The sequence below is a fragment of the Xenopus tropicalis genome, chromosome 9, assembly GCF_000004195.4.
Source record: "Xenopus tropicalis strain Nigerian chromosome 9, UCB_Xtro_10.0, whole genome shotgun sequence".
Lineage (NCBI taxonomy): Eukaryota > Metazoa > Chordata > Amphibia > Anura > Pipidae > Xenopus > Xenopus tropicalis.
Window position 1 is genome coordinate 87,957,134 of NC_030685.2, and position 67,685 is coordinate 88,024,818.

A 67,685-nucleotide genomic window follows, 5' to 3' on the forward strand; every position below is an offset into this window, starting at 1 on the left:
TCTCTGTACCAGCAGCCGCCCATAAAGATACTGGTTTGTGGTACATGGAAAGAATTGAGCCTATCCAATCAAACTGCTTTCCTACAGCCAATAGAGAGTAATGATGTCTCAGTAACACATAGTGATTGGCTAGCTGGAGTCAAGCCCATGTGCTCAGGGATTACAGACAATTAGACGATCATTAAAGGGGTGGTTTCACCTTTAAGTCAACTTTTAGTATGTTACAGAAACAAAATATCCACTCATTCCTCATTCTCACTGGGTTTATAGTTATGTGTAACTGTCACTGTGTCTGTCCCTTTCCCTTCCCTGCACTGCTGGTTCTGACTCCTGATACAACTCCCCAATATCCATTCATCCCTCATTCTCACTGGGTTTATAGTTATGTGTAACTGTCACTGTGTCTGTCCCTTTCCCTTCCCTGCACTGCTGGTTCTGACTCCTGATACAACTCCCCAATATCCATTCATCCCTCATTCTCACTGGGTTTATAGTTATGTGTAACTGACACTGTGTCTGTCCCTTTCCCTTCCCTGCACTGCTGGTTCTGACTCCTGATACAACTCCCCAATATCCATTCATCCCTCATTCTCACTGGGTTTATAGTTATGTGTAACTGTCACTGTCCCTTTCCCTTCCCTGCACTGCTGGTTCTGACTCCTGATACAACTCCCCAATATCCATTCATCCCTCATTCTCACTGGGTTTATAGTTATGTGTAACTGTCACTGTGTCTGTCCCTTTTCCTTCTCTGCACTGCTGGTTCTGACTCCTGATACAACTCCCCAATATCCATTCATTCCTCATTCTCACTGGGTTTATAGTTATGTGTAACTGTCACTGTGTCTGTCCCTTTCCCTTCCCTGCACTGCTGGTTCTGACTCCTGATACAACTCCCCAATATCCATTCATTCCTCATTCTCACTGGGTTTATAGTTATGTGTAACTGTCACTGTGTCTGTCCCTTTCCCTTCCCTGCACTGCTGGTTCTGACTCCTGATACAACTACCCAATATCCATTCATCCCTCATTCTCACTGGGTTTATAGTTATGTGTAACTGTCACTGTGTCTGTCCCTTTCCCTTCTCTGCACTGCTGGTTCTGACTCCTGATACAACTCCCCAATATCCATTCATCCCTCATTCTCACTGGGTTTATAGTTATGTGTAACTGTCACTGTGTCTGTCCCTTTCCCTTCCCTGCACTGCTGGTTCTGACTCCTGATACAACTCCCCAATATCCATTCATTCCTCATTCTCACTGGGTTTATAGTTATGTGTAACTGTCACTGTGTCTGTCCCTTTCCCTTCCCTGCACTGCTGGTTCTGACTCCTGATACAACTCCCCAATATCCATTCATCCCTCATTCTCACTGGGTTTATAGTTATGTGTAACTGACACTGTGTCTGTCCCTTTCCCTTCCCTGCACTGCTGGTTCTGACTCCTGATACAACTCCCCAATACCCATTCATCCCTCATTCTCACTGGGTTTATAGTTATGTGTAACTGTCACTGTCCCTTTCCCTTCCCTGCACTGCTGGTTCTGACTCCTGATACAACTCCCCAATATCCATTCATCCCTCATTCTCACTGGGTTTATAGTTATGTGTAACTGTCACTGTCCCTTTCCCTTCCCTGCACTGCTGGTTCTGACTCCTGATACAACTCCCCAATATCCATTCATCCCTCATTCTCACTGGGTTTATAGTTATGTGTAACTGTCACTGTGTCTGTCCCTTTTCCTTCTCTGCACTGCTGGTTCTGACTCCTGATACAACTCCCCAATATCCATTCATTCCTCATTCTCACTGGGTTTATAGTTATGTGTAACTGTCACTGTGTCTGTCCCTTTCCCTTCCCTGCACTGCTGGTTCTGACTCCTGATACAACTCCCCAATATCCATTCATTCCTCATTCTCACTGGGTTTATAGTTATGTGTAACTGTCACTGTGTCTGTCCCTTTCCCTTCCCTGCACTGCTGGTTCTGACTCCTGATACAACTACCCAATATCCATTCATCCCTCATTCTCACTGGGTTTATAGTTATGTGTAACTGTCACTGTGTCTGTCCCTTTCCCTTCTCTGCACTGCTGGTTCTGACTCCTGATACAACTCCCCAATATCCATTCATCCCTCATTCTCACTGGGTTTATAGTTATGTGTAACTGTCACTGTGTCTGTCCCTTTCCCTTCCCTGCACTGCTGGTTCTGACTCCTGATACAACTCCCCAATATCCATTCATTCCTCATTCTCACTGGGTTTATAGTTATGTGTAACTGTCACTGTGTCTGTCCCTTTCCCTTCCCTGCACTGCTGGTTCTGACTCCTGATACAACTCCCCAATATCCACTCATTCCTCATTCTCACTGGGTTTATAGTTATGTGTAACTGTCACTGTGTCTGTCCCTTTCCCTTCCCTGCACTGCTGGTTCTGACTCCTGATACAACTCCCCAATATCCATTCATTCCTCATTCTCACTGGATTTATAGTTATGTGTAACTGTCACTGTGTCTGTCCCTTTCCCTTCCCTGCACTGCTGGTTCTGACTCCTGATACAACTCCCCAATATCCACTCATTCCTCATTCTCACTGGGTTTATAGTTATGTGTAACTGTCACTGTGTCTGTCCCTTTCCCTTCCCTGCACTGCTGGTTCTGACTCCTGATACAACTCCCCAATATCCATTCATTCCTCATTCTCACTGGGTTTATAGTTATGTGTAACTGTCACTGTGTCTGTCCCTTTCCCTTCCCTGCACTGCTGGTTCTGACTCCTGATACAACTCCCCAATATCCATTCATTCCTCATTCTCACTGAGTTATACAGGGAACTCTGAGTATCACTCATGTATTATAAGGGATAATGTACCCCCTACTGTAAATGATAAGGATATTAGCAGTCACTGAGGGGTTCTGTGCCCCCCATATAAAGGCACAAGGCTGCAGGCTGAGTTATACAGGGAACTCTGAGTATCACTCATGTATTATAAGGGATAATGTACCCCCTACTGTAAATGATAAGGATATTAGCAGTCACTGAGGGGTTCTGTGCCCATATAAAGGCACAAGGCTGCAGGCTGAGTTATACAGGGAACTCTGAGTATCACTCATGTATTATAAGGGATAATGTACCCCCTACTGTAATTATATCATTAGCATCTATATAATAACAGTGCTACAGGTTCTAAGTGATGAGTTCTAGGTAATACAATTAATTATCTCAGGCCACCATATCTCCCTATATAAAAGTGTCACTGTTCTAGATACCCCACCGTGCTCTAGGTAATGCCAATAAATCAGCCCTAACCTACAATGCCTCCCTTTACAAACACAGTCGCTGTTCTAGATAGCCTTCTATGTTCTTGGTAATGCAAAAAAAAACCCCAATACACCCCTTTACCCTCCTTTATCAATGGTGGCCCAGTACCCAGGCTGCTGCGTTGCCCATAATGATCCCAGTAAATGTGGCAGATTTCACGGCAGCCGGCAGAACCATCCCTTGTACTTTAATTGACCTGGAATGAGACTTCCTACGAGCGGCCATGATGGAAACACAAATAATTTATAGCACTTAATTACTTTTATTAATGAGACATCCAGGATTTAATGACCTGCTAAAATATATCATTAGCACTTTCATTCCTTACAATCTCTCGTTTTATTCATTGCAATAGCGTTTAATACCCCCGGATGGCACTTTAGCACTGCAGGAACATGGCCTTATAAAACTGCGGCAGGACAGAATGGCAGTGGGAGGGGTTTAATGCGGGCAAGAGAGGGGGCACAGAGACACCCTAGCATATTCTCTAGGTGATATAGGAAGGAACTGGTGCAAACAGAAGCCACCCCATGTTTACTACAGTACAGCTTGGCTTTACAGTATTTCTTGCTCCGGGGCTGCTCTCTTCCCCATGGCCAGAAGGCAGGGGCGGGGCTTGCTCTTGATGTTTGGACAAAGGGAGTTCCCTTACAGAATTGACAGGAAGTCACACCCCCTGATTGTGCTTCCTGCTCTGGCTGATTCTGGGGGTGAACCATGTGAGAGGGGGGCCCCAGACTTAAGCCCCTGCCCTTGGTGATGTCACAGCAGGGTTGCCCAGTTTTCGGTAGGGCTGTCTGGATCAATACTGCCTGGTTTTCCCAATTTGGAAAACCGGGCAGGATTCTCCGAGACTGACGTGGTGATTGGCCAATCGCAGATTGCTGTGTCATAGCCCCACCCCTGTGATGTCAGTGGTTTGCCCCTGTGATGTCACTGCCCCACCCAGTGCAACCCTATGCCACAGACAGAGAGAAAGGGCTCTGGCTATGTGAAGGGGGGGGATATATAACATGTAGGGCACCCCCGCACATACTTGGTACAGTCGCTGCTCATTTCCCACTTACAGGGGGCAATTTGTTTGTCCCCCGTTAGAGGGGAACCCCCTCCTTGTTCCTCAGATCTAACCCCCCCCCGGCCCGTCCGTTCCCTTCCCGGCCCAATTGGCTGTTCTGTTTCACTATATGAAGAGCTGGGATAGGGAGTCCGGCTTATCCCCCCCCCTGCCCCCACGCCAGGTCTTCCTTCTGACCGTCCCTTAATGATCATTTATTCTATATCTCCCTTCTCTCCTGTTTCCCAAACTCCTTACGTTCCTTTATTCTGGACTTCTGTGCCGAGTACAAAGTAAACTCCTTATTCATGAGATTGGGGGCTCTGGGTATTTCTACATTAACAGCCCCACAAGTCTGTGCAATATCAATGGGAGAGATTATGAAAATATATAAATAACATCAAGGCACAAAGTAAAGGCAAAGTGAGTGTTTTATTCATGGATCCGACACTCTGCCGCCGCCATATAAATGGGCACAGCCTCCTGTATCTGCTGCCAACTGGGAGGGACAGTTACCTGCTGTGTATCCTTTGCTCATAAAGGGTTAAACACTAATAATCTTAGAGCCCTAAACAACTAAATCATCAGGGACCTCAGATTGTAAGCTCACTGGGGCAGGGGGCTGATGGGAATGGGATAGGGACCTTAGATTGTAAGCTCACTGGGGCAGGGACTGATGGGAATGGGATAGGGACCTTAGATTGTAAGCTCACTGGGGCAGGGACTGATGGGAATGGGATAGGGACCTTAGATTGTAAGCTCACTGGGGCAGGGGCTGATGGGAATGGGATAGGGACCTTAGATTGTAAGCTCACTGGGGCAGGGACTGATGGGAATGGGATAGGGCCCTTAGATTGTAAGCTCACTGGGGCAGGGACTGATGGGAATGGGATAGGGACCTTAGATTGTAAGCTCACCGGGGCAGGGACTGATGGGAATGTGATAGGGACCTTAGACTGTAAGCTCACCGGGGCAGGGACTGATGGGAATGGGATAGGGACCTTAGATTGTAAGCTCACCGGGGCAGGGGCTGATGGGAATGGGATAGGGGCCTTAGATTGTAAGCTCACTGGGGCAGGGACTGATGGGAATGGGATAGGGACCTTAGATTGTAAGCTCACTGGGGCAGGGGCTGATGGGAATGGGATAGGGACCTTAGATTGTAAGCTCACTGGGGCAGGGGCTGATGGGAATGTGATAGGGGCCTTAGATTGTAAGCTCACTGGGGCAGGGACTGATGGGAATGGGATAGGGACCTTAGATTGTAAGCTCACTGGGGCAGGGACTGATGGGAATGGGATAGGGACCTTAGATTGTAAGCTCACTGGGGCAGGGACTGATGGGAATGGGATAGGGACCTTAGATTGTAAGCTCACTGGGGCAGGGGCTGATGGGAATGTGATAGGGGCCTTAGATTGTAAGCTCACTGGGGCAGGGGCTGATGGGAATGGGATAGGGACCTTAGAGTGTAAGCTCACTGGGGCAGGGGCTGATGGTAATGGGATAGGGACCTTAGATTGTAAGCTCACTGGGGCAGGGGCTGATGGGAATGGGATAGGGACCTTAGATTGTAAGCTCACTGGGGCAGGGGCTGATGGGAATGGGATAGGGACCTTAGATTGTAAGCTCACTGGGGCAGGGGCTGATGGGAATGATGTCTAATCCCTGTGAGGTGAGTAACACCTTACCTGAGGTTACGTAATTCACAAAAAAGACCAACTGCAACAGTGTAAGAAACCAATATCTATAACACACAAAGAGTTCCTCTGTGCGGGGTTGCGCAGGGAGTCGGGGGGGTTACGCAGGGAGTGGGGGGGTTACGCAGGAGTGGGGGGGGTTACGCAGGGAGTGGGGGGGGTTACGCAGGGAGTCGGGGGGGGGGTTACGCAGTGGGCGGGTTACTGATTGGGTTGGTACCTGTTCGGTTTTGACCCAGACAACCCAGTTTTTGGTAGGGCTGCCCGGGTCAAAACTGCCTGCCCCAGGCCAGATTCTCAGGGATATGACTCAGCAATCGTTGATTGGCCAATTGGCACATCATATCCCCGCCCAGTGATGTCACTGCCCCGCCTCCCTGTCCTGAGTTCCCGGGCAAGGAGAGGTGGCAACCCTAGTTATGCACAAAGTGATATTATGGGCAAGAATAGTAAGTGCTTGGACACTATTAACAAAGGGCTTTCCTTCCCCTTTAACCCACAGCCCGGCTGCTTCCTTGGAGCTGCATTAGTGCATCAAAGACATCACTGTAAATGCCCGGGGGTTTAGTCCCCAGAACCCAGTGCCATGATGGGGCACAAACATATTGGCACCTTGGACTTAAAGGAAAAATGAATTTGCCAAAAAATACTGAACTTACTATAGAGGTTCATGCCCCGCCCCTTACCTGAACATGGGGAGGAGAGCAGCGCAGAATCAGAACTCTGATTGTGGATCAGGTAAACATTTAGTCAGTTATAAAATGACCCATCATTAGCAACTTTTCAATTGGTCTCCGTTTTTTATTTGCTATCGTTTTTTAATTATCTGACTATTTGCAGTTTCCAAATGGGGGTCACTGACCCCGGCAGCCAAACCCTATTGCTCTGTGAGGCTCCAGTTTTATTGTTATTGTTACTTTTTAGTACTTATCTTTCTATTCAGCCCCTCCCCTATTCATATATCATCCTCTCTTTCAAACCACTGGCTGGTTGCTAGCTTAAACTGGACCCTAGCAACCAGAAAGCTGCTAAAATTCCAAACTAGAGAGCTGCTGAACAAAAAGCTAAATAATTCAAAAACTGCAAATAACAATCAGTCTTACAGTTACATCCTTGCCTACTGAGCTTACAGTCTAAAACCCATCCCCTCTTCCAGGTGATCCAATCAATGATGGGCAGCTCATGAATAAGCCTCCCCATTTCAGGGGGGGGGGTGAGTACCGTCTGGCAGAATATTCATTGCTAGAAAAAAAAAGTCCAAATCCGACGGCACCAAATCAAGATCCAATTTTACAAAGTCTGTGACAGGTTTTCATGCAATGATAATCTCTGGGAACTCACAGAGCAGAATAAAATCTACTTATTTCCAGCATTTTATGTCTGGAACAGACTTACCGACCCGCTGCCTGCGGTGCTGCTGGGTGGGTCGCTACTGCCATCTGCTGGGAGGTGCACAGTATGGCAGCACCAACGCAGCTCAGACTGAACTGAGCAAAATATTCCCCGTTTTATCAACAGGCAGCTATGAATGCTGGGAATTGTAGTTCAGTACACAGGCCAGTGGTATGACTGTAGGTAAGGGGCCCTACTTGGGGGGCCACATTGGGAAGCTAAGGGTGACCCAGATATATATGGGTTTGTTCTTTGCATACAGTGATCTAGTACATTCATTCCAGAACTCTGACAGCTCCAGTCTGAAATGGGGGGGGGGGCTCCATTGCCGGCCCATTGGCCTGAGTCCAATACTATCCCCGGGGGGTTTTGACCAACCCAGAATACCTGAAGAGAATGTCAGCTTTGTAGGAAAATGTGTTTATTGGCAAAGCCTGAAAGTCACTCACAGCTTCCACCATTGTGTCACCAGGGGGCGCTGTATTAGCCGTTACTCACGGGGGCCCAGGTGCAATACCTGTATCAGGCACATGGGGGTCCCCTGCTTATATATATTTGATATAAATATTGTATATTTCCATTGGGGAAGTTTAGGGGCAGAACTGGGGAACAGAAACAGAGAAATGGGGGGGACTGAGCCCAAACATATCAGGCTTTATGGGGAGCGATTTACACACAATAACCGTTATATTCTACCAATAGTATAAATATAGAAGAGGATTTGGGGGGTTCCCTTTTGGTGCTATAGTCACAGGTACCAATGCCCCCCCACCTACAAACACATGTAAGGGCCCCAGCTTGTATGGTGCAGGTACAGTGGGACTGAGGTATTTGGACCCCAAGAGAGAACCTCACCCCAGGGGCCTACCTATTAGCCGCTGACCCCCATCGTGCTATGTACATGGACAAGGAGGGGGTGAAAGTGAAGCTTGGGGCCCCATTTTATGCCCTTTGCCACATCCTTTAGCCACAGTTTCCCTGACATGCAAGTAAGATTACTGCAGAATATGATTTAGGAGCACATTAATCCTAGACATGCTACGAAGATCACTGCAGAAATGGACCATTAACGTATTAACCCGAGACATGCCAGTGAAAACACTGCAGTTAAAAGATATGAGCACCTTAACCCCAAGCATGCCAGTAAGTGCTGCAAAAATAAATAAGCATATTAACCACAGGTATACCAGTGAACAGATAAATCACTGCAGCAGATAGATATGAGAACATAAACCCTGGGCAAAAATGGATAATGAGCATATTCACCCCAGGTGTTCCAGTAAGAGCACTGCAGATTATAGATTATAAAACATTAACCCCAGACATGCCAATAAGATCCCTGCAGATAATAGATTATAACACATTAACCCCAGACATGCCAATAAGATCACTGCAGATAATAGGTTATAACACATTAACCCCAGACATGCCAATAAGATCACTGCAGATAATAGATTATAACACATTAACCCCAGACATGCCAATAAGATCACTGCAGATAATAGGTTATAACACATTAACCCCAGACATGCCAATAAGATCACTGCAGATAATAGATTATAACACATTAACCCCAGACATGCCAATAAGATCACTGCAGATAATAGGTTATAACACATTAACCCCAGACATGCCAATAAGATCACTACAGATAATAACACATTAACCCCAGACATGCCAATAAGATCACTACAGATAATAGATTATAACACATTAACCCCAGACATGCCAATAAGATCACTGCAGATAATAGATTATAACACATTAACCCCAGACATGCCAATAAGATCACTGCAGATAATAGATTATAACACATTAACCCCAGACATGCTAGTGCAGATCGGAAGCTATACATTACCCACAATGCACAAGTAGAATGCCACAAAGCTTTCCTCTTCCCGCTCCATGCTGCTTGCCCTGTTCTGCCTTCTCCAAAGGTGAAAGTGTTGCCTGAACACAAATTAAAGATAAAAAATGGGCATAAAAACGGGGGCTAAAACAGGAGGGGATGAAAGGAAACATGGGGTGCAGCCCCCCAGTCACTGTCCCCGTGGGTCAGTCTAACCCTGGGCAGCTGGATACCCCCAAGGTGAACATGTTTGGGTGATTTTAAAAAAAATTGATAAAACGGGTTCAATTTAGGAAAAGCTTTTATTAACCATTTTGGGTTTGTCAGAATTTGGATTTTCCAAATATATATGGGTTCTGGGACCAGCTTAATAGAGCGGCACTACGGCTGGCACGCTCACTGGCAGGGGTAAAGCTACAGGGGCAGGACTAACTCTAGATTGTTAGCTCATCAGCAGGACTATGTCTTGAATAATGGGATAATTATAGGGTGGCAACATCAACTATGAGCAAACTTAGGGGGCTGTTCCTGCTGAATTGTGCTTAGTACAGGGGAATCCCTATGTGCCATAGTTTTATGGTATCTCTCTGTACAGGCTATGAGCAAACACAGGGGGCTGTTCCTGCTGAATTGTGCTTAGTACAGGGAATCCCTATTCTGCCATAGTTTTATGGTATCTCTCTGTACAGGCTATGAGCAAACTTAGGGGGCTGTTCCTGCTGAATTGTGCTTAGTACAGGGGAATCCCTATGTGCCATAGTTTTATGGTATCTCTCTGTACAGGCTATGGGCAAACTTAGGGGGCTGTTCCTGCTGAATTGTGCTTAGTACAGAGGAATCCCTTTGTGCCATAGTTTTATGGTATCTCTCTGTACAGGCTATGAGCAAACTTAGGGGGCTGTTCCTGCTGAATTGTGCTTAGTACAGGGGAATCCCTATGCTGCCATAGTTTTATGGTATCTCTCTGTACAGGCTATGAGCAAACTTAGGGGGCTGTTCCTGCTGAATTGTGCTTAGTACAGGGGAATCCCTATGTGCCATAGTTTTATGGTATCTCTCTGTACAGGCTATGGGCAAACTTAGGGGGCTGTTCCTGCTGAATTGTGCTTAGTACAGAGGAATCCCTATGTGCCATAGTTTTATGGTATCTCTCTGTACAGGCTATGGGCAAACTTAGGGGGCTGTTCCTGCTGAATTGTGCTTAGTACAGGGGAATCCCTATGTGCCATAGTTTTATTGTATCTAGGGACCCAAACCAGAGAAGCCTAGAGACCCAACACTGGGAAAGTCTAGCAACCCAATCCTTTGCCACTATCTAGTCAATTGAAAACTCCCCCAATCTTCACTAAACCCACCCTCACTGCCCATATAGGTTCCATTACCCCCGCTCACTAGGGGCAGTAACTGTGGGACCTGACACTGGGACCCAAGGCTAAAATGGGGGCCAATCCTGGCAAAGCTGAGACTTACGGGGGCTCCACACATTATAAATAGATCTGTTTGCCCCATGTATAGTGTATGTGGCTGCTGCGCTTCAGTTCCATGGTCACTAGGTGGCAGTGCCAGACAAGATTTGGAGATTCACAGATGAAGTAAGAGTGGGAAATATATCTGTGACTTAGCCTGGCAGTTTGGCATTACAGTGTATGGCAGTTGTAGTCAAACAGCAGCAGGTCGGCCACAAGTTGGCCATACATGGTTTATGTCATCTGCGCCCCAAACAAAGAAGCTGGGATTTTGGGGTGAAAAACAAAGGATTGAGTCCTAAAGAACCTTGCGAGCTAGGGCTATTTCTGTACCTAAATTACACCCCCCCTGTAGTTTGTACTTGGATGGCCAAATGAGGCCAATTTCAAGAATCCCAGTTGGACCATCGGGGCATTTATAGCCAACTGGTTCCGGCAGAAAATCCTGGGGTTCGGCTAGACTGGGGGCTGTCTGTCCTGACAAAAAATTCCTGCAGCCCCCCTTCATTTCCAGACCCCTGCCCCAAACTAGTTGAACAATACCAAGTTGACCCCTTAGTAGGGTATGTGGGCACATTGGTCCCAGTACCATATGAATTAGCCAATGAGTAGCCCCCCCCCCTTACTGAGTACCTTACTCCCTGAGGAACCTCCCACAACCGCCCTGAGATCAGAGCAACTTGCTGACTTCACCATGGGGACAGCGGACACCAGAGCAGGCTTTTTTGGAGACTTATTTACTTCAAGCCCCCTCTCTTTAGGCCAATATTCCTCAAGCCCCTCCCCTTTTAGGCCCACTATTCCTCAAGCCCCTCCCTTCTAAGCCCAATATTCCTCAAACCCCTCCTCTTTTAAGACCATTATTCTTCTAGCCCCTCCCCTTTTAGGGCCACTATTCCGTAAGACCCTCCCCTTTAGGGACACTATTCATCAAGCCCCTCCCCTTTTAGGGCCAATATTCCTCAAGCCCCTCCCCTTTTAGGGCCACTATTCCTTAATCTCCCCTGTCGGTTCAGCAATACTGCACCCATGCAAATGTGCCCTGTCTCTCCAGAGATGCACCAAGCATATACATGGGGGGGGTAAATAACAGGGTAGTGATGGACGACACATCAGGGCGAGGGGGCCCGGTACGTTTGCTAATCTGCACTGGGCCCCTCTAAAGATATTTTTGCAGGGGGGCCCAGCGCAGAGTAGTTACGCCACTGAAATCCATTAGAGCCACTTGGGATCATGAGCTTCACTAGGGGGCGCCACCTGTATTATAAATGCTTGGTGCCAATGTTACTTATGGGGCAGAATACAGAAGGGTCATTTTTTCCAGAAAAGGTTTTGTGGGAGATATTCTGCCTGGGAATCAGGAATTGTCCCTTTGTATCTGTTTCTATCCACACAAACAATGGGAATAAATAACTTACCCTTAATATAATATTCCCTTCCCTGCTTTCTGACTACATCTGTGATTAAAGGCAAACTAAACCCCCACCTTGGTTTTTAATCAATAGCACCCTGCCAAGCCAAGCAGCATGCACACTGGCAGCCAATGTGGCCCTAGGTTCCATTATACCTGCTCTTGATTGGTCCAGAGAATCCAACACCAGATGTGACCGAGCCCCGCACCGACACTGCTCAGCAACTCTGCAATTAGTCTTGGCACAAGGGAAGCACTCTACCACTAAAAATGGAGGGTGGAGTGGTATATTTATCCTGTAACGATATAACCTTTACCATGTTATAGAACTACCTATTCTAAGCAACTTTTCAATTGGTCTTCATTATTTATTTGTTGTAGCTTTTAAATTATTTGCCTTTTTCTTCCTTTGGGGGTCACTGACCCCGGCAGCCAAACCCTATTGCTCTGTGAGGCTCCAGTTTTATTGTTATTGTTACTTTTTATTCCTTCTCTTTCTATTCAGCCCCTCCCCTATTCATATACCTACCTCTTATTCAAACCATTCCCTGGTTGCTAAGGTAATTTCAGCCCTAGCAACAGGAAAACTGACCCGGCAAGCCAAACCCTACTGCTCTGTGAGGCTCCAGTTTTATTGTTATTGTTACTTTTTATTCCTTATCTTTCTATTCAGCCCCTCCCCTATTCATATACCTGTCTCTCATTCAAACTGCTCCCTGGTAACTAAGGTAACTTGGACCCTAGCAACCAGATAGCTGCTAAAAATTCCAAACTGCAGAGCTGCTGAACAAAAAGTGAAATAACTAAAAAAACTACAAATAATAAAAAAAATGAAGACCAATTGCAAATTATCTCAGAATATTGCATTCACCCCACAGTCTCCCCTGCTCAGTCCGATTTGTTACGGATTCGAGGGGAGTATTATTTTTAGGGGTACACTATACCTGCCATATGTGACTTCCTAATGGAGGCGATGGGTCTCCAAGTTGAACTGTAACTCTCACACGCTGTTTCAGATAGACTTTTGGGCTTCAGTGGTTCCTATAGAGGAAATATGCTGAGAAGAAAAAGGAAGAGAAGTTTCAGTATTTAGTATGCTGGCAGCACCATCAAGCTCCTCATCCCCTGTCCTAAACTTCCACTAAGGCCTCAGGCCTAGCCTTGGCTCCTCCTCCTGCCTCAGTCTCAGTACAACCCCAGCCAAAGAGGAAGAACTATGGGATCCCGCCCCTTCCCTAGACTGGGGGTTTCCCATAACACCCCTGGGCCAACTGAAACACATAATTCCTCACAGAATGCATAACTCACACTACAGGGGACTCCCAACTCTTTATATCTCTCACCACAAAGATTACCTGACAGAAACTGGGAATGCTGGGAATGAAGGGAGCTGCACCAATGAGCCAACCCATTACTCATTGTGATTGGTTCCAAAGGGATCACCTGACAGAAGCTGGGAATGATGGGAGGTACAACAAGGAGCTCCCTTCTGCACAGTATAAACAGTGATTGGCTCCACTGGGATCACCTGACAGAAGCTGGGAATGATGGGAGCAGGGTTGCCAGGTTGGGCTACTAATTTAAATCCCAGGTGGGTTTGCAAAGTACAAACCCCCCAAGGTACAGTTTTGGGCTATTGTTTGGAGCCATGGCAGGTTTGTAGTTTGGAAACTAGCCAAAGTTTTTTCCCCCCTAGTGTGCCTGTCCCACTGCATGCTGGGTAATGTAGTTTGTATCTAACAATTAGCCTACAGCTAGGATTAATATAAAACTACAATACCCAGCATGCAATTGGACAGTATAGACAGAGGCTCCATTTTGTATTCCCTTTTGCTCTTTCAGGCTCAGCCTGTCTCTTTTGCAACCAGCTCCCTGCTCTATAGGGTATGTGATTGTACCGTTACTTTCTACTGGGATGTGGGGCAGTTCTACCCCCTGCTCCCTGCTCTATAGGGAATGTGATTGTACCGTTACTTTCTACTGGGATGTGGGGCAGTTCTACCCCCTGCTCTATAGGGTATGTGATTGTACTGTTACTTTCTACTGGGATGTGGGGGCAGTTCTACCCCCTGCTCTATAGGGTATGTGATTGTACTGTTACTTTCTACTGGGATGTGGGGCAGTTCTACCCCCTGCTCTATAGGGTATGTGATTGTACCGTTACTTTCTACTGGGATGTGGGGCAGTTCTACCCCCTGCTCTATAGGGTATGTGATTGTACTGTTACTTTCTACTGGGATGTGGGGCAGTTCTAACCCCTGCTCTATAGGGTATGTGATTGTACTGTTACTTTCTACTGGGATGTGGGGCAGTTCTACCCCTGCTCTATAGGGTATGTGATTGTACTGTTACTTTCTACTGGGATGTGGGGCAGTTCTACCCCCTGCTCTATAGGGTATGTGACTGTACTGTTACTTTCTACTGGGATGTGGGGCAGTTCTACCCCCTGCTCCCTGCTCTATAGGGTATGTGATTGTACTGTTACTTTCTACTGGGATGTGGGGCAGTTCTACCCCCTGCTCCCTGCTCTATAGGGTATGTGATTGCATACCTCCCAACATTTGAAAAATGAAGAGAGGAACAAAAAGATTTGGCACGCGCCAAAAAAAATTTTTTTTTGACAATGCCCACTTTTGTGGCCACGCCCCAATTACCACCTCAAAAAATACTCCTTTTATATAGATCAAATGGCGGGAGCAGACAAAAATGTGCTATACCCTCATACTGTACTACCTAAGGAAAACAATATAGCAACTCCTACATTAAAATACAAATATAGAGAGAAGTCAGTTATAAGTGAGTGATAACAATGTACCAATTTTGCCCCCCATACACAGTGCCCCCAATGGCCCAATAGACAGTACCCCCCATACACAGTGCCCCCATAGACAGCACCCCCATACACAGTGCCCCCATAGACAGTACCCCCCATAGACAGTAACCCCATACACAGTGCCCCGAATTGCCCCATAGACAGTAGCCCCCATACACAATGCCCCCATAGAAAGTGCCCCCATAGACAGTACCCCCCATACAAAGTGCCCCCATACACAGTGCCCCCAATTGCCCCATACACATTGCCCCCAATTACCCCATACACAGTACCCCCCATACAAAGTGCCCCCATAGACAGTACCCCCATACACAGTGCCCCCATAGACAGTACCCCCCATACACAGTGCCCGCATAGACAGTACCCCCCATACACAGTTCCCCCAATTGCCCCCATAGACGCTCCTTATGCGGCTCCTTGTGCAGCAGCGACAGGCCCTTTATACGGTTGCACCCTGTGTGTACGTGTGACATCAATACCCACCCCTTTAGCAGAATAAAGCCCTGCAAGACCTGCCAGTAAGAACCCTGCACCAAATGCACAAAGACCAGACACCAAACTAGAGCTGCTGAATTGTGTTGGCCATGCATGCTCCGCCCTACGGCACGCCCTGTTCCACCCACACCACACCCCCTTGGTCAGTTTGGATGGTTTTGCTGATGCCTTTCAATGGTCAGTGAAATTCAGGTACAAGTTACTGACAAGGGGTGAGAAAGGGGCAAACTGGGGAGACTCCATGTCAGTTGACGTACGCAAGTCTCACCTTTGCATTAACCCCAGAAATGCCAGTAAGACGGCTGCACAGAATGGCTAATCACCTGTAACCCTATTTTGGCTAAAGTAGGCCTGGTCTAGGTAGCTTGAGATAGATCATCAGTTACACTGAACTCTAACACCCAGCATGGGCTTTCACTATGTGGAAGGAATGAATGAATCCCATACAGCAGAAATGGATCAGCCTGAATCCGTCTTCATGACTGTGGTCCCTTCACTTAGGCAAGCAGAGCCGAGGGGAGAACTACTCCCTCCTAACCCTCCTAGTGGGAGCACAGGCTGCTCCTGCTAGCTAATTCTATCTGTCTCGCTTCCCTAGAAAGTTCTATTCCAATTAACATTAATTTCATGGGTCCCGACACACACTAACCGACCCACTTGAGGTCTGATCATGATGTGGGACTGAAGCGCAACTTCAGGAGCGAGTCCCTGACTGACCAACAGTCTCAGTAATTGAATCTCTATCTTCTATGTTAAAGGAGAAGGAAAGGTAAAAACTCAGTAAGTTTTATTAGAGAGGTCTGTGTAAATACAGCCATAAGCACTCACAGAAACGCTGCACTGAGTCCTCTATCAAAAGAAACACATGATTTCTTGTCTCCTTTATTGTAAATATGTTCTTGTGTATCTGACTTGCTCTCTCAGAAAAATCCTTCGTTCCCGGGCTGGAGTCAGCTCAGTTCTCTCCTCTCTCCCCTCTCCTGCTCCCCCCTACCATAAGAAATCATAAAGCTCCCCTCCCCCTCCACCCTTAGGAATGTGTGATCTGAGCTATAACGGCTAGAGCTGCAGCAGAAAGCTACTTAAAATGGCAGCTGCAATCTTAAAGAAACAGGGTAAGCTTCTAGGGCTGTTACTCAGGCAGGTAAAGCTTTCTGCAGAATAAATATAGGGTTCTAGGTGGCACTAATGTGGCTAATCTATTGGCAGTAAAATGCCACAATGCCTTTCCTTTTTCTTTTAAAGAGACACCTGTGAATGTCCTGCTACTAATGTGACTGCCTCTACTTCTTCTACTAACAAACTAGATGGCTGCCCAGGGGCCGCTACAAGGGGCCCCCCACAAGCGTAAGGGCCCAATTCTATTATGCAGCATCTTGTTTCCAATCTGATCTTCACTGGAAAGGACCACGTCCATTTTATGCTTCAGTGACCCCGCTGGCATGTCTTGGCTGGGGGGGGGTAAATAGAGCTACCACCTGGCCAGTATTTGCCCAGCCCATCTGGTAAATCACGACCTACGGCTGGGGCCGGAATTACAAATTTAATAGCAATGTAATACCCTACAAATCCCTCCCCTCCCTGACACTCTCTACTGACTGATTACCCCTTAGAAGGGCAGACCCACCCATATTCTGCCCCTTTCTTCACTCACTCCGCCTATTTCTCCACCCACTACACCCAGGGTCAGACTGGGTGGGCCCGCAGCTCTAGTGGGCCCCGGCGGCCCAAACCCGACCATTGCCAGTGCTGCCCCTGCCCACTGTTCCTCCCCTGACGTGTTAAACTTGCGCACTCAGGGTAGAACGTCGGGCGGGGGTTAGGGGGTGTGGGACGCGCCCGGTGTGGGCCCTGCACCCCCCAGTCCAAACCTGACTCCACCCATTTCTCCTCCCCATGTGATGCCCCCACCTCCACACCAACCCAAAGGCTGGTAGAATAGTAAAAAAAAAAAAGGTGGCAACCCTAGGGGTAACGCAAAGGTGATTATCCATTTTGTACAGCCATCTTACTGGCACTCAGGCCCTGCCCCATTACATTTGCGATTCTCCTATTGGTGCTCCCAGAGTGCTCTCTGTGTTGCTCTCTGTGTTGCATTTAACCCCTTCAGTCCCAGGGAGACACACCCGGGGGCAGTTCTAGGGGTCACATGATTAAAGCCAATGGCTGGTCAGTGACTCTTGCCATCTCTATATTATATTACATATAGTCTATATTCAATCTAAGGCCTTAAACGAGGATCAAACCATTTTATTTGGGGGGTGGGAGAGGTGAAATGATGGTTTCTCCCGCAGTCGTCTGGTTTGCATTTGTGGTTGTGGCGCTGGCAGCACATCGGGTTATATAACGAGAGACAGTCCTGGCACTCAGCGCTCTCCGACCCAACAGACTGCTCTGCCCACAAAGTGTGTGATCTAATGCCCCCCCATAATGCCCCCACATCTCCACATCTGCAGATGAAAGGGGAAATTGTCCCTACATGTAAAGCGATATAATGATATTCTATGGCAGTTTCCATTCACAAGATAAGTATTTCAAATATTCAATAAAATGTACGTTGAATTCCGGTTACTGGGCATCAACAGCCAAAAGCATAACTTCCCCTTTAATTTGTATCTTTGCTCCATATTGTACCAAGGAGCTTTAGAAATAGATATTATATTTATCATTGTCATCTGCCTATAGGGGTACAGGGTAAATACCTACACACAGAGGTCTCAAACTCATACACACCATGCAGAAGAGCTTGCAATCTAATGCCTTACTGAAATGCATGACACTGAGGGCTGATATTCAAACAAAGGGGATTATATAAGCCCCAAATCTCACATCCTTTAATCTGCTTTATATAAAGTCCGGAGCTCAGCCCACCCTGCACAAATACATTAACCCTTCATTTGCCACGGCAATTTGCTCGTCATGATTGGTTGCAGCACCGGCTCTCACCAGTTTCAGCCACTTCTGATTGGTAATAAGCAGCTTTATGTTACTGTTTGTGCGCAGAATAATTGCAGATTTAGATATTGTGTAACTGCTGGGATGTCTTCATATTTATGTCTAAAAACAAGGATTAATGTTTATTACTGTAGATTTGAGGAACCATGTTATTGCCATTTTGTGCATAGAAAAGCATAATAGCATAGTTAGATCTTCATTCTCTATCTCACAAAGCAGCAGTCCTTCCCTGCTTTATGGCTGAGATTCTAGCTATCTGAATAACAGAGCATTCTGTCACAGTGGCACAGATCCTATCTGATCCCCCCCATTGTAAGCAGCAGTCCTGCCCTGCTTTATGGCTGAGATTCTAGCTATCTGTATAACAGAGCATTCTGTCACAGTGGCACAGATCCTATCTGATCCCCCCATTGTAAGCAGCAGTCCTGCCCTGCTTTATGGCTGAGATTCTAGCTATCTGTATAACAGAGCATTCTGTCACAGTGGCACAGATCCTATCTGATCCCCCATTGTAAGCAGCAGTCCTGCCCTGCTTTATGGCTGAGATTCTAGCTATCTGTATAACAGAGCATTCTGTCACAGTGGCACAGATCCTATCTGATCCCCCCCATTGTAAGCAGCAGTCCTGCCCTGCTTTATGGCTGAGATTCTAGCTATCTGTATAACAGAGCATTCTGTCACAGTGGCACAGATCCTATCTGATCCCCCCCCCATTGTAAGCAGCAGTCCTGCCCTGCTTTATGGCTGAGATTCTAGCTATCTGTATAACAGAGCATTCTGTCACAGTGGCACAGATCCTATCTGATCCCCCCATTGTAAGCAGCAGTCCTGCCCTGCTTTATGGCTGAGATCCAATCAGATCTACGGTCATTTTTGTAATAAATAATTTGCTCACTAGGGGCACTGTTGCATGTGTGTATAGGAGCACTGGAGTGAGTGCCAGAGGGGCAAATGAAATGAAGATACAGAATAAAATAGAGAATAGACCAGTAATGCAGGCGCAGAGCTCTCTGACACAAGAAGACAGAATATAAAGGTTATCATGTAAAGAGATTGCTGCTATAGGGATTATTTCCCATTAAGGCACACTTCTGTATGTAGGCAGAAATACATTAACTAAAATACTTTCGTTCTCCATGTTCCCATGTCAATCAATGTCCAACTCATTGCTAACCATCATCATCATCATCATTTATTTATACAGGGTCAGCAATACTTCACACTACTAAACAGGCTGTATAGAGTTAAAATAGGATCAGAGGGCCCATAACTCCAAAGGTTTGGCTATGAAAATGGGGCCTTAACCCAAACACCAAGATCCACTAAAACTCCATTCACATTTCAGTAAGTCCCATCCCATTAAATGTAATACCTTACTGCTATTAGTGCCGGAACAGCTCCAGGGAAAGGCTACAGGGTATTCCTATGTATATGCTTTATGGTATCTCTCTGTACAGGCTATGAGCAAACTTAGGGGGCTGTTCCTGCTGAATTGTGCTTAGTTCAGGGGAATCCCTATGTGCTATAGTTTTATGGTATCTCTCTGTACAGGCTATGGGCAAACTTAGGGGGCTGTTCCTGCTGAATTGTGCTTAGTACATGGGAATCCCTATGTGCCATAGTTTTATGGTATCTCTCTGTACAGGCTATGAGCAAACTTAGGGGGCTGTTCCTGCTGAATTGTGCTTAGTACAGGGGAATCCCTATGTGCCATAGTTTTATGGTATCTCTCTGTACAGGCTATGAGCAAACTTAGGGGGCTGTTCCTGCTGAATTGTGCTTAGTACAGGGGAATCCCTATGCTGCCATAGTTTTATGGTATCTCTCTGTACAGGCTATGAGCAAACTTAGGGGGCTGTTCCTGCTGAATTGTGCTTAGTACAGAGGAATCCCTATGTGCCATAGTTTTATGGTATCTCTCTGTACAGGCTATGGGAAAACTTAGGGGGCTGTTCCTGCTGAATTGTGCTTAGTACAGGGGAATCCCTATGGGCCGTAGTTTTATGGTATCTCTCTGTACAGACTATGGGCAAACTTAGGGGGCTGTTCCTGCTGAATTGTGCTTAGTACAGGGGAATCCCTATGTGCCATAGTTTTATGGTATCTCTCTGTACAGGCTATGGGCAAACTTAGGGGGCTGTTCCTGCTGAATTGTGCTTAGTACAGAGGAATCCCTATGTGCCATAGTTTTATGGTATCTCTCTGTACAGGCTATGGGCAAACTTAGGGGGCTGTTCCTGCTGAATTGTGCTTAGTACAGGGGAATCCCTATGTGCCATAGTTTTATGGTATCTCTCTGTACAGGCTATGGGCAAACTTAGGGGGCTGTTCCTGCTGAATTGTGCTTAGTACAGGGGAATCCCTATGTGCCATAGTTTTATGGTATCTCTCTGTACAGGCTATGAGCAAACTTAGGGGGCTGTTCCTGCTGAATTGTGCTTAGTACAGGGGAATCCCTATGTGCCATAGTTTTATGGTATCTCTCTGTACAGGCTATGGGCAAACTTAGGGGGCTGTTCCTGCTGAATTGTGCTTAGTACAGGGGAATCCCTATGTGCCATAGTTTTATGGTATCTCTCTGTACAGGCTATGAGCAAACCTAGGGGGCTCTGTCCCTAAGCACAAGGGGAGCAGGGTACACATAAACAATAATGGTGCCCTGGGAATGAGGAGGGGTAGGTGAGCAAAGCAATGAAATGCAGATAGGGTTTACAGTAACCATTACATTAGAGAGAAAGGAATCAGAGTTAGCTTTGTCAGGGCTTTAGTTTCCCTTTAAAAGGCATTATCGGCTCTATTAGCAGGGAGGGCGAGAAGACTGCCTGGAAATGTCGTCAATAAACCTGCGCTTTGGAACTAAATATTGATTTTTCTCGGGTTTAATACGGCCCATTTCCATTCAGCAGAGCGTTCCCGTGTCCGGCCCCTGCCCAGCGAGCAATAAACTTTCCCCAAAGCCTTTAATGTACGGAGGGGCCCCGGGGACACATCAGTGGGTCGGACAGCGGTGGGGCAACGAGGAAATTGGTTGCATTAGCGCTCCCTGGGATTCCCTCCCTCTCCCCAATAGAGATCCATTGAGCTCAGTGGGTCTTGAGCACGGGGGGGGGGGGGGAGTGATAATCTGCATTGTGACATCACTGAGACAAGCGATTACACACCTGCCTAATTGTGATTATTGATTATACAGTATCTGTTACACTCCCAGTGATTTGTGTGTGTGAGTGTGGGGTGGGGGAGTAACTCAAATGAACCCATGGCATGTATAGCTTGTGTGCCCAGAGCATTCCTTCTCTGTATATTTGTATTTATACATATGGGTAGGGGGTGCCATAGTGTTTCCCTTAGACAGTACAGTATGGGGGTACAGCTTATTGTGTGCCCAGAACATTCCTTCTCTGTATATTTGTATTTATACATATGGGTAGGAGGTGCCATAGTGTTTCCCTTAGACAGTACAGTATGGGGGTACAGCTTATTGTGTGCCCAGAACATTCCCTCTCTGTATATTTGTATTTATACATATGGGTAGGGGGTGCCATAGTGTTTCCCTTAGACAGTACAGTATGGGGGTACAGCTTATTGTGTGCCCAGAACATTCCCTCTCTGTATATTTGTATTTATACATATGGGAGGGAGGTGCCATAGTGTTTCCCTTAGACAGTACAGTATGGGGGTACAGCTTATTGTGTGCCCAGAACATTCCTTCTCTGTATATTTGTATTTATACATATGGGTAGGAGGTGCCATAGTGTTTCCCTTAGACAGTACAGTATGGGGGTACAGCTTATTGTGTGCCCAGAACATTCCCTCTCTGTATATTTGTATTTATACATATGGGTAGGGGTGCCATAGTGTTTCCCTTAGACAGTACAGTATGGGGGTACAGCTTATTGTGTGCCCAGAACATTCCCTCTCTGTATATTTGTATTTATACATATGGGTAGGGGGTGCCATAGTGTTTCCCTTAGACAGTACAGTATGGGGGTACAGCTTATTGTGTGCCCAGAACATTCCTTCTCTGTATATTTGTATTTATACATATGGGTAGGAGGTGCCATATTGTTTCCCTTAGACAGTACAGTATGGGGGTACAGCTTATTGTGTGCCCAGAACATTCCTTCTCTGTATATTTGTATTTATACATATGGGTAGGGGGTGCCATAGTGTTTCCCTTAGACAGTACAGTATGGGGGTACAGCTTATTGTGTGCCCAGAACATTCCTTCCCTGTATATTTGTATTTATACATATGGGTAGGAGGTGCCATAGTGTTTCCCTTAGACAGTACAGTATGGGGGTACAGCTTATTGTGTGCCCAGAACATTCCTTCTCTGTATATTTGTATTTATACATATGGGTAGGAGGTGCCATAGTGTTTCCCTTAGACAGTACAGTATGGGGGTACAGCTTATTGTGTGCCCAGAACATTCCTTCTCTGTATATTTGTATTTATACATATGGGTAGGGGGTGCCATAGTGTTTCCCTTAGACAGTACAGTATGGGGGTACAGCTTATTGTGTGCCCAGAACATTCCTTCTCTGTATATTTGTATTTATACATATGGGTAGGGGGTGCCATAGTGTTTCCCTTAGACAGTACAGTATGGGGGTACAGCTTATTGTGTGCCCAGAACATTCCTTCCCTGTATATTTGTATTTATACATATGGGTAGGAGGTGCCATAGTGTTTCCCTTAGCGCTACACAGGGACCAACCATGACCCCTCTCTGGAATTCTAATGGCCCAGCTGTAGATTTAGCAACTATTAGTTTCATGTTCCTAATCAGAGGGTCCATTGAGAGCCACTTATTACTGAGAGACAGTTATAGAGAGATCCATTGGCCAAGCCATTACAATTTAGACAAGAGAGAGATAATTATGAGTGGTTATGGGATACCTTGCAGTGCTGGGCCGCTGAGGCTGCTGGGACATGATGACATGAGAGACAGAGCCAGTGACGCCGGAGCCCCGGGCTGTGAGTGTATCAGGGCACCTCTGGGTGCCAGCTGGGTGTCACATGACCTGGCACAGACAGTTGGCCAATCCAATGCGATGCCATAAGGGCAGCCTCACAGTCACTGACAGATGGAACGCTTTCTACAAGGAGTGGTTTCCTTAAGGTGGCCCCTTTCTACATATATGTATCTGCCTTCATGGGGCCAACTGAAGTCTGGCATTTTGATGGTGTTAGATATTAGTATGGGAGGATCATATCTATACGTGTAATCGCATAGTCTGTGTCAGGGTGTCAGACCCAACTCCTGTCACAATGCCGTTCCACCTTAACAGTGACCTACTATTGGTACAGCCCGTGGAACAGTCTATTGTGTGCGAGAGGGGGGATCGCTGTAAGGGGAATACATTGGAAGCTTAGTATGGCCCCCAGCAGGGAGTTAGTGGCACATTATTGGATTATAAACCTTACGGTGGGTGTAGGGGTTCATTTCGGGGGGTGTCTCCCACAGGTGAGGCCGGGGGCTTGCGTGGGGAGGGAGAGGCACCCCCGCGTACCATCTATTTTTAGCAGCAGCTGTTGCAATATAAAGAGTGGGAAGCGGAGGGGAGGCGGCATTGCTCTGTGGAGGCTGCGGGATCGCTGCTCACCTGGTACCTGCCATGAGTCTGTGCCCTGCTTAGTCCGGCCCGGAGGCCTCCGCTCAGGTATTTCTCTAGGGCAGTGCCAACTGGGGGGGGGGGTCGCTTTGATCCAGGGGGAACTTCAGAAACCCCAAAGGCAGACAGGGCTGGCTCTCCCCCCCCATACCCACTGTATGTACCCCAAACCCACTGTATGTACCCCAAACCCACTGTGTGTACCCCATACCCACTGTATGTACCCCATACCCACTGTGTACCCCAAACCCACTGTGTGTACCCCAAACCCACTGTATGTACCCCAAACCCACTGTGTGTACCCCATACCCACTGTATGTACCCCAAACCCACTGTATGTACCCCAAACCCACTGTGTGTACCCCATACCCACTGTGTGTACCCCAAACCCACTGTATGTACCCCAAACCCACTGTGTGTACCCCATACCCACTGTGTGTACCCCAAACCCACTGTATGTACCCCAAACCCACTGTGTGTACCCCATACCCACTGTGTGTACCCCATACCCACTGTGTGTACCCCAAACCCACTGTATGTACCCCAAACCCACTGTGTGTACCCCAAACCCACTGTATGTGCCCCAAACCCACTGTGTGTACCCCAAACCCACTGTGTGTACCCCATACCCACTGTGTGTACCCCAAACCCACTGTGTGTACCCCATACCCACTGTGTGTACCCCAAACCCACTGTATGTACCCCAAACCCACTGTATGTACCCCAAACCCACTGTATGTACCCCATACCCACTGTGTGTACCCCATACCCACTGTGTGTACCCCAAACCCACTGTGTGTACCCCATACCCACTGTGTGTACCCCAAACCCACTGTGTGTACCCCAAACCCACTGAATAGAGCATTCTGTGACTATATGTACCCCAAACCCACTGTATGTACCCCAAACCCACTGTATGTACCCCATACCCACTGTGTGTACCCCATACCCACTGAATAGAGCATTCTGTGACTGTATGTACCCCAAACCCACTGTGTGTACCCCAAACCCACTGAATAGAGCATTCTGTGACTGTATGTACCCCAAACCCACTGTATGTACCCCAAACCCACTGTGTGTACCCCAAACCCACTGAATAGAGCATTCTGTGACTGTATGTACCCCAAACCCACTGTATGTACCCCAAACCCACTGTATGTACCCCATACCCACTGTATGTACCCCAAACCCACTGAATAGCCATTTAGTGACTGTATGTACCCCATACCCACTGTATGTACCCCAAACCCACTGTATGTACCCCAAACCCACTGAATAGCCATTTAGTGACTGTATGTACCCCAAACCCACTGTATGTACCCCATACCCACTGTATGTACCCCAAACCCACTGAATAGAGCATTTAGTGACTGTATGTACCCCATACCCACTGATTAGCCATTTAGTGACTGTATGTACCCCAAACCCACTGTATGTACCCCATACCCACTGAATAGAGCATTTAGTGACTGTATGTACCCCATACCCACTGAATAGAGCATTTAGTGACTGTATGTACCCCAAACCCACAGTATGAACCCCACAGGGATTGTAAGGACCCTTAGCCCAGTGTTTATACCCAGACCCAGTGTGTGCACCCCAAACCAACTGTGTGCACCCCAAACTCATAGTATGAACCTCATTAGGATTTTAGGTATCCATAGCCCACTGTGTTCACCCCAAACCCACTGTGAGCACCCTAAACTCATAGTATGACCCTCATAAGGATTTTAGGTATCCATAGCCCATTTTGTGCACCCCAAACCCACTGTGTGTACCCCAAATTCACAGTATGAACCCTACAGTGATTTTAAGCACCCCTACTAAAAACCTGCTGTATGTGCCCCCCAAATATGTTGAATGGTATTTACCCCAAAGATACTGTATGTACTCCCATACCCATTGCATATACCCCACAGTCACTGGTTGTAACCTGAACCCTCTGTACCCCAAACCCACTTTCTGTGCCTAGCAGGGACTGTGCCAGTCTGCACCCAAAGGGCACGCATGTACTGTACCCCCACGTGTGTGTGTGTGTGTGTGTGTGCATATATATATATATATATATCAGTAATAGGGAGGGGGTAAAGCTTTGGGTCTGGATCTGCCTTTATTGGGTTCTGTGTACAGCCCAGTAACACTCCTTACACAGTATCAGCGGTACCACTACATGCCTGTTACATGGAAGTCTCACAGGGTGTAACGTGTGTGTATAGTAGGTACAATGTGTATGGTGGGGCAAGTAACACTGTGTATTAGAGCTCTGCACTCACCAGGCACCTACCCTTAGCCATCAGCCCCTCTGTGGGAGTTGGGAGTTGTCTCCTCTCCACTATAAACCCCATTCCCTATATAATCCACTCACTACATGGGCTAATTAGAGGCATGGCTGCGCGGAATCCAGTGTAGTCTTCAGCATGAATCTTAATGGTGTACTAATTAGGCAGAGTGAATGCTGTGGATGGGGGGCGGGGCATGTCCCACCGGTACAGTGTGACATCATGAGAAATTGACGTGACATCACTATGACACAGGTGGCAGTCACTGCTGGTTCTGACTGTGTCACTAAGCGTTGGGCTTTGTCAGGTGATGTCCGTTCAAGTCTGTGATAGGTCGTTTTGGGCACCTTGGTGCTGCAGGTTGTGTCCCCAGAGTTGTACTCACGGGCTGTTCTTTATTAGCCAAACTATAACTCCCAGCACCCTTCCTTATACTTGTGTGTATTGTATGGCATGGCCTGTGTGTGTATTGTAGGGCATGGCCTGTGTGTGTGTATTGTAGGGCATGGCCTGTGTGTGTGTATTGTAGGGCATGGCCTGTGTGTGTGTATTGTAGGGCATGGCCTGTGTGTGTGTATTGTACGGCATGGCCTGTGTGTGTATATTGTACGGCATGGCCTGTGTGTGTATATTGTACGGCATGGCCTGTGTGTGTATATTGTACGGCATGGCCTGTGTGTGTATATTGTACGGCATGGCCTGTGTGTGTATATTGTACGGCATGGCCTGTGTGTGTATATTGTACGGCATGGCCTGTGTGTGTATATTGTACGGCATGGCCTGTGTGTGTATATTGTACGGCATGGCCTGTGTGTGTATATTGTAGGGCATGGCCTGTGTGTGTATATTGTACGGCATGGCCTGTGTGTGTATATTGTACGGCATGGCCTGTGTGTGTATTGTACGGCATGGCCTGTGTGTGTATTGTAAGGCATGGCCTGTGTGTGTGTATTGTAGGGCATGGCCTGTGTGTGTGTATTGTAGGGCATGGCCTGTGTGTGTGTATTGTAGGGCATGGCCTGTGTGTGTGTATTGTAGGGCATGGCCTGTGTGTGTGTATTGTAGGGCATGGCCTGTGTGTGTGTATTGTAGGGCATGGCCTGTGTGTGTGTATTGTAGGGCATGGCCTGTGTGTGTGTATTGTAGGGCATGGCCTGTGTGTGTGTATTGTAGGGCATGGCCTGTGTGTGTGTGTATTGTAGGGCATGGCCTGTGTGTGTGTGTATTGTAGGGCATGGCCTGTGTGTGTGTGTATTGTAGGGCATGGCCTGTGTGTGTGTGTATTGTAGGGCATGGCCTGTGTGTGTGTGTATTGTAGGGCATGGCCTGTGTGTGTGTGTATTGTAGGGCATGGCCTGTGTGTGTGTGTATTGTAGGGCATGGCCTGTGTGTGTGTGTATTGTAGGGCATGGCCTGTGTGTGTGTATTGTAGGGCATGGCCTGTGTGTGTGTGTATTGTAGGGCATGGCCTGTGTGTGTGTTGTACGGCATGGCCTGTGTGTGTTGTACGGCATGGCCTGTGTGTGTGTGTGTATTGTAGGGCATGGCCTGTGTGTGTATTGTAGGGCATGGCCTGTGTGTGTATTGTAGGGCATGGCCTGGGCAGCACCAAGAATGTGCTTGTGCCAGTGCTGATGTATAATACCTGAAGGTGCCGGGGGTTGCTGGGAGTGGGGGGGCTGATGTAATGTTGGCATAAGGTAAATCCTGCCGTGTTTATGCCTGTTTGGGCCGAGCCCTGGGGTATTAGCAGTATAGTCAGAGGATTGTTCTGAGTAACTTTACAGCAATAGGTCTCTTGGGTTTATCTCCCCTTTAAACCATGTACTTGCAGCGATGTCACCATGTTAACCCCGCCCATTTGTGATGTCATCACAGCAGGATTAGGATGCAGGTTGTGTGCAGGTTAAAAATGTTCTGACCCGCCCCTCACTGGTACTGGGAGTTGTGTTGCTATGGGTTCCTGTGTATGGGCCTCTACACTCCTGGTTGCTCAGGGGGCGGCTCAGCAGCAATAACAGCACTTCCTGATCCCCCCCCCCCCGGCTTCTCATTCCCACCCCCAGTACTGGGGCCCCCCAGGGTCTTCCATCTTGCACATCATCTACCAACCAATCTTCCATGTCTTATGGGGGCTCTGGCTCTTTAACTGGGGGGCCTGGGGCATTATAAGGGACACTCAGTATGGAGGCCAGTTAGGGGGGGATTTGGGGTGAGTGCTTGTGCCCTGGGTACCCCTGGAACTATAGCGGGGTGACTGTTACCCCAATGTTTCTATATATCTGTAACCTTGTTATGGGCTAAGGGGGCCCAGCCTGAAGGCCAGTTAGGGGGGGATTTGGGGTGAGTGCTTATTTGTGCCCTGGGTACCCCTGGAACTATAGCGGGGTGACTGTTACCCCAATGTTTCTATATATCTGTAACCTTGTTATGGGCTAAGGGGGCCCAGCCTGAAGGCCAGTTAGGGGGGGATTTGGGGTGAGTGCTTATTTGTGCCCGGGGTACCCCTGGAACTATAGCGGGGTGACTGTTACCCCAATGTTTCTATATATCTGTAACCTTGTTATGGGCTAAGGGGGCCCAGCCCTGAAGGCCAGTTAGGGGGGGATTTGGGTGAGTGCTTATTTGTGCCCTGGGTACCCCTGGAACTATAGCGGGGTGACTGTTACCCCAATGTTTCTATATATCTGTAACCTTGTTATGGGCTAAGGGGGCCCAGCCTGAAGGCCAGTTAGGGGGGGATTTGGGTGAGTGCTTATTTGTGCCCGGGGTACCCCTGGAACTATAGCGGGGTGACTGTTACCCCAATGTTTCTATATATCTGTAACCTTGTTATGGGCTAAGGGGGCCCAGCCTGAAGGTCAGTTAGGGGGGATTTGGGGTGAGTGCTTATTTGTGCCCGGGGTACCCCTGGAACTATAGCGGGGTGACTGTTACCCCAATGTTTCTATATATCTGTAACCTTGTTATGGGCTAAGGGGGCCCAGCCTGAAGGCCAGTTAGGGGGGGATTTGGGTGAGTGCTTATTTGTGCCCTGGGTACCCCTGGAACTATAGCGGGGTGACTGTTACCCCAATGTTTCTATATATCTGTAACCTTGTTATGGGCTAAGGGGGCCCAGCCTGAAGGTCAGTTAGGGGGGGATTTGGGGTGAGTGCTTATTTGTGCCCGGGGTACCCCTGGAACTATAGCGGGGTGACTGTTACCCCAATGTTTCTATATATCTGTAACCTTGTTATGGGCTAAGGGGGCCCAGCCTGAAGGCCAGTTAGGGGGGGATTTGGGGTGAGTGCTTATTTGTGCCCTGGGTACCCCTGGAACTATAGCGGGGTGACTGTTACCCCAATGTTTCTATATATCTGTAACCTTGTTATGGGCTAAGGGGGCCCAGCCTGAAGGCCAGTTAGGGGGGGATTTGGGTGAGTGCTTATTTGTGCCCTGGGTACCCCTGGAACAGGGTGACTGTTACCCCAATGTTTCTGTGTGTGTGTGTGTGTATACATATATACACACAGACACTGTATATAGAGTTGCTGGCCAGAGATACAGGGTAAGTTGTACAGGGGTTGGTTGCAGGTAAGACCCAGTATTGCCCCCGGGGGCTGTTGCTCTGATACAGACACTGATCCAGTTGAGGGGAAGGTACAAAAGCCGCACATTGTGACAACACAAATTCTTTTCCCATTGCAACACACACAGTTATATACACATCCCCTGCCTTTCCTGTGTTGCTATAGAATTGTGCCACAGACCCCTCCCAACTGTCACATCATAAACTCACCCAAACCCTCTAACCTCCAGCGTGACTCCCAGCCACTCCCAGCACCCTCCCTGAGCCCCTCCCCTTGCACCTTGCTTATTTCTCTGCCTTTCATTGCACCCATGAACTACTCACAGTTTTAACTAGAACCCCGCACTTTCTCTATTTCATTACTGCCCCCCCCTTATATATTTATATATAGTGACCCCCCTTAACTGCCCCCCCCCCAGTGTAACCAATCCCAACTGGGCCAGCCTTTCCCCATAACTGAGCCCATTCCCTTTATCAGCTTAGTCGCTCTTCCCTGTACTTTCTCTATTTCATTACTGCCCCCCCTTATATATTTATATATAGTGACCCCCCCCCCTTAACTGCCCCTTCCCCAGAGTAACCAATCCCAACTGGGCCAGCCTTTCCCCATAACTGAGCCCATTCCCTTTATCAGCTTAGTCACTCTTCCCTGTACTTTCTCTATTTCATTACTGCCCCCCCCTTATATATTTATATATAGTGACCCCCCCCTTATATATTTATATATAGTGATCCTAAAGTGACCAAAATATTTGTTTCATGTCTAATTTAAGCAGCTTTGCAGTTGGCCTTTAGCTTTTATATATCATGGGTTTATATATTTGCCTGCTGTTCTTCCTCACTTACACTTAAACTCTTTGGTTTCTATTGTTAGTTCCCTTAGCAACCGACAGACATTGGATCCTAGAGGGCTGTTTCCACCAAATTACCAGAATCTTTCCCAACTTGCAAACTAACAAATTACTTACCCCAGCTTCACATTGGCTATTCTAATATATACCCCGCCCTGGTGATCAACCCCCAGGAGGGCAAATCTAAGGAGATCTACATGAATGCCAGGAGTCGTCTCTAGTGATTGTTACACATAGAATTAGAAATATTCCCTTGGGCTGATATCTCCCGAGTGCTTTCAGCACTGAATCGGTTAAACATCCCACGTTTCAGCACAGACAGCAATTAGCACAATTCCACTGGCATCATCCAACTCTCACATCTCATTAACATTCACGCCGGCACTTGGGAGAAGGGGGTCCGACTGCCACGTTGCTGGGAACCAGGAGATCTGGATTCAGCTCAGAAGAACAAATCTTGGTTTCTTGGCCACTGAAATTATATCATTATTAGCCTGTTGTGTGCCCAGAACATTCCTTCTCTGTATATTTGTATTTATACATATGGGTAGGGGGTGCCATAGTGTTTCCCTTAGACAGTACAGTATGGGGGTACAGCTTATTGTGTGCCCAGAACATTCCCTCTCTGTATATTTGTATTTATACATATGGGTAGGGGGTGCCATAGTGTTTCCCTTAGACAGTACAGTATGGGGGTACAGCTTATTGTGTGCCCAGAACATTCCCTCTCTGTATATTTGTATTTATACATATGGGTAGGAGGTGCCATAGTGTTTCCCTTAGACAGTACAGTATGGGGGTACAGCTTATTGTGTGCCCAGAACATTCCTTCTCTGTATATTTGTATTTATACATATGGGTAGGAGGTGCCATAGTGTTTCCCTTAGACAGTACAGTATGGGGGTACAGCTTATTGTGTGCCCAGAACATTCCTTCTCTGTATATTTGTATTTATACATATGGGTAGGAGGTGCCATAGTGTTTCCCTTAGACAGTACAGTATGGGGGTACAGCTTATTGTGTGCCCAGAACATTCCTTCTCTGTATATTTGTATTTATACATATGGGTAGGGGGTGCCATAGTGTTTCCCTTAGACAGTACAGTATGGGGGTACAGCTTATTGTGTGCCCAGAACATTCCTTCTCTGTATATTTGTATTTATACATATGGGTAGGAGGTGCCATAGTGTTTCCCTTAGACAGTACAGTATGGGGGTACAGCTTATTGTGTGCCCAGAGCATTCCTTCTCTGTATATTTGTATTTATACATATGGGTAGGAGGTGCCATAGTGTTTCCCTTAGACAGTACAGTATGGGGTACAGCTTATTGTGTGCCCAGAACATTCCTTCTCTGTATATTTGTATTTATACATATGGGTAGGAGGTGCCATAGTGTTTCCCTTAGACAGTACAGTATGGGGGTACAGCTTATTGTGTGCCCAGAACATTCCTTCTCTGTATATTTGTATTTATACATATGGGTAGGGGGTGCCATAGTGTTTCCCTTAGACAGTACAGTATGGGGGTACAGCTTATTGTGTGCCCAGAACATTCCCTCTCTGTATATTTGTATTTATACATATGGGTAGGGGGTGCCATAGTGTTTCCCTTAGACAGTACAGTATGGGGGTACAGTTTATTGTGTGCCCAGAACATTCCTTCTCTGTATATTTGTATTTATACATATGGGTAGGAGGTGCCATAGTGTTTCCCTTAGACAGTACAGTATGGGGGTACAGCTTATTGTGTGCCCAGAACATTCCTTCTCTGTATATTTGTATTTATACATATGGGTAGGAGGTGCCATATTGCCAGCACATCACCCCTACCCATCAGTAGGGAAGGGTTACAGAGATGGAAAACAAGTAGAACTCATGCTAAAAGTGTAACTTCCCCTTTAAATAAAAATATCTTGCTCCCTGGAAATGATGAAGAGAAACCCACAATGCAAACGCAACAACTTATGTTGGGATTTTTGTTACTATTGTTTATTTATATATCAGCAACATATTCTGCAGCAATGTACAAACATTTACATGTCTGCCCCTGCCCCAGTGAGCTTACAATCTAAGGTCCCTATCCCATTCCCATCAGCCCCTGCCCCAGTGAGCTTACAATCTAAGGTCCCTATCCCATTCCCATCAGCCCCTGCCCCAGTGAGCTTACAATCTAAGGCCCCTATCCCATTCCCATCAGTCCCTGCCCAGTGAGCTTACAATCTAAGGTCCCTATCCCATTCCCATCAGTCCCTGCCCCAGTGAGCTTACAATCTAAGGCCCCTATCCCATTCCCATCAGCCCCTGCCCCAGTGAGCTTACAGTCTAAGGTCCCTATCACATTCCCATCAGCCCCTGCCCCAGTGAGCTTACAATCTAAGGTCCCTATCCCATTCCCATCAGCCCCTGCCCCAGTGAGCTTACAATCTAAGGTCCCTATCCCATTCCCATCAGCCCCTGCCCCAGTGAGCTTACAATCTAAGGTCCCTATCCCATTCCCATCAGCCCCTGCCCCAGTGAGCTTACAATCTAAGGTCCCTATCCCATTCCCATCAGCCCCTGCCCCAGTGAGCTTACAATCTAAGGTCCCTATCCCATTCCCATCAGTCCCTGCCCCAGTGAGCTTACAATCTAAGGTCCCTATCCCATTCCCATCAGCCCCTGCCCCAGTGAGCTTACAATCTAAGGTCCCTATCACATTCCCATCAGCCCCTGCCCCAGTGAGCTTACAATCTAAGGTCCCTCTATCATGCTGTGAATAATGCAATGGAAGTTACCCTATTGGGAGGCAGTAGAACAAGTGAGCAGAGGGGGGAGAGAAAGCAAAAGAGGAAGGGGGGGGTGCAATTTCGCACGTTAGAGATGAGCCCACACGTACTGAGCAATTCCTGGAAAAACAACAGATTTCTGCTCAGAAAATCTACATTTAACCCTCTCCCATCTGCTGCGCCTTTATAGGAGAATCGCCGTAGCGACAGAGCTGCCCCCAGACTGCAGGGTAGCTGTGATTATTCCTACACTTTCCAGGGTATATTAGAGCCCCCCCACACACAGCTGAGGGGGTATTTGCTCCCTGGGTACAAGCAGTTGCCCCTGCAGCCAGGCTGGGGTCACATAGGTCCAGCAGGGGGGGCTCACAGAGCTCACCAATAGGAAACACTATGGGTTAACTTCACCTTTACATTACCTAGTACTGTGCTATAGAGTGAGAGGGGCCAGTGGGGCCCACGTGGGAGTAAGGAGCCATTTATTGCAATAAGGAATTCAGGCTTAATAAAATCCAGGCCCCCGATCCTTGGTTGGCATCTCCATGCCCTATTCTTAGCAGCTTTTCTATTGGTCTTCATTTTTTATAGATCTTTAATTATTTGCCTACCCTTTCTGGATTTCAGATAGGGGTGACTGGCCGCTAGGGTAGGTGGGCCCTAGCAACCAGGCCGCTGCTGAAACACCAAACTGGAGAGCTGCTAAATTCAAAGGCCATAAAAAATAAAGGCAAATTGTCTAATAAGGTGAAAGACCCCTGTATAGAAGAGATTTGTTGTCCTTTCAGCCCTTTAGGAATCACGTGTCCATTTAAATGAATTGGGCGTAACAGAATAGAATCATAGCAGCTTCCAATAGGAGGGGCTAAGTAGATATAACCTATAATTCGGTGGGATTAGAACTCCATGATGGAATCTTACAGGTGGAGGGGCAGGGAGTCTGTGACTCAAGCAGTGGGTGGGGCTAGAACTCCATGATGGAAGCTTACAGGGGGAGGGGCAGGGAGTCTGTGACTCAAGCAGTGGGTGGGGCTAGAACTCCATGATGGAAGCTTACAGGGGGAGGGGCAGGGAGTCTGTAATTCAAGCAGTGGGCAGGACTAGAGCACTGATGGCAGCTTACAGGGGAGGGGCAGGGAGTCTGTGACTCAAGCAGGGGGTGGGACTAGAACACTGATGGCAGCTTACAGGGGGAGGGGCAGGGAGTCTGTGACTCAAGCAGTGGGTGGGACTAGAACACTGATGGCAGCTTACAGGGGGAGGGGCAGGGAGTCTGTGACTCAAGCAGTGGGTGGGACTAGAACACTGATGGCAGCTTACAGGGGGAGGGGCAGGGAGTCTGTGACTCAAGCAGTGGGTGGGACTAGAACACTGGCATCTTACAGGGGGAGGGGCAGGAAGTCTGACTCAAGCAGTGGGTGGGACTAGAGCACTGATGGCAGCTTACAGGGGGAGGGGCAGGGAGTCTGTGACTCAAGCAGTGGGTGGGACTAGAACACTGATGGCAGCTTACAGGGGGAGGGGCAGGGAGTTAGTGACTCAAGCAGTGGGTGGGACTAGAACACTGATGGCAGCTTACAGGGGGAGGGATAGGGAGTCTGTGACTCAAGCAATGGGTGGGGCTAGAACACCGATGGCAGCTTACAGGGGGAGGGGCAGGGAGTCTGTGACTTAAGCAGTGGGTGGGACTAGAACACTGATGGCAGCCTTACAGGGGGAGGGGCAGGGAGTCTGTGACTCAAGCAGTGGGTGGACTAGAACACTGATGGCAGCTTACAGGGGGAGGGGCAGGGAGTCTGTGACTCAAGCAGTGGGTGGGACTAGAACACTGGCATCTTACAGGGGGAGGGGCAGGAAGTCTGACTCAAGCAGTGGGTGGGACTAGAGCACTGATGGCAGCTTACAGGGGGAGGGGCAGGGAGTCTGTGACTCAAGCAGTGGGTGGGACTAGAACACTGATGGCAGCTTACAGGGGGAGGGGCAGGGAGTTAGTGACTCAAGCAGTGGGTGGGACTAGAACACTGATGGCAGCTTACAGGGGGAGGGATAGGGAGTCTGTGACTCAAGCAATGGGTGGGGCTAGAACACCGATGGCAGCTTACAGGGGGAGGGGCAGGGAGTCTGTGACTTAAGCAGTGGGTGGGGCTAGAACACACTGAGTGAGTAAATGAGAGAGAGCAGGATGCAGGAATATGCCGGTACTTATATAAACTGATTACAAGTATTTGGACTCCCCTTTGTGGAGCTCAGGATCCCGGCATCCCGACCCCCCCGACCCACGTTCACCCGCAGAGCTGAAATAATCGTAAAGAGCTTTAAACGTGTAATGTGCCGTGCAAATTGGCATCAATAATCCGCTCAGGCAGGAAAGCCGATTGCTCCAACCTCCCAGCCGTAAAGATTAACTGTGCCGCGTGGGGATAAGGGGGCACTCAGTCCCATGGGGGGGCATCTCCTGACTGGGGGGGGGCACAGTAGGGGTCTCTCAGTGCCAGGAAGGGGGTTTAGTTGGTAATGGAATTGTGGGATTTAGAGATTGTGTGATTGGTCAGTTACAGGGCCAGGCATATCAAGGAGCAGAGAGTCGGGCAGGAACTGCCTTGGAAATATCGGGGCCCTCAGTAACCAGGCTTTTTATCTTGTCTTTTTACCTTCCATTCTGTGCCGTTGGCAAGCGAGGCAGGTTTGCGTGGGTGCCCGCGCCGTGATTTATTCACATAAATTAAAGACTCCAAGCAACAAAAATGAGTTGGCTGAAATCCGCGCCGATTCCCCCCACGCGTGACTGTAAGGGGTGTACTGGCGGCTCCTTCCTTATATCTGTCCCTCCGTTACAGAACCCAATCTCGTAAAGGGTTAACTTTTAGTATCATGTAGGGAGTAATATTCTGAGAATTTGCAATTGGTCTTCATTTTTTATTTCTAGTTTTTTTTAGTCATTTTCAGTTCAGCAGCTCTCCAGTCTAGAGTTTCAGCAGCTACCTGGTTGCTAGGGCCCAAATTACCTTAGCAACCAGGGAGCAGTTTGGATGAGAGACTGGTATATGAATTGGGGAGGGTCTGAATAGAAAGATAAGTAACAATAACAATAAAACTGGAGCCTCAGAGAGCAATAGGGTTTGGCTGCCGGGGTCAGTGACCCCCATTTGGAAGCTGCAAAGAGGCAAAAGAAGAAGGGAAATAATTCACAAACTATAATAATATTCTGAGACAGTTTGCAATTGGTCTTCATTTTTTATTTGTAGTTTTTTAATTTATTTCAATCATTGTTCAGCAACTCTCCAGTTTGCAGGGTGGTTGTTAGGGTCCAAATTACCTTAGCAACCAGGGAGTGGTTTGAGAGAGTGACTGGTAAATGAATAGGGGAGGGGCTGAATAGAAAGATATGGAATAAAAAGTAACAATAACAATAAAACTGGAGCCTCACAGAGCAATAGGGTTTGGCTGCCGGGGTCAGTGACCCCCATTTGAAATCTGGAAAGAGGCAAATAATTCAAAAACTGTAACAAATAAAAAATGAAGATCAATTGAAAAGTTGCTTAGAATTGGGTGTTCTATAACCTACTCTCCCCCCCGGGAGATTTATTAATCATACAATAAAATAGAGAAGTGGGAGTCCAAGTGCTGGAAAGGTTTCAGCGGCTTCTTGAATTTAAATTAAAACGAAAAAAATATTTAGAAAAGGGAACAGACCCCGGAAAGTGATTATTTCTGACTTAAAGGGAAATACTCATCTAAATTGTACGGAAGGAGTAAGGGATTGAGGAGTCGCAAACAGCAGAGCAGAGAAAATAAACACTCATTGCCTATTATTGACCCTTACAGGCACCTGTATTAGTGACGTTGTTACTGTAATATCTCCCTCCCATTGCAGGTACAAGAGGGGGGACATTATGGCGACCAGCGCCGTCCTGAGCGACAACCTCCCGACGTATAAACTGGTGGTGGTGGGAGATGGGGGCGTGGGCAAGAGCGCTCTCACCATCCAGTTCTTCCAGAAGATTTTTGTGCCCGATTATGACCCGACCATAGAGGATTCCTACCTAAAGCACACGGAGATAGACGGACAGTGGGCTATACTGGATGGTAAGAACTCTATTGTACATAGGGGGAGTTATACAGGGAACTCTGGGTATCACTCATGTATTATAAGGGATAATGTACCCCCTACTGTAAATGATAAGGATATTAGCAGTCACTGAGGGGTTCTGTGCCCCCCATATAAAGGCACAAGGCTGCATGCTGAGTTATACAGGGAACTCTGAGTATCACTCATGTATTATAAGGGATAATGTACCCCCTACTGTAAATGATAAGGATATTAGCAGTCACTGAGGGGTTCTGTGCCCCCCATATAAAGGCACAAGGCTGCAGGTATTATAAGGAATCTGATGCAGTGGCTGCAGCTCATTTTGTTCATCATTATAGGATCAGGCAGTCAGGCCACAGAAGGGTTAATCTGCCTTTTTTTGTTTGTTTAGTGGGTAATTTCATGAGTGAATCAGTGGAATCTGACATAAACGACTCTCTCTCTCGCTGCGCCTCTTTTAAAAGGGCCCTGATGTGCCTGACACATTAATTATACATGGCGGCGAAATGCGGCGTGTGCGATACAGAGATTATTCTTAATAAATGCTGATTCCCAAACAAACCCTACATTTTATAGTCTCTATTTCTGGGCCTTGTCTCCAGCGTTAAAGGGACACTGTCATCAAAAGAAAAATGTCTGTTTGTGCCAGAAAACAATGCAAACAAGTCTGTACAGCAATGTAGGTTTGGGAAAAGTGATTTATTTGAAGATACGTTTTTCCTGTGCCTTTAGAACAGCAACCTTTTTAATTTAAGGAGAACTAAACCCTAAGAGGGTATAGGGCAGAACTGCTGTATTTCATATACTGAACATACTGCACAAATAAGCACTCACCCAAATCCCCCCCTAACTGGCCTTAGCCCATAACAAGGTTACAGATATATAGAAACATTGGGGTAACAGTCACCCTGCTATAGTTCCAGGGGTACCCAGGGCACAAATAAGCACTCACCCCAAATCCCCCCCTAACTGGCCTTCAGGCTGGGCCCCCTTAGCCCATAACAAGGTTACAGATATATAGAAATATTGGGGTAACAGTCACCCCGCTATAGTTCCAGGGGTACCCAGGGCACAAATAAGCACTCACCCCAAATCCCCCCCTAACTGGCCTTAGCCCATAACAAGGTTACAGATATATAGAAATATTGGGGGTAACAGTCACCCCGCTATAGTTCCAGGGGTACCCAGGGCACAAATAAGCACTCACCCCAAATCCCCCCCTAACTGGCCTTCAGGCTGGCCCCCTTAGCCCATAACAAGGTTACAGATATATAGAAACATTGGGGTAACAGTCACCCCGCTATAGTTCCAGGGGTACCCAGGGCACAAATAAGCACTCACCCCAAATCCCCCCTAACTGGCCTTCAGGCTGGGCCCCCTTAGCCCATAACAAGGTTACAGATATATAGAAACATTGGGGTAACAGTCACCCCGCTATAGTTCCAGGGGTACCCAGGGCACAAATAAGCACTCACCCCAAACCCCCCCCTAACTGGCCTTCAGGCTGGGCCCCCTTAGCCCATAACAAGGTTACAGATATATAGAAACATTGGGGTAACAGTCACCCCGCTATAGTTCCAGGGGTACCCAGGGCACAAATAAGCACTCACCCCAAATCCCCCCCTAACTGGCCTTCATTGCTGGGCAGGATGTGCAAAGCTATCCCATACAGTAAGGGTTAAAGTGCCTGTGGCGCTCGGTTCCTGTGGTTGGAAGGAGCCAAATCAGTGCCGCACACTCTCGCTAATCTGCACCCCTCCCTGAGACGTCACAGTGAGCCGCACCACACCCAGCGCTCACCTGTAACCTGTGCAGACAGGCTGAGAGCACGCGATGCCCACCTGGCAGGGAGATGGGGGGTAACGTCACTGTGCCACCTCACCTGGCTGACTCAGCCTTAAAGGGACGGCGCAGCTGGACTCCGTGTGGGTTCTGTTGGACAGAATAGGCTGTAGCTGCCAACTGTAGGCTTTCAGATCTGTGCAGAAATTCCCTTACCCAGTAGCCTTACAACAGAACCACAGGGAGAGCCTGGGTCTGGCCCATTCTTTAATAAATGCTAACATTATGAAAAGGGTATTTAAAGGGATAGTATCTCCCTGATTAAACAGAAATCCCACCATTACTACAGTCACTGTGGGGGCAGTTTCCATTACTAGTCTCCTGTAGTTTAGAGACACCTGATTGGTGACATTGATGGGGAAGAAGCAGGAGGATAATACCCCAGGTGAGCAGCTTGATGCCCCAGAGCAGTTACCCTGTTCCATTTGCCCCCCCAGTGCTGGATACGGCAGGCCAGGAGGAGTTCAGCGCTATGAGGGAGCAGTACATGAGGACCGGCGATGGCTTCCTAATAGTTTACTCAGTGACGGACAAAGCCAGCTTCGAGCACGTGGACCGGTTCCACCAGCTTATCCTCAGGGTGAAAGACAGGTAAGTACCCCTGGATCAGCAATGCACCATGGGTATTAATCCCAGCATCTACCCCACTGTTCTCCCATTGCCTATAAAGGCCCCCGGCCCTTCCTTGAAGCTGTCTAATGTATCTGCTATACAGAGAGACCCCCACAAGCTTACAGCTCTCCCTGTAACAAACTCATTTTCACTTTAAAGGGGAACTAAACCCTAGCCCCGCCCCCAACAAGCCATTATCAACCCAAGCAGTCACTTGCCCCCCATCTGATCCCACAGTGACGGAATCTAAAGAGACTGCTTTACTATTCATCTGAAAGACTCACCAGGTATAGAGTCCGGAGCTGGCAGTGGGCACAGGTGGCACCTAAACTGTAATGCCTCGTCTGTTTCAGAGAATCCTTCCCTATGATCCTGGTGGCAAATAAGGTGGATCTGATTCATCTAAGGAAGGTATCAAGTGAACAAGGAAAGGAGATGGCAACTAAACACAATGTAAGTACTCTGTATGGGATCATTGTGCCAGGGGGAACTGTATGGCACCTCCTACCCATATGTATAAATACAAATATACAGAGAAGGAATGTTCTGGGCACACAATAAGCTGTACCCCCATACTGTACTGTCTAAGGGAAACACTATGGCACCTCCTACCCATATGTATAAATACAAATATACAGAGAAGGAATGTTCTGGGCACACAATAAGCTGTACCCACATACTGTACTGTCTAAGGGAAACACTATGGCACCCCCTACCCATATGTATAAATACAAATATACAGAGAGGGAATGTTCTGGGCACACAATAAGCTGTACCCCCATACTGTACTGTCTAAGGGAAACACTATGGCACCCCCTACCCATATGTATAAATACAAATATACAGAGAGGGAATGTTCTGGGCACACAATAAGCTGTACCCCCATACTGTACTGTCTAAGGGAAACACTATGGCACCTCCTACCCATATGTATAAATACAAATATACAGAGAAGGAATGTTCTGGGCACACAATAAGCTGTACCCCCATACTGTACTGTCTAAGGGAAACACTATGGCACCCCCTACCCATATGTATAAATACAAATATACAGAGAGGGAATGTTCTGGGCACACAATAAGCTGTACCCCCATACTGTACTGTCTAAGGGAAACACTATGGCACCCCCTACCCATATAAGGAATGTTCTGGGGCATCCCACTGATATTATTTTGCCTTTCAGATCCCTTACATTGAGACAAGTGCCAAGGATCCGCCTCAGAATGTGGACAAGGCGTTCCATGAGCTTGTCAGAGTAATTCGGTAAGTGACCCAAAGATACAGCCGTTGCGGTGGGGGGATATGGATGTTGGCTAGGGGAAAGCACTTTAAAAGGGCAAAAGCTCCACCTAGTGGCCAAAGCTTGATTAACTACTGTTGCCTCCTCTGCCCCCTGGAGACCACTGCAATTGAACACTGCCCTACTCCCCACCTCACCATGGGGAAGAGAGCAGCACAGAAGCAGGAACGATACAGAATCAGAGCTTTTTATCTGATTGCTTGCTAAGGTGGTGGCAAAGGAGATTCAGTCCCCTTTCCTGTACATTTTCCCATCTCCCTGCTGGTTGCTGGGATAAGCAGCCCTAGTAACCACATACAGCTTTAAAGGGGTTGTTTACCTGTGAGTTAACTTTTAGTATGAGGTAGAGAGTGATATTCTAAGACAGTTTGCAATTGGTCTTCATTTTTTTATTATTGCCGGGTTTTTGTTTAACAGCTGTCTGGTTGCTAGGGTGCAAATTACCTTAGCGACCAGGGAGTGGTTTGAATAAGAGACTGGTATATGAATTGGAGAGGGTCTGAATACTTAAATAAGTCATGCAAATCAACAATGACAGTAAAACTTTTAGTTTTTGTTTAGCAACTATCTGGTTGCTATGGTCCAAATTACCTTAGCGACCAGGGAGTGGTTTGATTTAAAGACTGGTATATGAATAGGAGAGGGTCTGAATTCTAAAATGTTATTCAGATCAGCAATAACAGTAAAACTGTAGCCTCAAGTGACTATTTTCTGGCTGCCGGGGGCAGTGACCCCCCCCCCCCCATTAAAATACTAATAAATAATGAAGACCAATTGAAAAGCGGCTTAGAATTGGCCATTCTATAACATACTAAAAGTTAACTTAGGCTGACCTGGACAGATGTTGAATAATTTTTGAAGACTCGCCCCTCATACTAAAAAGTCATTTGCAAGATGAACTTCCCCTTTAATTTCCAGGAGGCCAAAGCCCACACTGACAGTGTTTCTCTGTTACAGGCAGCAAATCCCAGACAAAAGCCAAAAGCGGAAAAGGAACACGAAATGGAGAGGCGACCGGGGTACGGGGGTTCACAGGCTGCAGTGCGTGGTGTTGTGACCGCCCCTTTGCCCACTCCCAGCAACCCAAGACGGGCTAATGCCAACGGGTGACACCGTGCACTGAACCCTCTGTGCCCCAGGCCGGGGACTGCAGCACCAATACTTGAAGTGAGGCTGAACTGCGGGGGTCTGTGCCGGCCACCGAGCCACAGAATGTGGGCACAACCCACCCCCCCCAAACCTCAGGATTTCCCCCATGGCGGGGGCGGTGGTTCCAACCCAGGGGCTCACTGCCCGCACTCGGCACATTAACCCTTTCCTGAAATACAGGAGCAGCGGGAAGTTCTGGTCTCGTTTAGATGTGGTACTGGGGGGGGGGGGGGTATTGACTGTGGGTTTGGGTCTCCTCTTATTGTTCTTGGGACAAATTGAAATTTTTTTTTTTTTATTTGTTTTCACTATGGAAAAGCTGATGGAGTTGGGCAGAGCAGACACAGTTAACCCATCCTGTGCTGGAGCAAGAGCAGCTCCTGATTGGTCCATGGCACTTTTATATCTTCAGTGTTATTAGACCAAGAGCAGGACCCATTAACCAGTCCTGTGCTGGAGAGAGAGCAGCTTTGGACTTGTCCGTGTAGCTCCTACATCTGCACCATTATTACACCAAGAGCAGAACCCATTAACCAGTCCCGTGCTGGAGAGAGAGAGCAGCTTTGGACTTGTCCGTGTAGCTCCTACATCTGCACCATTATTAGACCAAGAGCAGAACCCATTAACCAGTCCCATGCTGGAGAGAGAGCAGTTTTGGACTTGTCCGTGTAGCTCCTACATCTGCACCATTATTAGACCAAGAGCAGAACCCATTAACCAGTCCCGTGCTGGAGAGAGAGCAACTTTGGACTTGTCCGTGTAGCTCCTACATCTGCACCATTATTAGACCAAGAGCAGAACCCATTAACCGGTCGTGTGCTGGAGAGAGTACAAGCACAGCCAACCTGTAAGCAAGTCTCAGTGGAAGATCCCCAATCAGCTTCCCAGTTAGGATTTTTTGGATCCTGCTGCTCCCTCTCAGGGATTTAAATGCCACTTTTTGTTTAACTCCCACAGTAAAAAGAGAAATAATGAGGAGTAGCCCAAGGGTCCAGATCCATTAGCCATTTGCTCTGTGGCTGTTGAGCTCCTGCAGAACCGAGGCCTCTGGGCATAATTGCACTTTTTCTTTACTCTGCGGCGCTAATGACATAAGAGATGCTGAGTAACTGCACTGAAACGCTAGCGGTACCATCCCCTCGGCCAATGGACTGCAGGACGTATAACCCTTCCGTCTTACCGGGGCAGATTATCGGATAATCTGCCCCTGGAGAGATGTGCTGGACCCACTGAGTGCAAATACCACTGCCTTTATTAATATTACAATGTGTAGATATATAGATGGATCTTGTGGAAGTAAAGGTTAGTGCTGTGCTGATGATTAACAATTCTTGGTTACCGGACCTTGGTGTTCTAGTTCACTTTGATTGGTCATTATCATTTGGAGCAGAGCTGCCCTGCCTGTAGCCCCACAGGACACACACACAACTGATTTAATGGGATTCTCATCATAAAAATCCCTTTTTATAAACTTCTGTTCATCTGCTCTAAAGTTATGTATGTTTCTCTGACCCAGTGTGTACCAACTTTTCTGTGTATTCTAAAAGTGCCATGGTTTTGTTTACTCTGCCTTTGATTTTGTAATCTTTACCACCCTGCCAGTTAGTAGTGTAAGAGCCGCATCACACTGGGACACATCCTTCCAATGATTAGAAAAACCACTACAAACTTACTGGGAAACTTAAATCCCTCTGGCAGATAAACAGTCTCCCTAAGGCCTGTCCTGCAATGTGCAAGGTTGTCATAGCTTCCTCTGGGGACTTGTGACATTTGTTTGTCTTTCATAGAAGAATCTATGACTCTTGTGACGCTTTTTAAATAGAGTTAGAATCTCAGCCATAAAGCAGGGCAGGGCTGCTGCTTATAATGGGGGGGGGGATCAGATAGGATCTGTGCCACTGTGACAGAGTGCTCTGTTATACAGATAGCTAGAATCTCAGCCATAAAGCAGGGCAGGACTGCTGCTTACAATGGGGGGGATCAGATAGGATCTGTGCCACTGTGACAGAATGCTCTGTTATACAGATAGCTAGAATCTCAGCCATAAAGCAGGGCAGGACTGCTGCTTACAATGGGGGGATCAGATAGGATCTGTGCCACTGTGACAGAGTGCTCTGTTATACAGATAGCTAGAATCTCAGCCATAAAGCAGGGCAGGACTGCTGCTTACAATGGGGGGGATCAGATAGGATCTGTGCCACTGTGACAGAATGCTCTGTTATACAGATAGCTAGAATCTCAGCCATAAAGCAGGGCAGGACTGCTGCTTACAATGGGGGGATCAGATAGGATCTGTGCCACTGTGACAGAATGCTCTGTTATACAGATAGCTAGAATCTCAGCCATAAAGCAGGGCAGGACTGCTGCTTACAATGGGGGGATCAGATAGGATCTGTGCCACTGTGACAGAATGCTCTGTTATACAGATAGCTAGAATCTCAGCCATAAAGCAGGGCAGGACTGCTGCTTACAATGGGGGGATCAGATAGGATCTGTGCCACTGTGACAGAATGCTCTGTTATACAGATAGCTAGAATCTCAGCCATAAAGCAGGGCAGGACTGCTGCTTACAATGGGGGGATCAGATAGGATCTGTGCCACTGTGACAGAATGCTCTGTTATACAGATAGCTAGAATCTCAGCCATAAAGTAGGGCAGGACTGCTGTTCTTTTGACAAAAAGAAATACTTTAATACAAAGGTAAAAATAGATACATCACTATAAATTATGGGAAATGCATAAATTGCAGCTACATTCCAACTTGGACAATAGCATTCTTTTACATCAGGAACTGTTGGCAGGGGATGATGGGAGTTCTAGTTTACTGCGCTGATTGCAGTTGGCTGGGTGAGTCAGAGTCTGGCTTATAATAGAGCAGTGAGCGGCTGGGATGCGGCGCTGGCAGGGTTAATGCGGCCATATGAACTGAGTAACCGTTTGGGGCAGATAATAAAGTGCAGCTGGCACGGCCGCCAGACATTGTGTCAAACCCTGGAGCGGCTCCAAGCCCCAAACACAAGAAAAGCTCCTTTTATTCCTTGTGTATTTGACTTTCTATCAGGACTTGTCAAACAGTGTTTTAAGGGGAAAACTCCCGAGACATTAATAGCGGGGGGGCGGGCGGGGGGGATTCTAGAAATATAATTTCACTGACTTTTTGTGAATGTATTAACTTATTTCTAGGGGATAATAAATAATAGAATCTTTTACTTGAAACAAGAGGAGAAAGATTACTGTGCTGTTATTTGCCTTTTGCCCCCCAGCTCTTGACTATACAGTTATAGGACCCATTATCCAGAATGCTCAGGACCAAGGGTATTCCAGATAAGGGGTCTTTTTATATCTTAGTTGGGATCAAGTAAAGGTACTGTTTTATTATTACAGAGAAAAGGGAATAATTTAACCATTAAATAAACCCAATAGGGCTGTTCTGCCCCCAATAAGGGGTAATTATATCTTAGTTGGGATCAAGTACATGTACTGTTTTATTATTACAGAGAAAAGGGAATCATTTAACCATGAAATAAACCCAATAGGGCTGTTCTGCCCCAATAAGGGGTAATTATATCTTAGTTGGGATCAAGTACAGGTACTGTTTTATTATTACAGAGAAAAGGGAATCATTTAACCATTAAATAAACCCAATAGGGCTGTTCTGCCCCAATAAGGGGTAATTATATCTTAGTTGGGATCAAGTACAGGTACTGTTTTATTATTACAGAGAAAAGGGAATCATTTAACCATGAAATAAACCCAATAGGGCTGTTCTGCCCCAATAAGGGGTAATTATATCTTAGTTGGGATCAAGTACAGGTACTGTTTTATTATTACAGAGAAAAGGGAATCATTTAACCATGAAATAAACCCAATAGGGCTGTTCTGCCCCCAATAAGGGGTAATTATAGTAACATAGTAACATAGTAAGTTGGGTTGAAAAAAGACATACGTCCATCAAGTTCAACCATAATGCCTATACCTAACCTGCCTAACTACAAGTTGATCCAGAGGAAGGCAAAAAACCCCATCTGAAGCCTCTCTAATTTGCCTCAGAGGGGAAAAAATTCCTTCCTGACTCCAAGATGGCAATCGGACCAGTCCCTGTATCAACTTGTACTAAGAGCTATCCCCCCTACCCCTGTATTCCCTCACTTGTACTGAGAGCTATCTCCCATAACCGTGTATTCCCTCACTTGCTAAGAATCCATCCAGCCCCTTCTTAAAGCTATATAATGTATCAGCCAGTACGACTGATTCGGGGAGGGAATTCCACAACTTCACAGCTCTCACTGTAAAAAATCCTTTCCGAATATTTAAATGGAACCTCCCTTCTTCTAAACGGAGTGGGTGCCCTCGTGCCCGTTGGAAGGACCTACTGGTAAATAAAACATTAGAGAGGTTATTATATGATCCCCTTATATATTTATACATAGTTATCATGTCACCTCTTAAGCGCCTCTTCTCCAGTGTAAACAGACCCAACTTGGCCAGTCTTTCTTCATAACTGAGACTTCCCATACCCTTTACCAGCTTAGTTGCCCTTCTCTGGACCCTCTCTAGCTCAATAATGTCCCGTTTGAGCACTGGAGACCAAAACTGAACAGCATATTCTAGATGGGGCCTTACCAGTGCTCTGTAAAGGGGAAGAATAACCCCCTCCTCCCGTGAATCTATACCCCTTTTAATACAGCTCAGAACCTTGTTTGCCCTTGCAGCTGCTGCCTGGCATTGCTTGCTACAGCCAAGTTTATTATCTACAAGGACTCCAAGATCCTTCTCCATTATGGATTTGCCTAGTGCAGTCCCATTAAGGTTATACGGGGCTTGCATATTTTTACATCCCAGGTGCATGACCTTACATTTATCCACATTAAATCTCATCTGCCACTTAGCTGCCCAGATTGCCAGTTGGTCAAGATCCTGCTGCAGGGATGTCACATCCTGGATAGAATTGACTGGTCTGCAGAGTTTTGTGTCATCTGCAAACACTGATACATTACTCATAATACCCTCCCCTAAGTCATTTATGAACAAATTAAACAAAAGTGGACCCAGTACAGAACCCTGAGGGACCCCACTGAGAACCTTACTCCAAGTAGAGAATGTGCCATTAACAACCACCCTCTGTACCCGATCCTGTAGCCAGTTTTCTATCCATGTGCAAACGACTTCACTAAGACCAATAGACCTTAGCTTAGAAAGCAGTTGTTTGTGGGGAACGGTATCAAATGCTTTGGCAAAATCCAAATAGATTATATCTACTGCATCCCCACTGTCCAGCTTCTTACTTACCTCATCATAAAAAGCAATTAAATTGGTCTGACATGACCTGTCCTTCATAAAGCCATGCTGATTATGAGCAGTAATGCCATTCTCCACTACATAATTTTGAATGTGATCCCTTAACAAGCCTTCAAATAACTTGCCCACCACGGATGTCAAACTTACAGGCCTATAATTGCCAGGCTGAGATCTTATTCCCTTTTTAAATATGGGAGTGACATTCGCCTTCTTCCAATCACTAGGTACCATACCTGATGAAAGAGAGTCTGAGAATATCAGAAACAAGGGCCACTGCAATTCTGCCCCTAGCTCTCTCAGTACCCGAGGGTGTATTCCATCTGGCCCAGGTGCCTTGTTTACATTTATCGTGTGTAACCCTTTAAGCACCATATCCTGTGCCAACCACTGTGTAGTTGGAGCTGAGGCAACAGTGAAGCTATTGGGTGAGACTTGGATCATTATATCTTAGTTGGGATCAAGTACAGGTACTGTTTTATTATTACAGAGAAAAGGGAATCATTTAACCATTAAATAAACCCAATAGGGCTGTTCTGCCCCCAATAAGGGGTAATTATATCTTAGTTGGGATCAAGTACAGGTACTGTTTTATTATTACAGAGAAAAGGGAATCATTTAACCATTAAATAAACCCAATAGGGCTGTTCTGCCCCAATAAGGGGTAATTATATCTTAGTTGGGATCAAGTACAGGTACTGTTTTATTATTACAGAGAAAAGGGAATCATTTAACCATTAAATAAACCCAATAGGGCTGTTCTGCCCCAATAAGGGGTAATTATATCTTAGTTGGGATCAAGTACAGGTACTGTTTTATTATTACAGAGAAAAAGGAAATCAGTTTTAAAATTTTGAACTATTTGATTAAAATGGAGTCTATGGGAGACGGGCTTTCCGTAATTCGGAGCTTTCCGGATAGCGGGTTTCCGGATAAGGGATCACATATCTGTAAAATGTATCTGCCACAATATTTTCCCTCCAGCCAATGGGATTTTTCTACTTTTATTACATAATTCTAATGGTTCCTATAAGGCAGCAAAAGCAGTGCCACCATCTGATTTGTTCTAGACTCAAACAGCACAAGTTAACAGTAAGTGACTTGCCCTTTAATCTGTTGTACTTGAAAGACAAGGAATAGCGGGGGTCCTGCTGTTTATAAGGCTGTGTTGGGCCCCCACATTCCGTCTGGCGGTTTTCCCACGCTTGGTGCAGCCAAAGTGATCAGTCGGCTCACTGCAGGACCACTCAGCCAGCCTGGGAAATATTTCCTGCGGCCAAGGTCGACTTAACTGTGTTTATATTCGTGCTGCCTCCCCCAACCACATCCCACTTCTGTAAGATGAACTGCTTTTTAACATAGGAAAATGCAGCTTGTGTGGCCCTAAACCATTCACCAATCTAGAATGCTATGAACGTAGGGGGCTGTTCCTGCTGAATTGTGCTTAGTACAGGGGAATCCCTATGTGCATAGTGTTATGGTATCTCTCTGTACAGGCTATGAGCAAACTTAGGGGGCTGTTCCTGCTGAATTGTGCTTAGTATGGGGGAATCCCTATGTGCCATAGTTTTATAGTATCTCTCTGTACAGGCTATGAGCAAACCTAGGGGGCTGTTCCTGCTGAATTGTGGCTACACAGCGGGGTATTTATATAAACTATAGTAGGGTTTCTGTAGCAAACACCCCAGCTGTACCAGTGCAGGAATGGCTGCCCGGGCTACACAGCGGGGTATTTATATAAACTATAGTAGGGTTTCTGTAGCAAACACCCCAGCTGTACCAGTGCAGGAATGGCTGCCCCGGGCCTACACAGCGGGGTATTTATATAAACTATAGTAGGGTTTCTGTAGCAAACACAGCCAGCTGTACCGGTGCATGAATGGCTGCCGCCGGGGCTACACAGCGGGGTATTTTATATAAACTATAGTAGGGTTTCTGTAGCAAACACCCAGCTGTACCGGTGCAGAATGGCTGCCCCGGGGCTACACAGCGGGTATTTATATAAACTATAGTAGGGTTTCTGTAGCAAACACCCCAGCTGTACCAGTGCAGGAATGGCTGCCCCGGGGCTACACAGCGGGTATTTATATAAACTATAGTAGGGTTTCTGTAGCAAACACCCCAGCTGTACCAGTGCAGGAATGGCTGCCCCGGGCTACACAGCGGGGTATTTATATAAACTATAGTAGGGTTTCTGTAGCAAACACCCCAGCTGTACCAGTGCAGGAATGGCTGCCCCCGGGGCTACACAGCGGGGGGTATTTATATAAACTATAGTAGGGTTTCTGTAGCAAACACCCCAGCTGTACCAGTGCAGGAATGGCTGCCCCCAGGGCTACACAGCGGGGGTATTTATATAAACTATAGTAGGGTTTCTGTAGCAAACACCCCAGCTGTACCAGTGCAGGAATGGCTGCCCCGGGGCTACACAGCGGGGTATTTATATAAACTATAGTAGGGTTTCTGTAGCAAACACATAACTTTCACCATTGCAGGGCAACAGTACATAGTATATTACTTTAATTTTTTGATGTTACTGTTCCTTAAAAAATATTGGCGTCAATTTTGGACAAAAAACAATTCTCACACTGCCATCCAGACTTATTGGTTCAGTTGAAAATGTAGGATTCTGCTAAACATTCTATGACTCAAATAATGAAATTCTTGCCTCCATGTTCACCTTTAAAATTACCTTTTAGTATGATGAGAGTAATACTATGAGAATTTGCAATTGGTCTTTTTTTATTATTATTTGTAGTTTTTTTTTTTAAGTTCAGGAGCTGTCCAGTTAGTTGTTCCAGCAGCTATCAGGTTGCTATGGTCCAGGTTACCTTAGGAACCAGGGAGTGGCTTGGATGAGAGACTGGTAAATGAATAGGGGAGGGGCTGATATATGAATAGGGGAGGGCTAATATATGAATAGGGGAGGGGCTGATATATGAATAGGGGAGGGGCTGAATAAAAAAGAAAGTTACAAAAAGTAACAGTAACATAATCATGGAATAATAATGGCTGCCGGGGTCAGTGACCCCCATTTAAAAACTGAAGATTTTGAAGGAGGCAAATAAGTCACAAAGTATATTAAAGATGAACAGGATTTCCCAAGCGCAACTATATGGCTGCAACGGACGGAAAGTCTGTGAGACCAAAAAGCCAGTTACTGGGCAGATCCCCTGGGATACACCAAGGCGGGCAGCCTGAGGGGCAGAGAAGCAATGAGAACCCCCAATACACATATATAAATACATATATACACACAATATACACAGGCAGAACACGTACAGCCCTCACAGGGAATAAAGCGATACCCCCGCACAAGCTGGGCGCTGTTTCCATAGTAATTACTTATTACCGAGGCGACTTATTTCCCGTCAGTCGTTCCGTTACACACAGCAGCAGCGGTACGGGCAGTAGCCGGGGAGCAGCACAGACTGAAGAGACTGCCGGTCGGAATCCCCACACCGTCTCATCCGCAGTTTGGCGCCATTTCACTTTCTCACACGGCGCGCTGCTGGGGAGACATGTGACTGCGCGCTTGCGTCACTGGAACGCAACGTCCTACACTTCCAGCTCCCGTGTGGCACGCACGTACGCCGGTTCCGCAGGTTAATGGGACAGTGAGGAGCTGGGAAAGTGTGAGTGGGGTTATTGGGTGAGTCGGGGGTCAGTGTGTGTGACTGGGTGGGAGATGAGTGACCGGGCGGGGGGTCAGTGAGGGAAGTGTCAGTGTATGAATGGGAGTGAAGGTCATTCCGGGAGAGTCGGGTCTGTAGGTGGGACCGGTAAGTGTATGGGGAGGAGTGGGTGCCAGTAATGGACAGGTGAGTTAGTGAGAGTGCAGGTGTGTGAGTGATAGTGGGGTGGTTTCTGAAAGGAACGGGACAGTGTATGGCTATGAGCGCAGGGGGGCTTAGTGTGTATGAGTGGGGGTCAGTATCTGAGAGGGATGGGCAGTGGTATTAAGTGGGGGTCAGTATCTGACGAGGGGATGGGCCAGTGTAGAGTGGGGGGGTCAGTACCTGAGAGGGAATGGGCCAGTGTATGAGTGGGGGGTCCAGTAATCTGAGAGGGATGGGCCAGTGTATATGAGTGGGGGTCAGACATCTGAAAGGGATGGGGCCAGCATGTATGAGTGGGGGGGTCAGTAGCTGAAGGGATGGGCCAGTGTATGAGTGGGGGTCAGTATCTGAGAGGGATGGGCCAGTGGTATGAGTGGGGGTCAGTATCTGAGAGGGATGGGCCAGTGTATGAGTGGGGGTCAGTATCTGAGAGGGATGGGCCAGTGTATGAGTGAGGGGTCAGTATCTGAGAGGGATGGGCCAGTGTATGAGTGGGGTCAGTATCTGAGAGGGATGGGCCAGTGTATGAGTGGGGGTCAGTATCTGAGAGGGATGGGCCAGTGTATGAGTGGGGTCAGTATCTGAGAGGGATGGGCCAGTGTATGAGTGGGGGTCAGTATCTGAGAGGGATGGGCCAGTGTATGATGAGGGGTCAGTATCTGAGAGGGATGGGCCAGTGTATGAGTGGGGTCAGTATCTGAGAGGGATGGGCCAGTGTATGAGTGGGTCAGTATCTGAGAGGGATGGGCCAGTGTATGAGTGGGGGTCAGTATCTGAGAGGGATGGGCCAGTGTATGAGTGGGGGTCAGTATCTGAGAGGGATGGGCCAGTGTATGAGTGGGGGTCAGTATCTGAGAGGGATGGGCCAGTGTATGAGTGGGGTCCAGTATCTGAGAGGGATGGCCAGTGTATGAGTGGGGGTCAGTATCTGAGAGGGATGGGCCAGTGTATGAGTGGGGGTCAGTATCTGAGAGGGATGGCCAGTGGGGGTCAGTATCTGAGAGGGATGGGCCAGTGTATGAGTGGGGGTCAGTATCTGAGAGGGATGGGCCAGTGTATGAGTGGGGGTCAGTATCTGAGAGGGATGGGCCAGTGTATGAGTGGGGGTCAGTATCTGAGAGGATGGGCCAGTGTATGAGTGGGGGTCAGTATCTGAGAGGGATGGGCCAGTGTATGAGTGGGGTCAGTATCTGAGAGGGATGGGCCAGTGTATGAGTGGGGGTCAGTATCTGAGAGGGGCCAGTGTATGAGTGGGGGCAGTATCTGAGAGGGATGGGCCAGTGTATGAGGGGGGTCAGTATCTGAGAGATGGGCAGTGTCAGTAGGGATGGGCCAGTGTATGAGTGGGGGTCAGTATCTGAGAGGGATGGGCCAGTGTATGAGTGGGGGGTCAGTATCTGAGAGGGATGGGCCAGTGTATGAGTGGGGGTCAGTATCTGAGAGGGATGGGCCAGTGTATGAGTGGGGGTCAGTATCTGAGAGGGATGGGCCAGTGTATGAGTGGGGGTCAGTATCTGAGAGGGATGGGCCAGTGTATAGTGGGGGTCAGTATCTGAGAGGGATGGGCCAGTGTATGAGTGGGGGTCAGTATCTGAGAGGATGGGCCAGTGTATGAGTGGGGGTCAGTATCTGAGAGGGATGGGCCAGTGTATGAGTGGGGGTCAGTATCTGAGAGGGATGGGCCAGTGTATGAGTGGGGGTCAGTATCTGAGAGGGATGGGCCAGTGTATGAGTGGGGTCAGTATCTGAGAGGGATGGGCCAGTGTATGAGTGGGGGTCAGTATCTGAGAGGGATGGGCCAGTGTATGAGTGGTCAGTATCTGAGAGGGATGGGCCAGTGTATGAGTGGGGGTCAGTATCTGAGAGGGATGGGCCAGTGTATGAGTGGGGTCAGTATCTGAGAGGGATGGGCCAGTGTATGAGTGGGGGTCAGTATCTGAGAGGGATGGGCCAGTGTATGAGTGGGGGTCAGTATCTGAGAGGGATGGCCAGTGTATGAGTGGGGGTCAGTATCTGAGAGGGATGGGCCAGTGTATGAGTGGGGTCAGTATCTGAGAGGGATGGCCAGGTATGATTGGTCATACTGAGGGATGGCAGTTTGAGTGGTTCAGATCTGAGAGCATGGGCAGTTATGGTGGGGGTCAGTATCTAGAGAGGATGGCCAAGTTAGAGTCGGGTCAGTATCTCAAGAGGTATGGGCCAGTTAATGATGCGGCGCGAGTATCTGAGAGATGGGGCCTGTGTATGAAGTGGTCAGTATCTGAGAGGGATTGGCCAGTGTTGAGGGGGGTCGTATCATGAAGAGATGGGCCAGGTATGTGGGTCAGTATCTGAAGGGTATGGCCAGTGATGATGGGCGTCAGATCATTCTGAGAGGGATGGCCACGTGTATGAAGTGGGAGTCAGATCTTGAGTAGAGGCCACATATGAGTGGGTCAGTATCTGAGAGGCATGGCCAGTGTATGAGTGGGTCATTAATCTGAGAGGATGGCCGGAATGATGGGTCAGATCAGGAGAGGATGCCAGTGTATGATGGGGGTTCAGTTCTGAAAGGATTGCCAGGTATAGTGGGGGTCAGTATCATGAAGGATGGCCGCAGTGATTGGGTCAGTATTCTGAAGGAATGGCCAATGTATATGGGTCAGTACCTAGAGGGAGGGCAGCAGCTGCATGAGCGTCAGTATCTGAAGGGACTGGCCAGTGTATGATAGTGGCAGATATCTGAAGGGATGGCCAGTGATGAGTGGGGGTTCAGTATCTGAGAGGAATGGGCCAGTGTATATGAGGGTCAGTATCTGAGAGATGGCCATGTATGAGTGGGGGTCCGTATCTAGGGATGGCCAGGGTAGAGTGGGGTCGTATCTGAGAGGATGCCAGTGTAAGTGGGTAGACTTGAGGCGGATGGGCCATGTATTGAGTGGGGTCAGTATCTGAAGATGGGCCATGTATGAAGTGGTCAAGTATCATGAGAGGTATGGCCAGTGTATGAGTGGGTCAGTATCTTGAAGGATGGCCAGGTATGATGGGGTCAGTACCGAGAGGGATGGGCCAGTTTAATGAGTGGGTCAGTAATCAAGGGATGCCAGTGCTAATGAGTGGGTCAGTATATGAGAGGGATGGCCAGTGTATGATGGGGTCAGTACTATAGGTATGGGCAGTGTATGCAGTGGGGTCAGTACTGAGAGGAGGCCTGTATGAGTGGGTCAGTATCTGAGGTATGGCCATGTATGATGGGGTCGTAACTGAAGGATGGCCAGTGTATGATGGGGGTCAGTAGTTGAGAGATGGCCAGTGTTATGATGGGGTCAGTATATGAGGATGGCCACGTGTGTATAGTGGGCAGTATCTGAGAGGATGGCCATGTATGAGTGCAGTATCTGGAGGATGCCGTTATGGTGGGGCAGTTATCTGAGAGGTATGCCATGTTGAGTGGGTCAGTATCGAGGAGGATGGCCAGTTCGGGCGGTCAGTATCTGAAGGAGGGCCAGTTATGATGGTCAGTATCGGCAGGATGGCCAGTGTATTGAGTGGTGGGTCAGTATCTGAGAGAAGGGATGGCCATGTATGGCGTCTAGTGGGGCAGATCTGAAGATGACCAGTGTATGAGTGTGTAGATGGGTCAGTATCTGAGAGATGGGCCAGTGTATGATGGTTCGTTCTGCAGAGGGGGCCAGTGTATGAGTGGGGTCATATTGAGAGGGATTGGCCAGGTATGAGTGGGTCAGTATCTGGATGGATGGGCCAGTGATGTGGGGTCAGTTCTAGAGAGGATGGCCCAGTGTATGATGGGTCATACGGAGGGATAGGCAGTGATGATGGGGTCAGATCTTGAGGATGGCCAGTGTATGATGGGGTCAGTATTCGAGGATGGCCAGTTATGAGTGGGTCAGTATCTGAGAGATGGCCAGTGTATGACTGGTCAGTACTGAGAGAGGCAGTGTATGATGGGGTCACGTATCTGAGAGGAATGCGCCAGATGAGTGGAGGTCATATCTGAGGATGGGCCAGTGTATGAGTTGGTTCAGTATCTAAGGGATTGGCCAGTGTATGAGGGGAGTCGAGTACTGAGAGGATGGGCCATGTATGATGGGGGTCAGTAATCTGAGAGGGATGGGCCAGTGTATGAGGGTCAGTATCGAGAGGATGGGCCAGCATGTGATGGTCAGTATCTGAAGAGGAATGGCCAGTGTATGTGTGGGTCAGTACCTGAGAGGTGGCCAGCAATGGAGGGGGTTCATATCTGAGAGGATGCCAGTTATAGTTGGGTCAGATATCTGAGAGGGATGCAGTTTATGAGTGGGGTCGTAGCTGAAGGAGGCCAGGTATGAGACGGGTCATTATCGAGAGGATGGGCAGGATGATGGGGTCTTCTGAAGATGGGGCCAGTGTCATGAGGGCGGTCAGTATCCTGAGAGGGAATGGCCAGTGTATGAGTAGGTCAGTATCTTGAGAGTATGGCCAGTTATGAGTGTTCAGTATCTGCGAGGATTGCAGTGTATGATGGGGTCGTATCTGAAGGGAGGGCCAGTGTATGAGTGGGGTCAGTATCTGAGAGGGAGGGCCAGTGTATGAGTGGGGGTCAGTATCTGAGAGGGATGGGCCAGTGTATGAGTGGGTCAGTATCTGAGAGGGATGGGCCAGTGTATGAGTGGGGGTCAGTATCTGAGAGGGATGGGCCAGTGTATGAGTGGGGGGTCAGTATCTGAGAGGGATGGCCAGTGTATGAGTTGGGGTCAGTATCTGAGAGGGATGGGCCAGTGTATGAGAGGGGGTCAGTATCTGAGAGGGATGGGCCAGTGTATGAGTGGGGTCAGTATCTGAGAGGGATGGCCAGTTTATGAGTGGGGGTCAGTATCTGAGAGGGATGGGCCAGTGTATGAGGTGGGTCAGTATCTGAGAGGGATGGGCCAGTGTATGAGTGGGGGTCAGTATCTGAGAGGGATGGGCCAGTTTGTGAATGGGGTCTAGTATTGAGATGATGGCCAGTGTATGAGTGGGGGTCAGTATCTGAGAGGATGGCCAGTGTATGAGTGGGTCAGTATCTGAGAGATGGGCCAGTGTATGAGTGGTGTCAGTATCTGAGAGGATTGGCCAGCTGTAATGCGAGTGGGGGTCAGTACTCGAGAGGGATGGGCCAGTGTATCTATGGGTTCAGTACCTGAAGGATGGGCCAGTTTGAGTAGGTCAGTATCTGAGAGATGGGCCAGTGTATGAAAGTGGGGGTCAGTTTCTGAGAGGGATGGGCCAGGCATTGTGAGTGGGGGTCAGTATCTGAGAGGGATGGGCCAGTGTATGAGTGGGGTCAGTATCTGAGAGGGATGGGCCAGTGTATGAGTGGGGTCAGTATCTGAGAGGGATGGCCAGTGTATGAGTGGGGGTCAGTATCTGAGAGGGATGGCCAGTGTTGATGGGGGTCAGTATCTGAGAGGGATGGGCCAGTGTATGAGTGGGGTCAGTATCTGAGAGGATGGGCCAGTGTGTGAATAGTGGGGTCAGTATCTGAGAGGGATGGGCCAGTGTATGAGTGGGGGTCATATCTAGAGGATGGCGCCAAGTGTATGGTGGGTCAGTATCTGAAGGATGGCGGTATGAGTGGTCAGTATCTGAACAGGATGGGCCAGTTGTGAGTGAGGGTCCAGTATCTGAGAGGGATGGGCCAGTATGAGTGGGGTCAGTATCTGAGAAGATGGCAGTGTATGATGGGTTCAGTATCTGAGAGGGATGGGCAGTGTATGAGTGGGGTTCAGTATTCTGAGAGATGGCCATCATATCTGAGAGATGTCAGTATGAGTGGGTCATACTAGAGGGATGGGCCATGTATGAGTGGGGAGTATCTGAGAGGATGGCCAGTGTAATGAGATGGGGTCAGTACCTGAAGGTATGGGCGTGTATGAGTGGGTCAGTACCTGAGAGGATGGCCAGTGTATAGTGGGGTCATATTAGAGGATGGCCAGTGTTATGGGGGTCAGTATCTGAGAGGGATGGGCCAGTGTATGAGTGTGAGTGTGGGTGAGTATATGAGTAGATGTCCATAAGACCGGGCTGTGTGTTTGGCTGTTTCTGTCGTTGCTAATGAAGGTGTGGGGCTGCCTGTGTGGGACATGGGGCCGGCTCATGACACACAGGCTTTTGGCTGTATTTCCCTCACCAAGAGCAGCAGCTAATTGAGCACAAAAAGCACTAAATGTGCTGATATTCCACCCTGGCACCATTGTTATGGGGTTGGGTAGAGCACTGAGTGCAATTATCCTGGGGCTGCTGAATCCAAAGGACCTTTTGGCAGCACCAATGATTGTGTGATGGTTATTAGATATTTTTCCTGATTAGTTGTAGTTCAGCCGGAGCTGGAGGGCAGCAGTTTACACATCCCCGATTAATACAACCAGTAGGGGCCCCTCAAATGCCAGCTCTGTCAACTCATTATACCCTATAGATAGAATGTGATCCGACTGTGTCACTCCTGTAGTTGCACTCCCCTGGCTGTCGCTCCCCTAGCTGTCGCTCCCCTGGCTGTCGCTCCCCTGGCTGTCACTCCCCTGGCTGTCACTTGTCACTCCCCTGGCTGTCACTCCCCTCACTGTCACTCTGTATAGTATGTAATGATACTGCTGTGAGTGCGGATAATGGCACGGCAGGTAATTATTACCCTTTATAGAGAGGGAATTGCGGAGATGTATTATTTGGGTGCTGCAGTAACTGTGCTATTATACCCACCGTGTATTATTAAACTCTCACCCCCAGCTCTCATTATTACGTGATACCTCTTTTACCTTATATTGTTATATAGATTATGTGAATTGCAGACATGGAACACACTGATCATTATGTCATTATCGCCTTTTCATACTGTAAACGTTACTGTTTAATTTCTGGCGTAATTATTAAATGGTATGCCCCCCCCCCCGGTTCTGTATTACTGCTCTGCCCCACTGAAAGACAAAGTGTATGTTCCAATAATAATTTATCTGTTTATTAGGTGACAAGGTATGTCGAGCCCCTTCTTGTGGCGTTTCCTGTCGTTCACGCAGAAGTACCGCGGGGCGCTGCTTGCTGTTTCTTCTGTCGGCCTTTTCGCTGCCAATGTCTCCTACCATGTTTCCCCGGAGCAGACCTTCCGGAAACTCTATCAGGGCTGGTCGAGAGGAGAACCTGCCCAGCTCAGCGCCAAGCTACAGGGCCTGTTTCAGGAAGTCCTTAGAGAGACGCAAACAGAGGCGACTTCGAGTTACGCCCCATTTTCAGCCTTCGGCTTTCACCCGGTGAGTGCCGGTATCCCCTGGCTTCCCAGTGGCTGTTTAATTGGCATCCCTGCTAATTATAACGACACGGAACAGGACGGTGTTGGAATAGTGGACCGGGTTCTTATGGTTAATGGAAAGGAGGTGGATTGGAGCAGTGATGTAGGCGCCCATCTCAGACAGGCCTTAACCTTATCTGTTTATGCTCAGAAGTTTTCATTGGCACGAGAAGTAGTTAATGCCCAGGGTAACAGCCCTATCATAGAAGCCTCTGTGGCCCCTGCCTGCCTTTCGGCTACCTGTATCTCAAGTGTGGCCATCAAACAGCTGCTTGGCCTGTATTCTGGGCCCTTGGTACTGAGGGCGGTGTACAACATGGCCGCCGTTGCGCTAGGATTCGCTGCTTATTTCCTGTGCTCTGACGCAGTCAGCCAGTGGTTGGATTACCGCTCCGACCGCAGGGCGGCGGCTGTATCCAAATCGTACGCCGCGGGAGGGATAGAGTTTTATGAGAAGATACTGGCGCGGAATCGGATTCTGCGGACTCTGATGGGCAAGCAGGGGGAGACCATGTACTCTCCTAGCGGCAATTTATTTCCCAAATATTATATACGCCTGAAACATGCCCCATACACATCCCGGAGAGAGCGCATAAAGCTCGCCTTGCTGCAGATGGAATGAAGCCTTCGGCAGGGTCGTACTAGGGACCGTAGGGCAATTATCTGCTGTATTATCAGTCTATTCATCTACTGCAACACTCGGAACACAACTCAGGAAAACAACATGATTAATTTGTCATTTTATTTGTCTCTTGGACATTGTGCAAAAGTTAAAGGGAAAATATACCCTCTATTCCCTTTTATATTTAATTCGGCAAATATATATTTGTATAAGATGACACTGAAGCGTTTGGTACCTTTGTGTTTGTTTATATGACTGGGAGCTGCCATAATGTTCCTTGTTTGAGCAACTCTCATCCATAGACTGTTTTTCAGTCTCTATTAAGTTCTAAACTTGATAAATCTGCCCCTTAGAGTTGGAATTTTCTGGAACTGATCCAGCCGCCCAGTCATTTGACAGGCCGGGTTGATAAATATTGGCTTGTATGGTTGGCCCAACATTTGGGATTTATTATTCCAACCAAAATCACAACTGATTGAGGCACTAAATCCCATAGACGGCTGCAGGCAATCATCCTTTGTTTAAAGTACAATTCAGACCAATAAATGTGATCATTAAAGGCCTCCTTTAAAGGGGTTGTTCACCTTTATATCAGCTTTAAGCATAATGTAAAGCAGGGATCCCCAACCTTTTATACCCGTGAGCCAAATTCAAATGGAAAAAGTGCTGGGGAACAACACAAGCATGGAAAAAAGTTACATGCGGGGTGCCAATAAGAGCTATAATTGGCTATTTGGTAGCCCCTATGTGGACTGGCAGCCTATAGAAGGCTCTGTTTGGCTTTACACAAGGTTTTATGCAACTAAAGCTAGCCTCCAAACCAGAATTTCAAAAATGAACACCTACTTTGAGGCCATGGGGAGCTACATCCAAGGGGTTGGGGAGCAACATCCAAGGGGTTGGGGAGCAACAAGTTGCTCACGAACCACTGGTTGGGGATCACTGATATAGAGAGTGCTGTTCTGAGACAATTTGCAATCGGTCTTCATTTTTTATTCCTGGTTTTTGAGATATTTAGCTTTATATTCAGCGGCTCTCCAGTTTGGATGCTAGGGTCCAAATTACCTTAGCAACCAGGCACTTATTCAAATGAGGGGCTGGGATACAAATAGGAAAGGGCTTTAACATAAACATGAGTAATTTATTGAGCATTTTTTTTCTGGATGTTGGGGTCAGTGACCTCCTTTCCATGATAAACTTCAGTCACACTTTACTGCTGTGCTGCAAGTTGGAGTGATATCCCTCACCCCCAGCAGCCGATCAGCAGAACAATGGGAAGGGAGCAAGATAGCAGCTCCCAGTAGGTATCAGAATAGCACTCAATAGTAAGAAATCCAAGTCCGGCTTGGGACTCCTCCAGTTACATGGGAGTAGGAGAAACAATAGGTTAGCTGAAAGCAGTTCTAATGTGTAGCGCTGGCTGAAAGCTCAGACTCAGGCACAAGGCACTGAGATGGCGCCTACACACCAATATTACAGCTACAAATACATTTGTTGGTTCGAGAATAAAAGGTTAAATGGCAGAGGGAATTATTTGCTGTGTAACTGTAATTTAAAGAAGGAAAAGCTTAATGAACAGAAGGATGTTTGTGAGGCACCCCTTAGCAAGCTTACACCCCATGCTTCTACTTGCTCAAAAATACACCTGCCTGGGGTACTATTCTAGTGACTGCCATCTTGCCCCCCGTTCCAGTGACACCCTGCCTAATAAATTAGTTGTTTGCCCATACAACCCCCTTACATTCTTTGTAGCATATATTACAAGTCACAGGAGCATTTGCTTGTTAGAAATATTTATTGTTTCCCTAGAACGTACATGTGCATATCTGCACTTTTAGGCAATGACAAAATCAACATTTGGATTGGCTGAACTGTATTCATCCTATGAACAGGCTTTACCCAGGGATAGGATTGCAGGGGAATGGAAATTGTATGAGGACGTATATAGATTTCATGCAATGTGTCATATAAATCTTTAACATGTATAAAGCATTCTAATTGTACCTTGTCGCTCTGCCTTTGGGATTTGTTGGTCTGTTTTCTAGGTGAAATCCCAATGAAGCCTAACGCCGAGGCCGGCCTGTGGCACTAAGCCCCGTGGCACTATGCCCTGTGGCAGTACATATGGGCAGGTTTGATTATAATGAGTGATGCTTTGCAGTTGTGGTCGCACAGCGTTTGCCAGTGGATTCCGTTCTTCCGGTTCAGCTGAGCGACGTAGCAGGAGTCGTACCACCAACCACCCCCGTATTCGTCGGCACATTCGGTATTATGGCTCCGATCATTGTCGTCATCGTGAGTCGAGAACCTCATGTTGTCGTGCATGTTCTTCAAGGTTCCGTTGGACAGGGAGTCCCCGGCGGTGCCGCTGTAGGCCCCTAATCTCAGCTGGTACTTGTCCTTCTCTTCCTTTAGGTAGAAGCTGTCGTACTCTGCGTACTGCAACTTGTTCTTCGAGTCCGTCAGGATGATCCGGACCTTGTTCCACTTCTGAGTAGCCAGCAGTTGGATGTATTTGTTTCCGAGCCAGTGGTCCGACTCTATGTCGCCGAAGCCGTATTTGTAGGTTGTCCAGGCGGTGCTCCAGGTTATCTCTGTGTTGAAGCTGTTTCTCTGAATGACTGTCCAACCGTTGCAGTCGTGCATGTAGCACTGAACCACGAGTTTGGGTGATCCTTCCGGCCGTATTACGTACAGGCCACTCTTTGTGTGTCCCAGCTGGTACAGTTCCTCACAGTCTCTGGTGTAGAACACTGAGGAGACAGCAAAGAATAATTATAAATATATTTTATATACTGAGGAGACAGCAAAAAATTATTATATATATATATTGATGAGACAGAAAAGAATAATTATTCATATACAGGTATCGGACCCCTTATCCAGAAACCCATTATCCAGAAAGTTCCGAATTACGGAAAGGCCATCTCCCATAAAATCCATTATAGGCAAAAAAATTGATTCCCTTTTCTCTGTAATAATAAAACAGTACCTGTACTTGATCCCAACTAAGATATAATTACCCCTTATTGGGGCAGAACAGTCCTATTGGGTTTATTTCATGGTTAAATGATTCCCTTTTCTCTGTAATAATAAAACAGTACCTGTACTTGATCCCAACTAAGATATAATTACCCCTTATTGGGGCGAACAGCCCTATTGGGTTTATTTAATGGTTAAATGATTCCTTTTCTCTGTAATAATAACAGTACCTGTACTTGATCCCACTAAGATATAATTATCCCCCTTATTGGGGGCAGAACCAGCCCTATTGGGTTTATTTAATGGTTAAATGATTCCATTTTCTCTGTAATAATAAAACAGTACCTGTACTTGATCCCAACTAAGATATAATTACCCCTTATTGGGGCAGAACAGCCCTATTGGGTTTATTTAATGGTTAAATGATTCCCTTTTCTCTGTAATAATAAAACAGTACCTGTACTTGATCCCAACTAAGATATAATTACCCCTTATTGGGGCAGAACAGCCCTATTGGGTTTATTTAATGGTTAAATGATTCCCTTTTCTCTGTAATAATAAAACAGTACCTGTACTTGATCCCAACTAATATTTAATTAATCCTTATTGGAGCCAGAACCATCCTATTGGGTTTAATTACTATTTAAGTATTTTTTTTAGTAGACTTGAGGTAGGAGATCCAAATCACAGAAAGACCCCTTATCCGGAAAACCCCAGGTCCCAAGCATTCTGGATAATGGATCCCATACCTATAAACAGTTATAGCCCAGGCATTTAAAGGGGAAATAGGCATGTTAGCGTTTGGGTGTTTATTCAGCGGCCTTAGTAATTCTAATACATCCACAGATATTACCAGGAAACATAGTAGAGTGCTTTTATGGTTTTAAAGGGATTCTGTTGTGATTTTTATGGGATACTTTTTATTAATACTTTTATTTATTTATTTTTATTAATTATAACTACATGACCCGGTTACACAGCAAATAATTCCCTCTGCCATTTAACCTTTTATTCTTGAACCAACAAATGTATTTGTAGCTGTAATATTGGTGTGTAGGCGCCATCTCAGTGCCTTGTGCCTGAGTCTGAGCTTTCAGCCAGCGCTACACATTAGAACTGCTTTCAGCTAACCTATTGTTTCTCCTACTCCCATGTAACTGGAGGAGTCCCAAGCCGGACTTGGATTTCTTACTATTGAGTGCTATTCTGATACCTACTGGGAGCTGCTATCTTGCTCCCTTCCCATTGTTCTGCTGATCGGCTGCTGGGGGGAGGGGGGGGGATATCACTCCAACTTGCAGCGCAGCAGTAAAGTGTGCCTGAGTCTGAGCTTTCAGAAGGAGCCAGCGCTATACATTAGAACTGCTTTCAGCTAACCTATTGTTTCTCCTACTCCCATGTAACTGGAGGAGTCCCAAGCCGGACTTGGATTTCTTACTATTGAGTGCTATTCTGATACCTACTGGGAGCTGCTATCTTGCTCCCTTCCCATTGTTCTGCTGATCGGCTGCCGGGGGTGAGGGGGGGGATATCACTCCAACTTGCAGCGCAGCAGTAAAGTGTGCCTGAGTCTGAGCTTTCAGCCAGCGCTACACATTAGAACTGCTTTCAGCTAACCTATTGTTTCTCCTACTCCCATGTAACTGGAGGAGTCCCAAGCCGGACTTGGATTTCTTACTATTGAGTGCTATTCTGATACCTACTGGGAGCTGCTATATTGCTCCCTTCCAACTGTTCTTCTTATTGGCTGCTGGGGGTGAAGGAGATGAGCAATAGCCCCAGTCCCCCTGTCTCTCTAGGAGGATAAAGATTAGGAACTGCAAAAAGCAAACACAGAGCAGTTGACATTGCAAATCACATATAATCTGAGAAAACCATAACAAAACGGAACAAATTGGCAGTAAAGGCAAGTATTTGTTGGTTTAGGTTTAATATTTTGAGGCTCTTCGGGCCCCTTCCTATAGGATGTTCCTAGTATCTAAATGAGGAGCCTCGGTGCTGTCATATTTCCCATGAAATATTTGTAGCTATTGACTTACCTGCCCTTCTCTGCAAGTCCTTGAGGTTGAGAATATCATTGAAGTTCTGCACCATGTGGATATTTTCTATACCGTATATATTGTTGGTGTTTGGCTCCTCAGTGCGGCCGACATGCAGGGCACCCAAGAGCACAAAAAAGCACAGTGGCCACATCGTAAAAAATGGCATTTTGCTGCTCTGGGTATTGCTCTATGCCCCCAGCTTTGATGCTAAGGATATGTGACCCTTTTAATGGATTGGATACTGTCCCCAAGGGAAACCTTTGGGAAAGACGAACTTCTTGCCTTCGTTTTATATTTATACTCGGGGAGTTATATGGCTGTGGGTTTTAATGGTCAACTATTAACTATATAATATCTTAATATAGAAGGGAGACATCTGGTCGCTGGAAGCTCGTTCCTATAACGTCAGTTTGCCCAAAGGGCTGGTTGGCCAAGGCGCAAACACAGTCAATATTGGTTCCTTGGAGATAGGAGTTTAATGGACTTGGCACGATTAATAAGGATATGGCGGCAGAGGGGGCCGGCACGGGGACAGAATGGCCCAACTCATGAGGAAGTAGAACAGTGTTTATGACGTTATGACAGGTTGCAGTTGGTCTTGATATTTGACTGTGAATGATATAGAAAATGAACAGTATGGTCTGTTGACGTGGAATTCAGTGATCATATAAAGTTCAATTTAAGTTAATAATTAATGTAATATATTTATATAAAAGTTATTATAAAGTTTATTTAACATTCCCTTCTTCGCGTCACCATTTATAGGATTTGGACAAGTATTTGATATTATTGTGCAGTAAATAAAGGAGGGATGTCAATTAGGAGCCGGAAAGAGAGCATTTGGCAGAGAAGGGACAAAAGATGTGACTGTCGACCTGGCAGTTGATTCTCTTGTTCTGGTGGCGACAGCACCAACCTAATACCCATAAAGTTCAAGCACAAAAAAACTGCAATTTAATTCAACTTCCCTGTGCTGATCATGGGGTAAAGGCCAGCAGGGTGGGCATGGGCAGGTATTCCTGGGCTGGACACATGTTAGTGAATCCATTCTATTACTATCTCAACTTCCTGCTCCTGGGCTGTTCTCTTTCCCATGGTCAGGCAGCAACCCCCCCCCCCCCCCCGGGTAAGTGAATCCAATCTCCAATCTCCCCCCAGTACTTACCCAGGTACAGAGCTCTGATTCTCTGTACTTCCTGCTCCTGGGCTGCTCTCTTTCCCATGGTCAGGCAGGAACCTCCCCCTGGGTAAGTGAATCCAATCTCCCCCCAGTACTTACCCAGGTACAGAGCTCTGATTCTCTGTACTCCCTGCTCCTGGGCTGCTCTCTTTCCCATGGTCAGACAGGAACCTCCCCCTGGGTAAGTGAATCCAATCTCCCTCCAGTACTTACCCAGGTACAGAGCTCTGATTCTCTGTACTCCCTGCTCCTGGGCTGCTCTCTTTCCCATAGTCAGGCAGGAACCTCCCCCTGGGTAAGTGAATCCAATCTCCCCCCAGTACTTACCCAGGTACAGAGCTCTGATTCTCTGTACTTCCTGCTCCTGGGCTGCTCTCTTTCCCATGGTCAGGCAGGAACCTCCCCCTGGGTAAGTGAATCCAATCTCCCCCCAGTACTTACCCAGGTACAGAGCTCTGATTCTCTGTACTCCCTGCTCCTGGGCTGCTCTCTTTCCCATAGTCAGGCAGGAACCTCCCCTGGGTAAGTGAATCCAATCTCCCCCCAGTACTTACCCAGGTACAGAGCTCTGATTCTCTGTACTTCCTGCTCCTGGGCTGCTCTCTTTCCCATGGTCAGGCAGGAACCCCCCATCCCCCCTGGGTAAGTGAATCCAATCTCCCCCCAGTACTTACCCAGGTACAGAGCTCTGATTCTCTGTACTTCCTGCTCCTGGGCTGCTCTCTTTCCCATGGTCAGGCAGGAACCTCCCCCTGGGTAAGTGAATCCAATCTCCCCCCAGTACTTACCCAGGTACAGAGCTCTGATTCTCTGTACTTCCTGCTCCTGGGCTGCTCTCTTTCCCATGGTCAGGCAGGAACCCCCCCATCCCCCCTGGGTAAGTGAATCCAATCTCCCCCCAGTACTTACCCAGGTACAGAGCTCTGGTTCTCTGTACTTCCTTCTCCTGGGCTGCTCTCTTTCCCATGGTAAGGCAGGAACCTCCCCCTGGGTAAGTGAATCCAATCTCCCCCAGTACTTACCCAGGTACAGAGCTCTGATTCTCTGTACTTCCTGCTCCTGGGCTGCTCTCTTTCCCATGGTCAGGCAGGAACCTCCCCCTGGGTAAGTGAATCCAATCTCCCCCCAGTACTTACCCAGGTACAGAGCTCTGATTCTCTGTACTTCCTGCTCCTGGGCTGCTCTCTTTCCCATGGTCAGGCAGGAACCTCCCCCTGGGTAAGTGAATCCAATCTCCCCCCAGTACTTACCCAGGTACAGAGCTCTGATTCTCTGTACTTCCTGCTCCTGGGCTGCTCTCTTTCCCATGGTCAGACAGGAACCCCCCCTGGGTAAGTGAATCCAATCTCCCCCCAGTACTTACCCAGGTACAGAGCTCTGATTCTCTGTACTTCCTGCCCCTGGGCTGCTCTCTTTCCTATTGGGCTAATACAAATAGGCCAAGGTTGCCACCAGTTCAGACTTACCCTTTAATAAAGTAGCGCTTATAGTTAAGGGTCAGGGTGAGTACTTTATAGAGATGAGGATATGAGACAATTACTCGGCTGACTGTGCTGGATATTAGGATATTCCTGGTTCCTTAATGTTTCTCTCTCCGGGGAACCATGTGCCGATGCTGTGCCAGTGGCACAGTGCCAGTACGTGGGGTTGGCAGCAGGAAGAGAGAAGGGTGTGCCACGTGTGCCCCTCTCTGTATTGGGGTTACAGTGCATGTTTAGAACTGTTCTGGTAAACTCTTGTTAGCAACATTTCAATTGGTCTTCATTTATTATTTATAGTTTCATTATTTTTCTTTTTCTTCTGACTCTTTCTAGCTTTTAAATAGGGGGGTCACTGACCCCGGCAGCCAAATTCTATTGCCCTGTGAGGCTACAATTGTATTGT

At 47.5% G+C, this 67,685-nt stretch overlaps 3 protein-coding genes across 8 annotated transcripts; 2 read left to right on the top strand and 1 right to left on the bottom strand.

Annotated features, from left to right (window-relative positions):
• The first annotated feature begins 24,030 nt into the window (after positions 1-24,030).
• On the top strand, positions 24,031-44,108 carry mras (muscle RAS oncogene homolog). The gene is made up of 6 exons (XM_002943157.5): positions 24,031-24,136; positions 37,426-37,637; positions 39,921-40,074; positions 40,449-40,548; positions 41,279-41,358; positions 42,353-44,108. Exons 2-6 carry the CDS (start codon positions 37,445-37,447, stop codon positions 42,450-42,452), a joined length of 627 nt encoding a protein of 208 aa, XP_002943203.1. The 5' UTR covers positions 24,031-24,136; positions 37,426-37,444; the 3' UTR covers positions 42,453-44,108.
• Positions 44,109-50,836: 6,728 nt separating this feature from the next.
• tmem177 (transmembrane protein 177) lies at positions 50,837-60,165 on the top strand. Of its 6 annotated transcripts, none has more exons than XM_031892465.1 (2): positions 50,837-51,491; positions 58,655-59,821. In XM_031892465.1, exon 2 carries the CDS (start codon positions 58,665-58,667, stop codon positions 59,595-59,597), a length of 933 nt encoding a protein of 310 aa, XP_031748325.1. In that variant the 5' UTR covers positions 50,837-51,491; positions 58,655-58,664; the 3' UTR covers positions 59,598-59,821.
• A 1,208-nt stretch (positions 60,166-61,373) lies between these two features.
• LOC100490846 (fibrinogen-like protein 1-like protein) lies at positions 61,374-64,879 on the bottom strand. Its single transcript, XM_031893435.1, has 2 exons — positions 64,619-64,879; positions 61,374-62,350 (listed from the first exon to the last, which is right to left on the bottom strand). The coding sequence occupies exons 1-2, from the start codon at positions 64,785-64,787 to the stop codon at positions 61,701-61,703; spliced, it is 819 nt and encodes a 272-aa protein (XP_031749295.1). The 5' UTR covers positions 64,788-64,879; the 3' UTR covers positions 61,374-61,700.
• Between the last annotated feature and the right edge of the window lie 2,806 nt (positions 64,880-67,685).

Bases quoted from the DNA above. Each gene is read 5' to 3' on its own strand.
- mras (XM_002943157.5), top strand. From the start codon at position 37,445: ATGGCGACCAGCGCCGTCCTGAGCGACAACCTCCCGACGTATAAACTG. The intron at 37,638-39,920 runs GTAAGAACTCTA...TTGCCCCCCCAG, and splicing joins ACAGTGGGCTATACTGGATG to TGCTGGATACGGCAGGCCAG. The intron at 40,549-41,278 runs GTAAGTACTCTG...TTTGCCTTTCAG, and splicing joins AGATGGCAACTAAACACAAT to ATCCCTTACATTGAGACAAG.
- tmem177 (XM_031892465.1), top strand. From the start codon at position 58,665: ATGTCGAGCCCCTTCTTGTGGCGTTTCCTGTCGTTCACGCAGAAGTAC.
- LOC100490846 (XM_031893435.1), bottom strand. From the start codon at position 64,787: ATGCCATTTTTTACGATGTGGCCACTGTGCTTTTTTGTGCTCTTGGGT. The intron at 62,351-64,618 runs GTAAGTCAATAG...CTGTCTCCTCAG, and splicing joins GGACTTGCAGAGAAGGGCAG to TGTTCTACACCAGAGACTGT.